Here is a 72,089-nt window from a genome sequence, read left to right as displayed (position 1 = left end):
GAGTCGGTCTGCCTTAGTATAACTATATGCACGATGGCTTGTGCCGAGATTCTTAGAAGTAGCCACAATGGTATTTTTCAAGGCTTAGCTAACTGAAGGATTTTGGGTCTCTTGGCCTAATCCTCGGGGAATCGGGCCCCAAAGACGAAGGGGGCATATTACGCAGTATGCCCTATGAACGTCTGCCCTGGAACCCTAAAGCTGTTACCAAGTGCACTAAGGTAGCCTACGGTTTTTAGAAGACTGCCTACAGCTTGCTCTTCGTGCAGTAAGCTGTGCTAAACTTACACAATCGCACATTTTTGTGAAAGGTTAAACAAGTTATTGTGTATATACAAAGCTTTATCCAATGTCGACATGCTACGCAGTCGATAAGCTTCACCTTTGCCAAGTGCATAATGATCATTTGGATCTACACTAATTCCTAAAGTTTGTGATACTTACTACATAACCTACGAAATTGGTTACATAAAATCAAGGAGTTTTCTAGAACCCTTACTTACGAAATTCCATACAATCGCGTACTTTAGATACAAAACGTTAGCGAATTTCATAACCCAAAAATCTTTAGTACATTGTGATGCAGGCCACACAGCTCAAAGGATTGAAGAAAGCCAAGGTTAACAAGTTAATGGTCATGCGGATTTGCCTGTTTTTGTAAGCAAAGTGTCCGACTGCTGACCCTATGGCTAATAACTTTGCAAAATCCACACAACACCCACAACTGCATAAGCTACGCGGGCCTCTCTGCTTATTAAAAAGTAGCAAGCTTGCCGCTAGTTTGGACGTCAAAGGTTGAGCATGAACAAAAGAATCAAAGATGAACAAAAGCGAATGAGGCAAGTTTATTAAATTTTCTAGCAAAATTGATAAACAACTGGCAAAGGTCGAAAGAGTTCAAGCAAAGCAAAAACCAACAAGGAAAACAAAGAAAATCCTAAAGACTACCTAAAAGACTACTCTTCAGCTGCTTGGACATCCTACGACTACAAACTTGCCACACTTTCAGCAGCCGCGACACTCTCAGCAGTGGCATAATTCGACGTTTCACCCTTGGCTGCTTTAGCTTGGGCACCAACCTCTCCGACTACTTCACCAATACAAGCCTCAAAAGTAAAGGCAAGCAAGTATTCCGAAGAAATAGAAAAAGCCTCGAAGTCTTTCTCAGCAAACTCCAAGTTAAACGGCCTACCAAAGAGATGGTCTATGATGCGAATTTACTTAACACACAAATTAAACCCTCTTGTATCAATTGTAGTAAAGAATGTAAGTAGGGATCGTTCTGGACCGGGGATTAGGAGGGCTTGCTAATAACCTCTAAACTGACTTAAAAACATATAAACAAAGTTAAAAACACTAAAATAGACTCAAAGAATTCAAAACAAACACAAAGAACTCAAAACAAGCTAAAAAGACTCAAATCTGCCTAAAAACATAAACTGGGCAGATTTGGACTCTAAACACACTTTTGGACGAATTTTGGTTTCAACTTGGTTCGAAATACTTAAAAACACAAACTAAATCAGTTTCTAACTAATATGACTCAACAAGGTAAAAGGGGTTTTGGTTTTGATGAATTTGAAAACAAAACAAGTAAATTAAAGAACTAATGAAATCTGCACGAATTTGAGTATATTGAATGGATGGAACGCTACCTAGGAGGTTCTTCTCCACACATGACACACTTGCAAACAAAACGATTTCCAGTTGCTTTTCAATAAACTACGAATTCTCAACGCCCCAGATTAACTGTGAATTGCACTAATTAACCCTTAGATTTTCCTAATTTCATTGAATTGGATGATTGCATACAACAACCCAAAGCAGTCCCCACAGGTTCCTTACATGAATTGCATAATAGAGATACAAGCAAGAATCATTAAGTTCTATGAAAATCATAAGCATTGACGAAACACTTGTAACTATGAATTGCATGAAACTTATGCCAAGAATTTACTTAACACGGTTGTGACGAGCAACCTTCACTACTTGTGAATATAAGTTCATAACGATTAGGTGAAACTCCCTTATATCCTAGCATCAGATTTATGCATGAAAATTAAGCGTTCACTCTCAACCAACATACACAAATCAGTTTTAATTCAAATGGATAAGTAAATTGAAATCACAACTTATGAATCACAACTGAAAGTAATCAAATCATATTGCAAGCATGAACATGGTTTCGAATTCCCCCTAGCTAAGGAGGGTTTAGTTTTTCATACTCATAAAGCAAAGACAAACAAATTTAGACATTGAAAACAAAAGAATGAAAACACCTGAAAACGCTCAAACAATCCAACTTGAATGGCAAGCACGTCCAAGGGTACTCCTTCTTCTCTTTGTTGCGGCACCAGGTGTGGTTTGATGGATGCATATGGATATATGGAAGGGAATGGCTAAATGTGTTTAGGTTGGATGGAGGTCACGGCAAGGAAAGGGAAATGAAGGTGCATGGAATTGTGTTTTTGTTGTGGGAATGTGTAGAATGGTTAAGAAGAAAAGACTCTGCCTTGCAGCAAAATGTGTCTCTCCCTTCTCCCTAAACTGTTAGTGTGAATATGTCTTTGGATGGATCTCCCCCTCCTGTTATGGTGAAAGGTGGATGTATTTATAGGCTAGGGAGAAGACCATCATCTAATTAAGGTGGTAGTGGTGTATGTTGTGGTAATGAGTGGATGTAATAGGTGTAGTGGGTGAATGTTTGGTAATGAGTGGATGTAATGGGTGTAGTGGATGAATGTTTGGTAATGAGTGGATGTAATGGGTGTAGTGGGTGAGTGTTTGGTAATGAGTTGATGTAATGGGTGTAGTGGATGGATGTTTGGTAATAAGTGGATGTAATGGGTGTAGTGGGTGAGTGTTGTGGTAATGAGTGGATGTAATGGGTGTAGTGGGTGAGTGTTTGGTAATGAGTGGATGTGATGGGTGTAGTGGATGGATGTTTGGTAATGAGTGGATGTAGTGAGTGTAGTGGATGGATGTTTGGTAATGAGTGGATGTAATGGGTGTAGTGGATGGATGTTTGTAGTTGTAGGTTAACACACTTCCACACACATATGCTGATTTCTAGCCTTCAAATCTTAAAAAACGTCCATCCTCATGTTTTCATGCTTGCACTATCCAATCTTGGTCCAAAATGCTCCAAATAGCACTTTGTTGCTAACTTTGTTATTTGAACCTACAAACACACAAAAATAGCTTAAAGTACTAAAATAACTAGAATTAAACTAAGTAAATGCTAAGAAACAAGCTAACTAAGTTGCATAAATATGCTCCTATCAAATTCCCCCACACTTAACTTTTGCTAGTCCTCGAGCAAAACAAAAGAAACAAAACGAAACAAAACAAACAAAAGACGACCTAACCTTCCAACATTTGCCTCAGGGATTTCTAATGCACATGACATGTTAAAAATCATCATTCCTACAGATTTTGGTTATCTTCACACTTGAGTGCAAACTTAATCACAGTCACTACTTACTAGTTCACAATTTAGAAATTAAAATAATGTTTTGAATGTAGTAACATGCCTTAGAGAATTTGCTCAATTCCTTACAAGATACTCTCTATTTTCACACACATTTTCTGACTACACACCATACACTAGAGACTAGGACTCACATATGTTATAACAAAGGAAGCAATTTTCTGGAGTTATTAAGCATGTTTAGATATGATCTCATGAATGGTATGCTACTACTTAGATGCGAGAACCAATGACACCATATGCTCATACCAATTTCGAACTCCACAAATTGAAACACACAACACTCAAGATTGAAGTCAAGGGTTGTAACAGGGCTTGGGGGTAATGGCTAACAAAGAAAGGATAGGAATAACAAACGTTCTTAAAGCAATAGCAAGCAAAGCAATGAAATAGACACTTGGAATTCACTTTAGAATGCAGAATCAACTTTTACATACAAAGGGAAGATTCATGCAACACTTAGGGCCAAATTCAATGTTTTGGACCCTTTTTTAACAAACAACACTTTAGAGCTCTTTTTCATACTCTTTTTTTTTCTTTACCTGTGCCTTATTAAGGACTTTGGTACACATACACACAAGAATCACTTCCCCCACACTTGCTTTCTGCAATACATTGATAAAAAATGAGTTCATTTTAGGTCATGCTTTACTATGCTTCAAGAACAAGGGTATGAATGATCCTAAAACTAGGCTAGGTAAGGATAGTATGGGTTAACAAAGAACATAGGCTTAACAAGGCTCAACGAGGTTAAACTTAAACACATAATGATTATAGAATAAGGGCTCGTTCCTCAATACATAAATGATGGGCTAGATTTGATGCTCGCGGCGTGGCGGTTGCTCAGTAGGCGGCGATGCTCTCTAATGGAGGTGAGGGAGTCCCTTTTATAAAATAAGGGCTCGCTCCTCAATACATAAGTGATGGGTTAGGAGTGATGCTCGCGGCGAGGCGGTTGCTCAGTAGGCGGCGATGCTCTCTGATGGTGGTGAGAGAGTCACTTTTATAGAATAAGGGCTCGCTCCTCAATACATAAGTGATGGGTTATGAGTGATGCTCGCGGCGAGGCGGTTGCTCAGCTGGCGGCGTTGCTCTCTAATGATGGTAAGGGAGTCCCTTTTATAAAATAAGGGTTCGCTCCTCAGTACATGAACAATGGGTGCCTTCTAATGAAAGTGAGGGAGTCATTTTTATAGAATAAGGACTCGCTCCTCAATACATAAGTAATGGGCCAAGTCCCCCAAGTATTTTTCATGAGGCCCAGTTGAGGCCCAATATATGGTACATAATGTAGTCCCCCAAGTCTTCGATCAATAGAGTCTGTTGGCTGGAGACTTCAAATTGAATCCATGTATGGGCCGAAGTGGCGGTTGTTTGGAGGCGGTATTTGTATACCCTGCACTGAAGCTTTGTGGATGAAGCTTTGCAAGTGAAGCTTTGAAGCTAGAGCTCTGTAAATGAAGCTTTCGAAGCTGGAGCTTTTGTAAATGAAGCTTTTGAAGGTAGAGCTCTGTAAATAAAGCTTTTGAAGCTAGAGCTTTGTAAATGAAGCTTTTGAAGCCAGAGCTTTTGTAAATGAAGCTTTTAAAGCTAGAGCTCCGTAAATGAAGCTTTTGAAGCTAGAGCTCTGTAAATGAAGCTTTTGAAGCTGTTTGACATGAGTGATGCTCTTGAATGTTTATGTTGATTGACATGAGTGATGCTCATGAATGTTTATGTTGATTGACATGAGTGATGCTCATGGATGTTGTCATGAGTGATGCTCATGAATGTTAAAATGAGTGATGCTCATGAATGTTGATATGAATGATGGTCATGAATGTTTATGTATGATGCTCATGAATGTTTATGTATAAATGACATGAGTAATGCTCATGTATAATTTGGGGTATTGGGCGTACTTTTGATCACCTGGTTGGTGGCATGAATGGCTAGTTGCCAAATTAGAGTACGGGTTGTACATCTCATCACCTGGTTGGTGGCAATAGCGGCGGGTTGCCAAATAATTGTGGAGTACTGGGCGCACTTTTGGTCACCTGGTTGATGGTAATAGCGGCGGGTTGCCGAATAACTTTTTGTAGTGTTGGGCGTACTTTTGATCACCTGGTTGGTGCTATTTTGGGCTTAGGGGTTTCGCCCTCCACAACATGCCAGCCCATTTATTTTGGGCTTTTGCCTTTTTTTTTTTTTTTTTTTTACTACCCTCTGATGGGGTTTATACATATTACCCTCTGATAGGATTTATACAAATGTCTCCGAAAGATACGGAAAATAAATTACATCATACAAAAACATAAAGCATGTTATCCCGTGGTGCAGTGTAGTGGGAACCTTGCACTAGTCTTTATCTTTTGCATGTTATCCCGTGGGTTTTTTCTTTTGTAGTGGGATAGTGGATGATCCTGACATAAATAAAAGCCCATGACAAAAGATAAAGCAGTCGTTGAGGACCACCATCATAGGGAGCCGGACTCTCTAGCAATTGCGAATTTAATATTTGGCAATCGCAGTGTGGACGTAAAAGCATCGAAGCAAGAGCACTAGGAACATATGCTGCTCTTGTCCATGCCGTAATAAAAGAAGTATCTATGCTGTCGGCTTGTAGCTCCTGTAGTATAGCCCTGCCTTGTGTATCATCTGAACCTTGGAAATCAACCTCGGACTTAATCGCAGACGAGCTGCACATGTTAAAGCATTGCCTGTTTTCCCACCTGCTTGAACCTTGAAGCTGATTATTTTGATCTTGTCGTCCGGATTAGGATAAGAGGCCACTGAGGCCAAGAAATCAACACACGATGTGCCGACACCAAGCTGCCATTAGATATCTGATGGTGGGAAGATAGCCTACGCGGTGATTGCGGAATAATTTTGACAGCCCTTAACCAGAGCCGTACGATCGGCAATTTTTTTGCTTTTTACTCTCTCCCATCGAATCTCCACGTACTCTCTTTTTTTTTTTTTTTTTTTTTTTTTTTGCTTTCTTTTCTTTTTGTCGAATAATTTTGGTCCACTCCCTTTTCCAGTTGGCAGACAAGGAATGATGATATATTTGATAATAAGAAAATACTTTTATCTCCTCTTTTGCTTTGCACGAGCTTTTGCTTTCTTCTTTTCGCTTTGTTCCCACTGACTTTTCCTGCAACTTTCAAAGCTTTGGGGAGCCAAGCAAACTCCAGCCGAGGCGATTTCGTGACTCGGGCTCTAATGAGTCGGTGGATGAGAAACCTAGACTGAAGGGAGCTGTGGGGCTGATGTGTTTCACTGTGAAGAGTATGCAGAGCCCTGATCTGCTCCTTTCGCGAGGCTCGCTTCCAGTAATATGCGCCTGACCGTTTCTCTAAAAAACTGCAGCGATTATGATGAACTGTATCAGCCCAAAGGAACATGTGTACAATGTTACTGAGAGCCGGGCCGGGTACTTCTTCAGAACCAGTGCCTGCAACACGAGCCAACCGGATCATGACAAGCAGTGTCCAATCAGGTAGAGGCAGCCCAGAGTCTATTAGGATGGAACCCTACGCCGGAGCAGTTGAGGGCTCTTGAGGAATTATACAGACGAGGGACTCGAACACCGTCCGTGTAGCAGATTTAGCCCATCACCGCTCAGCTTCGGAAATATGGAAAGATAGAAGGGAAGAATGTGTTATGTTGGTTCCAAAATGACAAGGCCAGAGAAAGGCAGAAACATCGCCGTCAAATGGAATCATCTGCCCTCTCTGTAGATCACGACCAGCCACTGCCAATATCAATGATGTCCTTTATAAATTGTAGCAATGGCTCGGTGGTGTTGGCGGCGGCGGCTGCCGCTACTCTGAGTTCGTTGGCAGTTGAATCGGTGAGTTCTATTTATTCGAGTCGGGGTTCGGAGCTCCGGATCTGTGCTCGTACCATTTGATCGGACGGTTTAACCTATGATTCGGTGTCCAGGTGCTTTGGCAACGTGAAAGTAGTTGGGCCATCTCGCCAAATACGTCATGTAAAACGACATATTGAAGGTTTCCGTACGGTGGTCGAGATTCACAGAGATGAATCGAAGAAGGTCATTGCAGCGGAATCTGCGTATCGTCATCATCTCTCTCTCTAGAAGCTTGAATCCTCGGAAGAGTTTGACCGGTGTTGGAGAGGCCAATTCTAACGTTGGAAAATAAGGACTCCGATGTTGGAAAGGCCAATTCCTTGTACTGCACAGTGAGTCAACAGTGGATCGACTTTTGGGGGATATTTCTGGGTTGAGAGATAGAGAGACAGAGAGAGTAATTAAAAAAGAGAAAGTGATCTATAGAGAGAGTACGAAATTTGAGGATTTCTTTTTGTTTTGGTTTGTGTGCGACTAACTGAGAGAGAAAGTGGCTCCGTGGGTTTTCTGAGAAAGCTTTGGGTTTTTTGGGGTTTTGTAGATTCACAGTGGAGGTGAAAAAATAAAAGAGAACCGACACAACTTTTAGTATCGTTTCCCACACACGGCACCAAATGTTGATGCACAAAACCGGAGGTCTTGGAATAACGTAAATTCGACCGTGAATCTGCAAGTAATGTAAATGACACAAGATGTATCGTGGTTCACCCCAAGGTTTGGGGTACGTCCACATTGATTGTATTGAATTTCTCTGAGAACTGAGGGAGAGAGAGAGCTCTGAGAGTGAGAGCGTTGAGAGGGTGAGGGGCCTTAGGAATTGGCCCCCCCAAATTGTGAGGGTGAGGGGTCATTTTATAGAATAAGGACTCCTCACTTATTATATATTTACCCTTTCCTTTATCACATAATTACATTTAAGTCCCCCAAGTATTTGTACGAGATCTAAATACGAGACCCTAAATATGGTATAAACAGTATGCATGGCAAACCCCACAGCACATGGCATATTTTAGTTGTAGTTTATAATCCTCCACCTTAGATGTGGATGAAACAACCTTATATCATGATGTCCCTCCTAATTCCAGGCAAAAACAGTCCCGGTGATGCAATTGATGTTTTCTTGCAGCCGCTAATTGATGACTTGTGGCATTTGTGGATGACAGGTTTGCGAACATATGATAGTCACCGTCAAGAAACCTTCACCATGCGTGCTTCCTTGTTGTGGACTCTCAGGGTGGAGCACTAGTGGTGAGAAAGCTTGTCCGACTTGTGGCGATGACACCGATTCTTTACGGCTTAAGCATGGGAAAAAGTTTGCATTCATGGGACATAAACGATGGCTCCCGATGTCACACAGGTATCGGAGACATAAAAAAACTTTTAATGGATCTCAAGAATTTTGAAACCCCTCTAAACCAAGAAGTGCCATGGATTGTTTATTAGAAGTGACCTTTAGATTTGGCAAGGGTGCAAGGGCAAGTGGTCGTAAGTGGGGGTCGAATGATGACGGACACGTACATGGTCAGTGGACAAAAAAGACTATATTCTTTGAATTGCCTTACTGGAAGTATCTCCTACTACAACATAACTTGGATGTCATGCATATAGAGAGAAATGTAGCTGAAAATGTTATTGCCACTCTTTTGGAAATTGAAGGGAAGACTAATGATGTTATTAGGCAAGGGCTAATCTCGTAGAGTTGGGCATTAGGCATGATCTCCACCCACGGGCAGATGGTGCCCATACAAAGCTTCCAGCGGTGGAATATAATATGAAACCTAGGGAGAAAATAATGTTGTGCCAGGTTTTGGAATCAATTCGGGTGCCAGACAACTACTCTTCTAATGTCAACAACGGTGTTAATATTCAAGAATTGAAGTTAATTGGCTTGAAAAGCCACGATTATCATATGCTAATGCAGGTCTTCCTCCCTATTGCAATACGAAAAGTGTTACCGAAATCGGTTGTTATAATGTTGTAAAAGTTGAGCAGATTTTTCTGCCACCTTTGTTCAAAACTGGAACTGAAGGATTGTTTAATGGCTTGTCAAAAAGCATTGCCTTAACTCTATGCCATCTGGAGAAGTTATTTCCGCCATCATTCTTTACTGTTATGGCACACTTGATAATTCACCTTCCAGATGAAGCTGTTGTTGCTGGTTCGGTCCCATACCGATAGATGTACCCCTTTGAAAGGTGTCAGCTTCATAAAACACCTCCTCAGTTCACTTTGTAATTTTAGCAATTTTTTTTTCATCATTACATTTTGCTTAAAGATTTTTGTTTAACAATCAGGTACCTACATCTTCTAAAAACGTAAGTGGGCAACAAGAGTCAGCCAGAATGATGAATTGCAGTGGCTGTTAATTTAGATGAGTGTGTATCATTTTGCTCCATGTACATGGAAGACTCTGTTGTTACCCGTTGCAATAGGCCTGGACGTAACTATGATGTGATGCAAGGTGATGCACGACAAAAACTTCCTTTATTTAGTAGCCAAGGCAAACCAGTAAGCGCTGTTAAACCTATTTTACTAGAACTTCTGAGGTTTGAAATGGCTCATCGCTATGTCCTAGTAAATTGTCCGCAAATGGCAGAATACTTAAAGTACGGTTATAACAATGACATTACCTTAGTACATGTTTAATGGACTAGCTTGGATGTTGAATTGATTTATGTGTTGGTCTTGTAGGAGACATATGTCACATGTAATTTCCACTCGTGGCAAAAGAACTACTATATATTATGCAGAAAGAGAAGCTTTAGATAGTTTCCCTCAATGGTTTCGGGATAATGTACCTTATATTCGTATTAAGTTTCAGTATTTGTTGATGCACAAAACCGAAGGTCTTGGAACAACGTAAATCCGACCGTGAATCTGCAAGAAATGTAAATAACATAAGATGTACGTGGTTCACCCCAAGGTTTGGGCTACGTCCACACTAATTATGTATTTATTTGAGGGAGAGAGAGCTCTGAGAGTGAGAGCTTTGAGAGGGGGTGAGAGGGCCTAGGAATTGGCCTCTCCTAATTGTGAGGGCGATGAGTCCTTTTATAGAATAAGGGCTCCTCACTTATTACATATTTGCCCATTTCTTTATTACATAATTACATTTAAGTCCCTCGAGTATTTATACGAGATCTAAATACAGAGACCCTAAGTACAGTATAAGCAGTAGTCCCTCAAGTCTTCAGTCAAGATAGTCTTTTGGCTGGAGACTTGAAATTTAGTCCATGTGTGGGCCGAAGTAACCAGATGTCGTCTAGAGCTGAATACTCGAGATGAGGCGGCGGTCAATGTGAAATGAGGCTCAACTAGATGTAGCACATGTTACGAAGCTGCTTGGCTTGTGGCTTATGTTGCCTTGGTTAGCTCGGCTTGTGGCATTTAAAGGTGAGGGAGTCCCTTTTATAGAATAAGGGCTCGTTCCTCAATACATAAGTGATGGGCTAAGAGTTGATGCTCGCGGCGAGGCGGTTGTTCAGTAGGCGGCAATGCTCTCTAATGGTGGTGAGGGAGTCCCTTTTATAGAATAAGGGCTCGCTCCTCAATACATAAGTGATGGGTTAGGAGTGATGCTTGCAGCGAGGCTGTTGCTCAGCTGGCGGCGTTGCTCTCTAATCAAGGTGAAGGAGTCCCTTTTATAGAATAAGGGCTCGTTCCTCAATACATAAGTGATAGGCTAGGAGTGATGCTCGTGGCGAGGCGGTTGCTCAGCTGGCGGCATTGCTCTCTAATAAAGGTAAGGGAGTCCCTTTTATAAAATAAGGGCTTGCTCCTCAGTACATGAATAATGGGCTAAGTCCCCCAAGTATTTTTCATGAGGCCCAGTTGAGGCCCCATATATGGTACATAATGTAGTCCCCCAAGTCTTCGGTCAATAGAGTCTGTTGGCTCGAGACTTTAAATTGAATCTATGTATGGGCCGAAGTGGCGGTTGTTCGAATGCGGTATTTGTATACCCTGCACTGAAGCTTTGTAGGTGAAGCTTTGAAAATGAAGCTTTTGAAGCTAGAGCTCTGTAAATGAAGCTTTTGAAGCTAGAGTTTTTGTAAATGAAGCTTTTGAAGCTGATTGACATGAGTGATGCTCATGAATGTTTATGTTGATTGACATGAGTGATGCTCATGAATGTTGACATGAGTGATGCTCATGAATGTTTATGTATGATTGATATGAGTGATGCTCATAAATGTTTATGTATGATTGACATGAGTAATGCTCATGTATGTTTATGTATGATTGACATGAGTAATGCTCATGTATAATTTGAAGTATTGGGCGTACTTTTGATCACCTGGTTGGTGGCATGAAGGAGAGTACGGGTTGTACATTTCATCACCTGGTTGGTGGCATGAATGGCTAGTTGCCAAATGATAGTAGAGTACGGGTTCTACATTTCATCACCTGGTTGGTGGTAATAGCGGTAGGTTGCCGGATAATTGTGGAGTACTGGGCGTACTTTTGATTGCTTGGTTAGAGCTATTTTGGGCTTGTGGGCCTTCGCCCTCTACACAACATTCCAACCCATTTATTTTGGGATTTTCAGTTTTTTTTTTAAATTTTTTATTTATTTATTTTTATTACCCTCTGATGGGGTTTATACAGATATCTTCGAAAAGATAAGAAAAATAAATTACATCATTCAAAAAGATAGAAAAGTTGCTGCAGAAGGTGGGTATGGCAGATGGTTGAATAGTGGGATAGCATGTGCTTACAAGGGGCAGGGCCTGCTTAATGGGTCACGCCCATAATTATGCCATCACCCTGTCTGCTTTTTTTTTTCACTTTTGCTTTCCTTTTTTCCACCGCACCTCTCTCACCCAGTCTCTTTTTCTTTTCCTTTTTCGATTCTGTTCCCACTGCTTTTAGACCCATAAAGAGACAAAAGAGACAGAAAAGCTAAAGCTCTCCGTAGGATCCTGGAATTTTGAACCAAAGCACTTTGCCCAACTATTTTCTTTACTGCTTTTCTCAGTTTTGATGATGCCCCTCCTCATCTTTCATTAGCAAAACATCCATGCTTTCAACTCCTACAACTCTGCCATTGCAGGAAGCATGGTTGCCATCCGTGAAAACAATATTTCTCAACAATCTCCCACTTCCTACGCTCCAAACACGTGGGATCCTGAGATGCTGACATGATAATGGCTTTGCATACACCATATCTCACGACAACAACCGTTAAATAGAGTGTGCTCCGTAAAGTTATGCATGCACATGTTGCTTTCCTTGCAATCAGTACGAAGCCATCATCTGAAAATACCCAGCAACTAAGACCTCTGTAGTGACTAGTGAGCATGCCATTTCTTAAGCAGTCTACCAACATTAACCTGAAGGATTTATTTTGAAAAACATATTCATTTGAATAACATCTATAGCATGCAATTAACAAATTAAAGGCGGAATCATGCTTGTATGCATTCAAAAACAAAACATTACCCATGAAATTCAAAGCCTAGTAGATTGGTGAACCAATAATCAACTCAAAACAAAGTGAGTTGAAATTAATACCTTTGTAGATTCCTCTTTGCATAAGCAAAGGCTAATCACCCAAAGAGATAGGGCCTTCATTCCTTGCTTCTTAGATCCATGGATTTGGATGGAAGAATAGGTTCTCCAAGTTCCCAAAATTGAGAACCTCTAAGTCTCTTCACCAAGGTTTGATTGTAGAAGAAATGAGTGACCTTGGAGTAGTAGGATTGCTAGATGTACCCTCCAAGGTGTTGGCCTCTTTAGAGAGAAAATGGAGAGACAATTCTCACCCATTTTCACCCAAAATAAACCCTTAATTACATTAATGAATATTTGGCTATAAAGTCCTTTATATAGTCACTTCTTTAAGTGACCTAAACAACCAAAACCCTAATTCATCACCATATGGCCGGCCACCTAAGGAATTTTGGGCTTTTGGGCTTTAATGAATCTTTATTCATTAAATTGTCATACAACTTAAGTTAATGGGCTTGACGTTCGAAGCCCATTGGGCCTTAAGGTCCAAAACTATCCCGAGGTCTTTAACGAACTTATTCGTTTGATTAATTAACATATTAATTAATCCTTGCCATAAATAAATGATTAAACCATTTAATCATTCTTACTCATTTCCGTTTAATCTTCAATCTCCACCTTTTATGGTGTGCGATCCATTAGGTTCCTTTTAGCGAGGCAGTGGGTGATTAAAACAATTTTACATCGATTGTGAATTGAAACAATTTTCAATTCTCCCTTTAGTGGTTATACACGTATAGGGCTTCCACAAACCATGGTTGACGCCTAGCAGCATGTCATGGTTACCCAAGCTAATCAGAAGAGGTTAGAGAACCTATTCAGTTCGGGATTACAAATGCAATACGGTCCTTCTCTAATCTAATACTCTTGACCACATTGTTTGGTATGATAGTTTATTTACTCATGTCTACTATCCAATGTGAATCGTTTGCTTATATGATTTCCTTGAATGTGATTTGGAACGCATTCCCCAATCTCATTCATACTCTGGCCAGAGATTCCAAATCATATCATAGAGTATTCTCCCTCAACTGTTTGAAGGTTAGAGATCCCTTGTTGCGCATTTACTTGTCTCCATAGCTAAGTGGCTTAACCCCAACGATGCCGTGACACCCCTAGGGGGTGAATTAGACATAATCAAAGATTAAGGACTTAACCACAAGACAACTGTGATGCCTCAGGTCAAAGGACTACTTTGCATTATCCTAACCATGAGTTCTCATGTGACATGGAATATAAGAACTCTTCGTTGATCACGTTCAGTGAACTCATTCTCTTATTGAGCACCTACGTACTTGTCTTGATGTCACACACACCAATGACTCGAGACTAGTCACTCTCCCTGAGAGAAGACACAGTACGTACTGATCTTAACGGACTGTCAATGCCCAATTGGTAATCCTATGATCAGGAACATTTAGGATGTGTCTACGAAAGAATGGTCTCATTAATCTAACTTCATTAGATTGCATTCTCCCAATCACATATTCCTTGGACTTTATCGTTTAAGCATATAACATTTATATGAGACGGCTCAAACAATAATCTTTGCCCTTTATATGTTAAACTAGATTAGTTTAACATTTGAAATGTCCGTAAAGTATCATCATATGATTGGTTTTAGGGCACATTTCCAACATAACCTCCCCTCATTGAGCCTCCGCCAACAATGTATGAGCCTTCACTGTTCGCAGTAAGCATATTTATCGGTTCTTCTGGGAAACCCTTGACATCAACTTACGGCTTGGATCAGGACCGGTACTGGACATAGCCAGAGGAGGCAGGAGGCTCGTGGAGTTAAGAGGAAGTGATGACCTATTTACCAACGTAGATGAGGCCATGAGGCGGAGAGGCGGAGATGTGCAGATTTTGTAACGGATTTGCTTAGCGCCTGTGCGGAGGTCCCCATCAACTTCTCACGGTCGGATTTATGTGACCACCGGAAACCAGATCAGATGTGGTGGAGATGAGGGATCTTTTTCCAAATCGGGTCGAGCGGAGCGAGCCGGAGAGTGAATGATTGGAGGGAAAAACCATAGCCTTTTGATCTTGCTGTGAACTTGTCAGCCCGGAGCAAAACGCTTGAAGGAGGCGGAGCCCCACCGGTGAGAATGTTAACTGGATTTCGGAGTGGGTCAGATTTCCGGGTGTTGACGAGCATGTTGAGGACGACGGGGGCGGCGCACATATGACGTCGTGGGCTTCGATTATTTAAAGGCATCAAGACGGGTGTTGATGTTGTTGAGGATGGCTCCCGCCATGGGGACGGCAAAGTGGTTTGAGCTACTCCATTTCTAGTTTAACGTTACTGACAATGAGAGAGAGAGAAAGAGAGCTGAGGAGTGTCTGAGATCTGAATCTTTTCTGTTTCTGGGTTTTTGTGATTTTGCAGATTCTGCAAATTTTGTAGATTCACTGCGGAGGTGAAAAAATGAGAGAGAACCGACATAGCCTTTTGTACTGATTCCCACGGACGACGCCAAATGTTGATGCACAAAACTGGAGGTCTTGGAACAACGTAAATCCGACCGTAAATCTGCAAGAAATGTAAATAACACAAGATGTATCGTGGTTCACCCCAAGGTTTGGGCTACGTCCACACTAATTATGTATTTATTTGATGGAGAGAGAGCTCTGAGAGTGAGAGCTTTGAGAGGGGGTGAGAGGGCCTAGGAATTGGCCTCTCCTAATTGTGAGGGTGAGGAGTCCTTTTATAGAATAAAGGCTCCTCACTTATTACATATTTGCCCCTTCTTTATTACATAATTACATTTAAGTCCCTCGAGTATTTATACAAGATCTAAATATGGAGGCTCTAAGTATGGTATAAACAGTATTAAATGTAGCACTCAATTATGGTGTATTTTTGTAACTATGTTTTAATTCAATGCAAGTACATAACATAGGGGCGAATAATAAGGTAGCTATTAAAGACAATATACGTGCATTGACTGCTGGACCAATGTAGTGGGTAAACCGTTATACCATGTACATCATGAATGGAAATCGATTTAAGGTTGCTTCTGCTGATCGACATGCACGAACCCAAAATAGTGGTGTATTTTTAGCATCAGAAGTTAATAGTTTTGCTACTACCGTCGACAAGAATCCAAGGTATGGAGATGTGGATTATTATGGTGTTATGACATATATCGAGTTAGATTATCACAATGGTCGAAAGGTTATACTATTGGACTGTGATTGGTTTGATGTCAAGAGCAAAAGGTTTCGTACTAAGAAGGATTAGTTTGGTTTCACTTTAGTTAATTGTGAACATCGTTCACCTCTGGATGACTCATTCATACTGGGGTCACAAGCAACGCAAGTATTTTATGTTCAAGATCCTATTGACACTGATTGGTTTGTTGTTACCAAGACAAAGCCATGAGACGTTTACAACATGCTCGTTACAGATATAGAAGACCTCAACACAGCACAAGATATAGAAAACAAGTCAAGTGATGATGATATAGTACAAACAAGACTGGATGTTGCAAAAATTGTAATTGCAGAATGATTATCAGACTTGTAATGATAAGGAACTTATATCTAATTAAACTGTGGTGTAATGAGCAGAAATTGTTATTGCTTGGTCGTGTCTTCTGTTATGTAAGCTATTAAAAAGGGGTTTAAACATTTTTTTTTATTGTTTGTCCTTGGTCATATCTAATTAAACTGTGGTGTAGGTAAATAATGCAACTAATTTGTGATGCAGGTAGGCAATGTAAGACATATTCTACAACAAGATATTAGGATCACGAATAAATCAAATTAATATGAAATAGAGATCGACTAATTATATTGAACTTATCTGTAGAATTCGGAAGACATGGTTATGACGGTGAAGCCATTGATCCTTGCGAACAAAGTAGAAGTAGTCTTCTACTTCCAGTACCTCTAAATGAACTCTACTATCGAAATAGGCTTATAGTTTTTGTGAGTTTCTGTCAGTATGGAAGCAGGGACGGCTCCTAGATTATATAGCTAGGGTTTCAATCAATTCCTCCCTATTATCGGAAAGGATATCAACCCAAATCATATCTCATCAATTATAGTCCCATCATGACTCTTATTCCTTGTATTTACTTAATAAAAGCCCTTAATTGATTGCATGTAATTAGGACTCCAATATGTTTATTTCCTTAAGGCACCGAGAGTCCTAGAGATTTCATTAACTTGATTGCCAAGTCAATATTCCCTCAATTATTCTCAGCATAATTCATTGTCATTCACAAAATGGTTTTACAGGCAATGCAATAAATCTGTGATGCAGGTCGTTAATTTACAAACAAAAAATCTGTGATGTAGGTAGAGATGATGTGGTAAATGAAATGCCAAAGATGTTCCTACCTTCGTTACGACTAATATTGTTTTTCGTTAGTGGTTCCTTGTTCGTAAGGAAGAAATAAATTGCAGCATTTGAATTCAGATTTTGATGTTTTCATCGAAAGAAATGATTCCTAATTCATCTTTTTCCTTGTGCAACTTAAAATTATGTAAGAAAGGAGATCCATCAGGTGATTGTACTTCTATTAGGATACAATATTACATATATAACTGAATTTAGTATTTAAGTAAAGCTTTAGAAATCAGATATAGAGAACAAGGGTCAAACTTGTTTTTGAAAAAGAACTCGACCGGATATCTGAATAATTGGTTTTGATTAAGTACTGAATTATTTTTCCTCACAGGAACATCGTTTTCCTACTATATGGTAGAAGACCAGAGTCCGAATGGCCCCTTCTACATTGAATTTCTGGTGCATGTCCATTGGCGAATACAGATAAAAATGGCATCATAACTGCTTACGCTTCTTGGGTTTAAATTACAAGTTTTGAGCAACTTCTTGATAGAGTACCCATGGATTCAATGGATAGAAGATAAATTAGATGCTTGCTATACACATGTACTCGAGGATCATCCCGGAACGTATGTAATGTATGCTTGAAGAGCAAGTAGAGCCGAATGTATGTTTGAAGAGCAAGTAGAGCCGAGTTTTGTTATGATAGGTTTGTCAAAATTGCAGTGGACAATCTGTGGATGCAGATTTTCTCCTCCTCGATCTTGGACGATTTTGCACCTACAAAACAACTAGCACCTTAGGTTAAGTCCAAAAGCCTCACGCGTCCACGATGAATAGGGGGCTTTGGCCGAAGAACCTCCGATGCCAAAGTTAGAATTTTAGAGAGAAATAGTGTTTAGAGTATTTGGGATTTTTTGCAAGAGGTTTGGAATGAATTTTTAGTGAGAATAGGTGCCTATTTATAGAGTTAGGCCTTGCCCCATTTTGAATAATGGGAACCGGCCATAAAGTTTTTGTGGAGGTCAATTTCATGTTTTATTAGCCAATTTATTGGCTAATTAAATATGAAAAGAATTAATGGGTGGTTATAAGAATGAATGAATGACTATTTTAATAAGGAAAATGGGAAAGGTGAGGATGTGAATAGTGGTGGCCGGTTTTGTCTATTTAATTTGGGTGACTTTATTGACAATTAGGGGATTAATTGAGTTGATCCCCTAATTAATCAATTATTTATGATTTTAAGGGATGATTTTAGGAGATATGGGAAGAATATATTATTTAGATAATTAATTAACTAAATAATATATTAGAGAAATTAAGTTTCGGAAATAATTACCTAAAATGAGATAATTTGGAATTGGTTACCTCTTTTGGAGCATTTTTGAATTGGTTGAGGATGATTACCCACTACTTGCGCGTAGGAATCCTGTTATACCTCAAGGGTATTTTTGTCTTCTTTTGTCCCAAAGTCCACGTGTCGCCTAGTGAATATTTTTTGCTCCACAAATGCCCCCACACATGTTGGGCTGCTTGCAAAAAAGGGCAACAGGTGTAGAGATTTTCTCGCTTTAGGCAACTCTGAATTGCTTCCTATTTTGTTGTTGATTCTCTCTTTTAATAGGAAATTTAATCCTTCTAGGAAAAGGAAATAAATTTCCTCAAAGCTTATTTAAGTCCACCTTAAGTGGATTATTAAATCAACGTTTTAGAGAGAAACTTATTCAACCTTACAAGAGAGAAAGAGAGCTTAGAGGATATTTGTTCCCCCTCCTCTAGCAATCTTCTACGTCTTGCCCGTGCAAAGGATCGCCTTTCGGTGCGTGCTTCGTCTTCTCATCGCCTCTAGGTAAGAAAAATTTAATTTTCTTATCTTCATAATAATAATTTTTTTTTTTTTTTTGGAGTCTCGGAACTTGAAATTGTCTTGACAATGGTTGAAGAGACTGCGGCACTGTTGCCGTGGATAGTAGGATCAGACAAACCATGCCGTGGAATTTGGCATGGATGTTATGCTTCATGCCATGGATTGACACTGCAGTCTGGGCCTTTGTGCCTGGGCTGTGAGGAAGGAAAAAGGTGTGGGGGCGTCTGCCTCTGTCAGCTAAATTGGGCCCGTGCCCTAGGAAAGAAAAAAGGCCTTAAGTCCTTTTTTGGGCTTTTTTTTTTTGCGGCTAAGCTTTTAAGCCCCTTTTTTTTTTTTTAAACAACTCTCTAACAAATCTTCCTTGTACTTTTGCAGAATTTTCAAACATGTCTTCCTTGAGCCACAAGAATAATGATGGTGTGCCCCCGTTGTATCGTCAAGGCGGGTCTTTGAGCAAGATTGGCTACTTCAAAGCTGCTCACCTCAAGATTAGCTCCGACGATTTGTTTAGAGATTTTCTTGAAGCGTATTGGCATGCCATTCCGTCTGGAGCGCGTGTGAGGCGAGTTAAGGATGGTAGCAGCTGGGAACCATGCAGTGGAACTCGGAGAGCTATCAAGTTCTATCCTTACTATTTTGTGTTAGGGTTTACTTTCCCTATGCCGCGTTTCTTCCAAGAAGTGCTCTGCTCCATGAAATGCGCGCCTGCCCAATGTTCCCCGAATGCGGTCCGAGTGATGGTGGGGTTCCACAATTTGAACCAATTTTTTGACTTGGGACTAACCACCAACGAATTTTGGTATTTCTTTGACATAGGTCGTATTAATGGAGTTGGACAACTGCGAACTCGTCATAAGCTTTTTGATAATTCGAGCAAAGGAGATCATGATTGGGCCAAAGAGACTTTGGAGATAAGTGGACAATGGGAATCTGACTCTTCTCCCGAGCTGCGTGTACCAACGGTCTTCATATCTGGTAAGCATACTGCTTAGTCTTTTCGGTTGCTTTGCTTTAGTGCCAAATTATTCTTCAATTTTCTGATTGTCTTCCGTTTTTTTTTTGTAGATTCGGAATTTGGCTCAACTCCTAGGGTTTCTCCAGACATGAAAAAAGTACATGTTGCTCTGGGTATCCCTTCCGAGTATCGTGAGTGGCGTTGGCTGCTTAGTCCTCTTCGTAGGGAAAAAGGTGGGCTGCCCCTAAAAGAAGAAATACAACGGATCAAGGCAGACGCGATGGCTCGTCATATCACTGTGATGGAGCCTACTATCAATGAAGGTGGGAAAAAGAAACATTCCCCGCCTGCTCAAGAGATGCCTGCTGAGAAGAAAACGAAGACTGCTCGTGGGGATTATCCGGCTGCTCCTAAGATTGTAATTGACTTGACTTCCTCTAAGGGCGAGAAAGAACGAACTGCTACATTTGTGCCGGTAACGCCTATTGCTTCGAAAGCTGCTAGCTCGATTGCTGAAAAAATTGCTCAGCGTAAAAGTTCCTCCGTGCCTTTGGTACCGAAGTTTGTGCCGAAGCGTCCGTCTGAGACTAAGCCTGGCTTACCCCTGAAGAGGCTTGCTGCTATGAAGAGTGATAAGGTGCCCCTATCTGCAAAAGTGGCGCAAAAAACTGCTTCTTCCGCTGCTGCAACCAACTCATCTGCTGATAAGAATGAAGCTGCTTGTTTAGGCAGGCTTGAAGAATCCGCCAAGGCCGTTTCTGGAGAAGCTGCTAAGATTTGTGCGCTTTTGAAACCAGATCTTCTTGAAGACATGGATGTATGTGCCAAGTTTGTTGATGGCGTCAAGGAGATAGTTGGTCCGAGTCTTTTTGCAAAGCACACCCCCGAGTATAGGAAGACTGCTCTACTAGCCATGATGCAGAAAACAACAATTCTGGCAGCCGAGTCTATGTTCCTTGACCAGGAGGACACCAAGGCTGCTAAAGAGATGACAAGAACTATGGCTGCCGAAGCTTACTCCTCGGTCGAAAAAATCAAGAAATTGGAATCTGAGCTTGCTGTTTTGAAGGAATCTAATACTTCTGCTCCCACTTCTCTACAGTTTGAGGCCGGTCACCAACAGATCATGGATTTGAAGACTAGGCTTGATGCGATCCAAATAAAGTATGAAAGTACAGAGAAGGAAATCGAGCGTTACATACCTCAGATTCAAGATCTTGAGCGTTCAATATCTGAATTTCACTTCACTGCTTATGCAAAGGATGAAGAATTGATTGCTACTTACAACCAAGCGATCCACTTCAAAAAGGTTGTTGACAGGCTTGAGCCTCAAGTGTCGGAACTTCAAGGTGTTTTGAAGACCAACGACAATCTGAAGAAGGAAATTGAGGAGTTGTAGCGGGTTCGTGCTTGCTTGCTTAAGGAGAATGAGCAGTTGAAGAGTGAGAATGATGGTTTTGAGGCTTCGCTTATTCAGAATTAAGCTGATTTCTACAAGTTGGGCTATGTAGATCATCTCTATGGGCGGCCGTCTGACTTTGAGTTTTCCGGTAAAGACTTCGAGACCTTCTCTATTTCTCCAGAAGACTTGCTCGCTTTTACCTTTGAGTCTTCTATCGGTGAAATAGCTGGAGGAGTTGATACCCAGGCTGGAGCAGTCGAGGGTAAAGATTCGGAGGATGCCACTGCTGAAAACACCAAGGCTGCTGAAGGTGTAACGACCGAGCAGTTGGGAGATGTCCAAACTACTGAAGAGTAGTCTTCTAGGTAGTTTTTAGGATTTCTTTTTCTTTCCTTTGTTGCTTTTGCTTGAACTCCTTCGGTATTTGCTTGTTGTTTATCAATTTTGCTATAAAATTTAATAAACTTGCTTCTTTTGCTTTTCCCATCCTTGCTCTTTTTTTTTTTTTTTTTTTTTTTTTACCCTAACCTTTAGACCTTATAAGCCAGTGGCAGGCGTGCTACTTTTCTATAAGCAGACAGGCCCACATAGCCTATGCAGCCGTAGGTATTGATGTAGAACTTTTGCAAAGCTATTTACCATAAGGTTGGCAGCCGGATGCCTTATTTACAGAAGCAGACGAATCCGCGTAACCACTTGGCTTTTCAACCTTGGCTCTTTCCAATTCCGTAGGCTGTGTAGCAAGTATCACAACACTTTAGGACTTGGTGTAGGTTATTCTGCGTTTGACAGAGGTAAAGCTTATCGACTACGTAGCATGTCGGCAGTGGATAAAATCTTCATGTGTGCACGCTAACTTGTTTAACCTTTCACAATAATGTGCGGTTGCATAAGTCTAGCGTGGTTCTACTGCTCGAAGGACAAGCCATAGGCAGTCTTCTGGAAATTCGTAGGCTACCTTAGTGCACTCGATAACAGCTTTAGGTTTCCAGGGCAGCCGCCCATTGGGTGTGCTGCATAATGTGCCCCCTCCGTTTCTAGGGCTCGGTTTCCTGCGGATTAAGCCGATAGACCCATAATCCTTCAACTAGCTAATCCTTGAAACAGACCATTGTGGCTACTTCTAGGAATCCCGGCGCAAGCCATCATGCACCTAGTTATACTAGGGCAGCCAAGCTCATCCACGTCTGGATATTCGAAGTGTTGAGTTTATCCTCCCGCTTTGGAGAGCACAGTTGGTCCCTCGGGGGGTGCAATCTTCTTTTGAAGTGTAGAAAGAAATAAGTTGTTGTAGACATATAATAAAGCCAAGTTACAAATTACTTCTGAATTCTTTATTGAAAAATAAAATAAGCAAATAACTTGGTTGCAAAAACTGCATGATGATTGGATAGTCCTCGGTTTACGAGGTGGTACCCGTTGAGCTGCTCGAGACTTCGAGTCTTAATATAGTGTGAAGTCACACATGGTATTTCCTCAAATTGTAGGCATTCCATTGCTTCTCGATCTCTTTATCATTCATGGTAGCAAGAGTATAACTACCCTTGCCGCCTACTCTGCTGATCTTGTAAGGACCCTCCCAGATGGGGTCCATTTTTTTCGAGCCTTCTCTGCGGGCAGTGATGAAGGCCTTTCTTAGGACTAGGTCTCCGGGTTGGAATTGCTGGATCTTGGCCCTTTTATTGTAGCTGGAAATGAGCTGCTGCTGGTAGGCTGCGATGCGAGTGATGGTTTGTTCGCGCCTCTCTTCTGCCAGATCTAAATCTGTGGTCATCTATTTACTGTTCTGCTCAACGGTTGGTAATAGAGTGTTGATGCTTGGCACGATGATGTTGGGAGGAATGATTGCTTCCGAACCAAACGCCAAAGAAAAAGGAGTTTCACCTGTTGCTCGTCTTTTGGTGGTGCGATATGCCCATAAACATCCCGGGAGCTCATCTGGCCATTTTCCCTTTTTGTCCGTGAGGGATTTCTTGAGGCAGTCGAGGATCGTCTTGTTAGATGCTTCGACCTGCCCATTGCCTTGAGGATATCTTGGTGTGGACATGTGTTGTTTGATGCCGTATTTTTGGAAGAACTTTGCCAAATCTTTTCCCACAAATTGAGGGTCGTTGTCAGTGATGATGGACTGAGGGATGCCAAATTGGCAAATGATGTTCCTCCATATAAAGCGCTCTATGTCCGTCTGAGTCGTGGTCGTCATAGGTTCTGCTTCTACCCATTTGGTGAAATAGTCGGTTGCAACGATCATCATGCATCTGCCCCCCATAGCAGGCGGCATAGGTCCTACCAGGTCGATTGCCCATTGCATGAATGGCCAAGGACTCGTTTGTGGGTGTAGCTCACTGGCGGGTAGTGCTGGTACTGGTTTGTAGCGTTGGCAGCGGTCGCACTTTTGTACTAATTCCTTAGCATCTTGGTGCATGGTAGGCCAGTAATAGCCTGCGTTAAGAGCCTTTTGGGCTAAGGATCGGCCTCCAAAGTGATTCCCACAAACGCCTTCGTGGATTGAGCTTAGAACCTTCAAGTCATCGGGAGGTGCTAGGCAGCGGAGATGTGGGCCGGTGTAGGATCTTCGGACGAGAATGCCATTCCACATATAGTAGCGTGCCGACTTAATTTGGAGCTTCCTTGACTCCAATCTTTCTGTGGGTAATGTGCCGTTGACCAAGTAGTCTATAATTGAACTTTGCCAAGTGGGAGTTACACTAACCTGTGACACTTCGGCTATCGACTCCATCTCTATGCTTGGCTTGTCTAGATATTCCATCAGAATGGAGCGTTTGAATTGGTGGTCAAGGGCGGAGCCTAAACCAGCTAGTGCGTCTGCATGTGTATTGTCTGCCCGCGGAACTTGAGTGAAAGTGTAAGTCTGAAATGCTTCAAGCTGCTGGCGTACTTTCTCTAGGTATTGTGCCATCCTTGGGTGTTTTGCTGTGTATTCCCCAGTAGCCTGGCTGGTGATTAGTTGGGAATCAGAATGAATTGCGAATTTCTTCACCGCCAAGTCTTTTGCCATTCGGAGGCCTGCTAGTAGAGCCTCGTACTCTGCTTCGTTATTGGATGCTTTAAAACCTAGAGTGATCACCTGCTCGAGCATTGAGCCATCTGGAGTAACAAGAACTATACCTGCTCCCGAGCCTTTATAATTGGATGCTCCGTCGACATGCAAGTTCCAAAAATCTTTATTGGATGGAGTAAGTGTGTCTAAGGTACTCTCGGCTGCTTCTGGGGTGTCGTTGGGCCGCACTGTTGCTTTGCCTAGGCTAGGTGTGAATTCCGCCACGAAGTCTGCCAAGGTTTGGGCCTTTATCGCTGTGCGAGGTCAGAAAACTAAACCATATTGGCCAAGTTCCAATGCCCATTTCATCATTCGTTGAGAAGCGTCTGGACCATGTAATATTGATCGTAAGGGATATTGAGTCATAACAATGACTGTATGAGCTTGAAAGTATGGTCTGAGCTTCCGAGCTGCAACAACTAACGCCAAAATTAATTTTTCGATCTTTGGATATCTTGTTTCCGCATCGAGAAGAGCTTTAGAAGTGTAGAATACCGGCAGTTGGGCCCCCAACTCTTCTCGTATGAGAGCAGAGCTCACTGCTACCTCGGAAACTGCCAAATAAATGTATAAATCCTCCATTGCTTCCGGCTTGGATAGTAAGGGAGGTGATGTGAGATAATTCTTCAAGTCTTGGAAAGCTTTTTCGCATTCTTCATCCCATTTGTCTCTTTGTGCCATCTTGATAGCTTTGAAAAAGGGTTTGCATCGATCGGTGGATCGTGAGAGGAAGCGATTGAGGGCGGCTGCTCGTCCGGTCAAGCTTTGGATCTCCTTCAAGGTAGTTGGAGATTTCATCTCTATGATTGCTTGGATTTGCTTGGGATGTGCTTCAATTCCTCGTTGGGTTACTAAGTACCCTAAGAATCGGCCTGAAGATACTCCAAATGTGCACTTGGTAGGGTTGAGCTTCATCTTGTACCTTCTAAGGATATTGAAAGTTTCTGCTAAATTACGAATGTGATCTGACTGCTACTTGCCCTTTACCATGATATCGTCGACATAGACCTCCATGATTACCCCAATTTGCTTTTTGAACATCATATTTACTAGCCTTTGGTAAGTGGCTCCCGCGTTCTTGAGGCCAAAGGGCATGACCTTGTAACAGTAAGTGCCTCGCTCTATCACGAACGCAGTTTTCTCTTTGTCGGGCTCATGCATGGCTATTTGGTTGTAGTCGGAGTATGTGTCTAAGAAACTAAGCAACTGGTTTCCAGAAGTTGAATCTACTAATAGATCAATCCGGGGGACAGGATAATAGTCTTTTGGGCATGCTTTGTTGAGGTCGGTGTAGTCTACGTAAACCCTCAATTTGCCCTTCTCTTTCTTCATGACTAGTACGACATTAGCAAGCCATGCCGAATGTGCTACCTATTCTATGAATCTGGCCTTCAATAGTTTATCGATTTCTGCCTCGATGATCGCTACTCGTTCGGGTGCGAAATGTCTTCTTTTTTGAATTACCGGTTTGGCAGTTGGATCGACGTGCAGCTTGTGGCAGGCCATTTTGGGATCAATACCGGGCATGTCGGATGGTGACCATGCGAAGATATCTCGGTTTTTCGTAAGGAAAATTATGAGTTCTTCCTTCTCGTCTGGGCTTAGTCGTGAGCCAATTTTAGCCGTCTTTTCCGGCTGCTGGGGATCAAGAATGATGTCTTCAACGTCTTCTTCGGGTTTCCATCCTATCTTGTCTGCTTGGGCGCCATCTTTTCGATCCACCTGCTGTAATTGCTATTTGGTAATTTCTTTACCCTTTTGGACTTCGGTAACCTCTACGGGGGTAAAGATCTTCTTTTTTTATTCTTTCAACATTTGCACAGTGCATCGTCGGGATGAAACCTGGTCAGACTTGATCTCTCCGACTTCTCCTTCTGGGATGCGAAATCGGATTTTTTGATACTTGACGGAAGTGACGGCATCCAGCTTGATCAACCAAGGTCTCCCAAGAATCCCATTGTAGGGAGATGGGTCACTTACGATTGTGAATGTTTGCTTTGAGACGACTGGCGGTGTTTTAACGTCAAGTGTGATATGGCCGATGGCAGTTGAGGTGTGTCCGTTGAATCCAGTAAGTACCTCTGCCCGGTGTATGATTGTACTTTCCAGGCCCATCTTCTGAATGACCGAAAGTTGAAGTAGGTTGACTGCACTTCCATTGTCAACCATCATCCTGTCGACTATAGCATGGGCTAGTTGGACAGATACTACTAACGCATCGTCGTGTGGGAAGTCGACTCCTTCTGCATCCTGCTCCGTGAAGCCAATGATAGGTCCAGGTTGGGTATCGACTGTTTGAACTTGTGAGATTAGTAAAGCCTGCTGGATCTTCCACTTTTTGGAGTTATTAGTGGCCCCCAAGTGCTCGGATTCAGCGAAAATGCCATTGATTCGAATCGTCTTAGTTGGTGGCTCCTCATCTCCGTCTGCATTCCTCTTTGGCTGCTCAGCTGGCTTGTCCAAATATCTATCGACTTTGCCTTCTTTCACGAGTTTCTCTAGGTAGTTCTTCCAACTGTAGCAGTTGTTGGTTGTGTGACCAGGACCTCGGTGGAATGCGCAATACTTGGTGTGGTCCAACTTGGAAGTATCTCCTTTTGATTGTTTCGGCAACTTGAACCATGGTTCATTCTTGATGTCATGAAGGATCTGATGAATCGGAGTTGAGAACTTAGAATAGTTATTGGTCATCGGGCCTTCTTTGGTTGTGGGTCGGTCCCTGCGCTTGACCTCCTGTCTGCCCTTGTTGGGTTTATTTTCATCCTTCTTTTGAGCCGCTGCTAACTCTTTTCGAGGCTGTTCGGGAGCCTTTTCTGCTTGTCGAGCCTCGTCCCAAAGTGCATGCTTCTCCGCTAGAGCAAAGAAATCTGCTAGAGTTAGGTCTTCTTTCATGATCATTTCTCCAAACAGTGTGTGGTCTGCTGGTAGTTCTTTTTGGAAGGCTGCACTTGCTATCGAGTTGTCGCATCCGACGATCTTCGCCTTCTCCGCTTTGAATCTCTTCACATAATCGCGAAGTGACTCTTTTGGGTTTTTCTTTACGTTGAACAGGTGATCAGACTTTTTCTTGATCGAACGATAAGATGAGTATTCTTTGGTGAAAACCAAGGAAAGATCATTAAAATTCTGGATGGATCGTGCCGGCAAGGTATGAAACCAATCTTGTGCCTCGCCTTGTAAAGTAGTGGCGAATATTTTGCACATAAGGGCGTCAGTATTCCGATAAAGGACCATTGCACTTCGGTAATGCTTCAAGTGTCTTTCGGGATCTCCGTCTCCTTTGAAAGATGTGAAGTGTGGCATGCTAAACTTACGCGGAGGCTCTGCCTACTCGATCTCATCCGTGAAAGGTGACCTACTTATGTTGGTCATATCTCGCCTTAGTGCTTCATCAACCATTTCGTTGCGTCGAAAATCACGCATCCGTTCATTGAAAAGCCTTTCTACCTCTTCTTGGATCTGCTTTTGTTGGGGTAGCGGAGTCTTCGGCTGCCCTTGGTCTTTATCTACCGGTTTAGGCTGCTCTTCTTCTTGCTCGGCTCGTCTATGCTATGGCTGCAATGTATGAGATAGGTTCCTAGCAGGCGAGGGATTTCTTTGTAGGCTACCGGTGGAACTAGAGCCAGATTGAACGATTGTTTCCTTCCGTTTGTCAGGCTGCCCGCTCCGATGTAATGTGGAGGATACTCCTTGTGAGCCTAATCGCGAATGAATGATTTGCCTAGAAGGCTGCCCATGTTGATTATCAAAGTGTGGCCCCAACCGTGAATGTATACTTGCTCGTGGGCCTAATCGAGAGTGCAAGCTCCTCCGCGCGCTAAGACGGGAGTATACGCTATTTCGGGGGCCCAATCGAGAGTGTGCACTGTCTGAATGCTCGACTTGTGATGGGTTGAACGGCTGCTTTCCAGGTCGCTGCTTAAAAGACTCATTGTCTACCCTTGTTCTACTTCGGGAAACTTCATCGTGGGCGCGTTGCAAAAGTTGGTTCACCAAGGTAGTTTGTTGTGCAAGGGCGCTCGTCAATTCTATGACTTGTCAGGATAAGTTTTGTTCGCCATTCGGATTGGAAGAACTTGGATGGAATGCACCTCCTTGAACAATAAAAGGGTGGTTGACTCCAAGTGCGAGATTTGAGTTGGGGAATGTCAAATCTGCGGAGAAATGTGGTGAAAACGCCTCAGCCTCGATGATTGGTCCGGATGGTTGAGATTGTCTCGGGCCGACTTGGGCAGCTTGGGAAACCATGAGAGCAGGCTGGGCTGCGGGGGCAGGCTGGATCACTAGGGCAGGCTGGATTGTTGGAGCAAGCTGGGCTACAAGAGCAGGCTGGATCACGGGAGCATGCTGCTTAATGCGCGGTGCATGTGAATGCGAGGCTTGGGCTTGGGTCCACGTAAACTTGGATGGCACGGCTTGGATCATGGTCTTGGTACCGTGAACCTTGGATGGCATGGCTCGGGCCGTGGTGAAGGTTCCATAGACCTCGCCACGAGTGGTTACCGAAGTAGCCACCGCGGTGGTTCCCATGGTGGGTGTGACGAAGGCACCATAGACCTCGCCGTGGGTGGCTACCGAGGTAGCCACCACGGTGGTTCCCATGGTGGAAACTCGTGGTGATGATGCCGCTCCCCTCATTGTCGCCTTTTGTCTCACGGATCTCCGCAATTCCATTTCTTGAATATTAGAATTTTCACTTGTGGAATTTTCTAAATTTCTAACAATTATATTTTTCTTATACGTTTTATCAAAGAACCTTTGTAAGTGAAAAATTCTATAAATAAGAACGTACGAAAAATATTCAAATGGACTAGAAAACAAAGAAAAAACCTTTTTGCGCGAGAGTCTTTTACGAGTATGGATTTCAACTCTCAATGAAAGCACCAATTTGTGGATGCAAATTTTCTCCTCCTCGATCTTGGATGATTTTGCACCTACAAAACAACTAGCACCTTAGGTTAAGGCCAAAAGCCTCACGCGCCCACAATGAATGGGGGGCTTTGGCCGAAGAACCTCCGATGCCAAAGTTAGAATTTTAGAGAGAAATAGTGTTTAGAGTATTTGGGATTTTTTGCAAGAGGTTTGGAATGAATTTTTAGTGAGAATAGGTGCCTATTTATAGAGTTAGGCCTTGCCCCATTTTGAATAATGGGAACCGGCCATAAAGTTTTTGTGGAGGTCAATTTCATGTTTTATTAGCCAATTTATTGGCTAATTAAATATGAAAAGAATTAATGGGTGGTTATAAGAATGAATGACTATTTTAATAAGGAAAATGGGAAAGGTGAGGATGTGAATAGTGGTGGCCGGTTTTGTCTATTTAATTTGGGTGACTTTATTGACAATTAGGGGATTAATTGAGTTGATCCCCTAATTAATCAATTATTTATGATTTTAAGGGATGATTTTAGGAGATATGGGAAGAATATATTATTTAGATAATTAATTAACTAAATAATATATTAGAGAAATTAAGTTTCGGAAATAATTACCTAAAATGAGATAATTTGGAATTGGTTACCTCTTTTGGAGCATTTTTGAATTGGTTGAGGATGATTACCCACTACTTGCGCGTAGGAATCCTGTTATACCTCAAGGATATTTTTGTCTTCTTTTGTCCCAAAGTCCACGTGTCGCCTAGTGAATATTTTTTGCTCCACAAATGCCCCCACACATGTTGGGCTGCTTGCAAAAAAGGGCAACAGGTGTAGAGATTTTCTCGCTTTAGGCAACTCTGAATTGCTTCCTATTTTGTTGTTGATTCTCTCTTTTAATAGGAAATTTAATCCTTCTAGGAAAAGGAAATAAATTTCCTCAAAGCTTATTTAAGTCCACCTTAAGTGGATTATTAAATCAACTTTTTAGAGAGAAACTTATTCAACCTTACAAGAGAGAAAGAGAGCTTAGAGGATATTTGTTCCCCCTCCTCTAGCAATCTTCTACGTCTTGCCCGTGCAAAGGATCGCCTTTCGGTGCGTGCTTCGTCTTCTCATCGCCTCTAGGTAAGAAAAATTTAATTTTCTTATCTTCATAATAATAAATTTTTTTTTTTTTTTTGGAGTCTCGGAACTTGAAATTGTCTTGACAATGGTTGAAGAGACTGCGGCACTGTTGCCGTGGATAGTAGGATCAGACAAACCATGCCGTGGAATTTGGCATGGATGCTATGCTTCATGCCATGGATTGACACTGCAGTCTGGGCCTTTGTGCCTGGGCTGTGAGGAAGGAAAAAGGTGTGGGGGCGTCTGCCTCTGTCAGCTAAATTGGGCCCGTGCCCTAGGAAAGAAAAAAGGCCTTAAGTCCTTTTTTGGGCTTTTTTTTTTTGCGGCTAAGCTTTTAAGCCCCTTTTTTTTTTTTTTTTAAACAACTCTCTAACAAATCTTCCTTGTACTTTTGCAGAATTTTCAAACATGTCTTCCTTGAGCCACAAGAATAATGATGGTGTGCCCCCGTTGTATCGTCAAGGCGGGTCTTTGAGCAAGATTGGCTACTTCAAAGCTGCTCACCTCAAGATTAGCTCCGACGATTTGTTTAGAGATTTTCTTGAAGCGTATTGGCATGCCATTCCGTCTGGAGTGCGTGTGAAGCGAGTTAAGGATGGTAGCAGCTGGGAACCATGCAGTGGAACTCGGAGAGCTATCAAGTTCTATCCTTACTATTTTGTGTTAGGGTTTACTTTCCCTATGCCGCGTTTCTTCCAAGAAGTGCTCTGCTCCATGAAATGCGCGCCTGCCCAATGTTCCCCGAATGCGGTCTGAGGTATATTGTAGATCCGTGGACAGCCAATTTTGAGCCGTTTTTCGACCAAACCACGGAGAGTTAGCAGTCAAAAAGCTACCATTCTCTTCGTCTAATCAAGAAGTATGATTTTTGTTTTTGAATCACTTGATTTCGTTGAGTATTGAATAAGTTATGAACGTTTAAAATTTACCCAGTTTCCGGCGAGTTTTCCAGTTTTCCCTCAGACCAGTTAACTTTGAGGTTATTTTACGGCCATCTCCATTAACCATTGGGCTTCCAAATAGGTATAATATTATTCTACACTTTCCTATATTCATTTTGATATATTATGGGTCAAATTTGGTTAAGAAACGATTGAGTTACGAAGCTTTGAAAATTGCCCAAACTTCCGGCCAAGAACTTCGGGACACTTAACAGAGTTTTTAACGGAAGGACCAAAATGATGGATGGTGGAAAATCTCAGGGACCACTTTGATTGATTTGAAATGTTAGATACCAAAGTGATGAGTTATGCAATTGATTGGTTTGAAATGTTAGAGACCAAAGTGATGAGTTATGCAAATCTCAGGGGACCATTTTGGCTATTTACCCTAATAATAATTGTGCCCACTACTTACAATAATAATTAAAATTCTACCCTATTTCTATCTTGGGTCCCTTCTATCTCTTAGTCCGTCTCACCCTCACTCTCCAAAAATTCGAACCCCGCTCCTCTGTCCAGTTTGAACCCACTCCCCCGTCGAGTTCGTCCACTTCAACTCCACTCATCTGTCCAGTTCAAGGCATTCCTCCGGCGACACACAGAGAGACAAAGGAGCCCAAAATACAGGTGAGGTTTCTTAAATTCAATTTTTCAATGGGTTTTTGTTCTTTAGGGTTTAAGGTCAAATTGGATGTGTATTTTGTCGAATATGGTTTATAGTTTGAGGACATTGGGTTTCAGATTAGGAATCTAGGATAGGTGCAGGTCTTTGGGATTGGAAGGGTTTCAAGTTGGGTGTGCTCCGATTTAGGGTGGGTGCAACGGCTGCAACTTTTTTTCTTGGTATGAAATTGACAAATAGAATTAGGGTTGATTATGTTTATGTTTATGAAATTGTAGTGCTGATTATGTTTTTGTGAAATTGACAAATAAGATTGACTATGTAGCTTGAGTTTTCTCCTTTCGTTGATGTTACAGATAAATTAGAATTTTGTTCTTATAAATTGTCAGAAAATGACTCCTACAACTTTTTTGCTTGTTGTCATATAGGGAATGTAACTTTTGGCTATAACATATGTTTTGTAGAATCAACTGCAACAACTGCATAATTTGCAGGGCCAGGCTCAGCAGAAGTTTCAGTCGTTAACTTTGTTGCTAGCTCCTTATATCCATTTTTTCTTTCTTCCAAAGCCTGGTTGCATATATGTACTCTCTGTATAACGAACCCTGATTATTATTTACTCATTTCTTGTTATCATCCTTTAGGAGATCTCTTATGTTTTTGTAAGGTTCTAGATGCTTTATTCATTGAAGTTTTCACATTCCAGGGGTTGGTATGTACTTTAAGATATTATTAAGACATCTGTGATTCTGTTTACTTGGGATATCCTTTTGTTTTATGTTTATAAATTATTTTTTATTGCTAAAGTATTGGAACTAAAATCGTACTTATAACGAAAAAAAGAAAGAAAAAAAACAGCTTAGAAAATCATTAACTTGAACCTGGGTAGCCATAACCCAGTGGTCTTCACCGATACCACTTGTCTTTTAAGTGGGCTTGGTTAGACCCATTAAGTTAATAGACGGGTATGACGAATTATGGACTATGGATTTGTCATTTAGTTAATGGGCATGGGTAGTCCAAACCCAAATTTTTTTGCCAATGACCATCAATGCATTGTAACAATGAATCGTTGGCAGTGGCACTTCAGTTTTTTAAATATTTTAAACTGATGTGTGCAGAGTCATGAACTTAAAACATGTAATAATTCTTGTTGACTGTATATTCATTGGTGTAAATATATATTCTTGTTGACTGTATATTCATTAGTGTAAATGAATAATTGTCTAGTGTTAACTGTATATTCATTTGTGTAAATGAATAGTTCTTGTTTATTACACTTCATTTGCAATTTGCAATGTAGATGGCTAATTTGATGTTTGATGATGATGCATTTTTGGCATCTATGGAAACTCAGCCACACTCCCCATTTGGTATAGTCACTCAAAATGAATCATTTGTAACCAACCAACCCCATGCGACATGTAGTGGAAATACGCAATCAAGTGGCTTAACTTCTTTGTCAACCACAACTCGAAAGAAGAATAGGGTAGTTAACAGAATACAGTGGGGCAGGGGGAGGCGCGAAAAACTGAACTTCAACAGATTCGGTCAAGCTATTTCTCCTAGTGACAATGTGGCCAAATTTGGCCGCTACATAGCCATGTTGGCTCGTGATGGTGGATTGATCCCAATTGATTCACCTAATTGGCGCAAAATAGATTCTTCAAAACTTGATCGAGTGTGGTCATTGGTCCAGGTATTGATGCAATAAATACTGCAAATTTGTAAAATTTGACTTGTTGGATGCTTACAGTTTTTTGTGACAACTTAATTATTGTTTATGTAGGCCACTATAGACTGGACAAATCCAAGAGTTGCTGGCAAAGAGGAGAAAGTCAAGGGTATTGTGGAAACGAAAATACATGATCGTTTCAAGACATGGAGGGCTAAACTCCGTAAGTTGTATTATGTTCCCTTTGAGAACTCCTACCAAAGGAAACACTGCAATGATGCTAGGGTAATCCAGACACAATGGCAAGCCTTGGTAGCTCAGTGGGATAAAATGGAAAATAAGGTTTGTAAAACTTTTCAATAGTATAGTTACTATACTTCATTAAACCTTATTTGAAACGAAACTTAAGGTTTGATAAAATAATTATTTTCCTTTGTGGTGTTGTTTATTTGTTGTGAACCAATGGAGATGTGCAACTAATGCCAAGAATCGAAAAATGTTAAAGATGAGTCACACAACTAAGACAACAACTTTTGCTCAAATACGGAATGATTATGTGAGTGGATTCTTTTACTATTATAAATTGATGTTGCCATGAATATTTGTTTTAGATAGTACTTAAGATAGTCAATATATCTCATGATTTGTTAAAGATGAATATAAAGTTACAGGAATAGTGCTTCAGATAGTGAACATATCTCCTGATTAACTCACAACCTTAGTCTTGTTTTCATTCCTGTTATAAGTACATGGTTAAAACTTGACTTAGTTTCTGTGATTTGTTCCTCATTTTGTATCATAGGTTAGTTTCGGGATGGTAATAGGATCTTTCTTAATTGTGCTTGGACCTGCCTCAAATTGATAATGCATTATCTAGAAAGTAATAATATCCGAGTAATGGAGTAGTCTGACAACATCATCATCATTCAAGTTTAATTGAGTCATAATCTCCGAGTAACTCAGTCTATCTGAGGTACTGAATAACAGCAAGGCTGAAGCCTAAAGTAAGGTAAAGCAAACTCAGTTTTCGAAATAAATAAAACACTAATAGATTGACATCTCACAATCCAGAAGAAAAATATGAGAAATAGATCATAGATTAGAGAGAGTTCAATTAATATCTTAAATACATCACCTGATAAGTCGTCACAATATGCTCTACGGTTTTTGTTCAAATTTCCCAACGATGTTACAAGTACCAGTGAGTACATCCATGTAAGCTTTATGTGTTGTCTTCGTTTGATAGAATTCCCTAAAAAGTTCTACGCACTTAACCTAAAGCAAGAGTGAAATATGAAGAAGTTAGAAACATCCCCGAGATTCTTAACCCAGCAGATAGTAAATTTTGCAAGGGTATTTTCTCAGCAAAATTGGTATACCATATATGGGGGTAGGTTGAGGTCAAAAGCCTTGTAGCTTGGCCACAAGCCAGTGGTCAAGACAGTAACTGTCAAATCAATACCATGATTTGCATGTGGATTATTTCTCAGATACTCTTCAAAGCCAATTTGGTTGTCCTTGGCCAATGTCAAATCAGTAACCTCCAATGAATAACCAATTTTTCTTTCTTAGTCATATCTCCAGCAGTAACCCTGAAATGTATGCACGCAAGTATATAACATTAAAAACAACATTTCTTAAGGATTTTTTAAGGCAACTGACCATTCCATCCATCTTTGAGGTCAACTGACCACCACATTGTTGCTTCAGTTTTGTCAAAATACATCTCTCATGGTCATCATTAGCACTTTTGTCAAAAATAAGACATCGAGCAAGCTTTTTGTTGCCAAAAATTAAACATGTATAGTTAGAGGAAAACATATGTGTCCTATTCCATATGTTAAATGATGTCTGTGTTTATATATAATGCACTATATTTTCAATCGTTGTAAATGTGATTGTTTAATGATTGTGGTTGTTTTCGGGATCTTTTTTTGTGTCTTAGGCTGAAGAACATGATGGAAATGAACCTGATCGTGTGACTTTTTCAAAATGGCACACACAAGAGGACCTAAGCAACTCCCAGTTAATGCTAAATCTGGCAGAAGGATGGTAATTTGTACATTTTCACTTGACCAAATTTATTTCTAGCAACCTTAAACGAAATTTTATGCATTTACGAATGATTAAAACTTTTTCAAACAGTTGGCATTTGAAAATCTGGAAGTGGAGGTTCGTGAGCGTGGTGAAGAGGTAACAACAGAGGTTCGCAATAGGATTTTTGCAGAAGTGCTGAGGCCAGAGAAGCGAAATCAAGTGCACGGCTTTGGCCTTGGAGTTGGTTGGGCAAATGTACCAGGAATTATTACTGAGCAGCGAGGCATTTCTAGGGAAGTTAAGTATCTTCGGGAAGCTTATGAAGCTCAGAAACAAGCCACTGCTGCTGTAGAAGAAAAAATAACTCGTATGATGCATGAGACAAATGAGAAAGCGGAAAAGATGAAAAAGAGCAAGAAGAAAGCATACAAAGGCTTAGGGCCGAACAAGAGGAGAATTTGAGATTAGCAAAGGTGCAAATGGCTGAGCAATTGAAAGTTATGTTGGCACATGTGGGCATCAACATTGGCTCATTTGGAGTGGGTGCTCTACAAAGTACTTCAACTCAGCAGCAAGGGTGTGGAAGCTCACACGCTCAGATTTCAACGTTTTTCGAAGGTGGAAATGACAAGAATGTGCAGTGTGGACCTCCAGTTTCTAGTGCTATGATGCATGAGAACTGCCAAAGTGAGAATACTGGTTAATTGTCATCAAGCAACCCTTGTAAATGTGTATTTTGTTTATATATTGCTAGTTTGAATTGGGATACAAGCTTGGATATGTTATATTTTGTTGTATATAGAGAATGCCGGGTATGTCTAGCATAGGATAAGATGTATTTTTTTGTTTAACATTTGGAGGGGTTGTATTGTTAAGTTGCATGAATTGGTCTTAGCCAAGAACATAGGTTATGTAATATATTAACTTCACTATTTTAGTGCTAATGTTAATGAATCTAATGTTGATTTATGTTTAGTTTGTAATGGATGATTTGTAAGTTCCTCAAATTTGGTGGAAATTAGGTTTTGTGAGCAAGCCTGATGATTTCTATATTTAAATAAAAATATCCAATTTTACCAAATAAAAAATTAAAAAAATCCAATCATGCCACACTTTTACAATTGTGTTGGAGCTTTATTGTATTTATTAAAATATAATAGAGTGGCACAATTTTAAAGTTGTGGTTCCTTTGCTTTAACATTTATACAGCAATCTAAGCCTTTAAAATAACAATTGTGCCGATCTTACACCATACATTCAATAGCCTTTATTAAAGGTGAGACACAAAAAGGGTTGTATTTGTGCTTAGCCCTTGGGCACAAAGCATCATATTGTGTGCTATCAGCAATGGTGATGCTCATAGAGGGCACAAACACAAAGATAGTAGTTGCACTGTTGCTATTGGTCTATGAGCACAATTGTTGGTGCATTTTGGCCTCAAAGGGCACATATAATTTTTTTTGTGCTCAATGCTCATTTTTTTTCATAGTGTGTAAACATGCAATCAGTGAGTACTAAAGTTTATTTTGATTTTTTTTTTAACAAACGATAATATCTAGACTAAAGGGGTGAGAGAGTAAGCTAAGTCTCACAATGATCTAACAATAATATGGTTCAAATTCATTTTTAGCAAGAATTGAACCTAATATCTCTCACTTACAAGTGAAGAGGAATACCACTAGACCGCAGTACTAAATGGATTTGTTTTGATTTAAGTGAATATTTTCTAGTATCAATACATTGTCATACTTTTTTAAAAACTTAAAACTATCTTAAGGAGGGTCACTTTTACAAATTTCGCACAGGGTACAAAGTTTTATGATAAATCCTGGATAATATTTAGAGATTTTTAAAGTGAAAAATTAATTTCCAAATAGAAAAAGTCATACATACGACTAGCAATAGTGTTTGTAGAATTTGTATATAAGATCATACCTTTTCTGACAAGATTGTGTTCTCCAAGTTCCATATCAATCTCAACTAACCATCGTCACTGACTCTTTGAAAAATCAACACCCTAAAACAGTATACGTATGAGTTTTGTGTTAGATGTCCAGTGATTACATACTTCGTGTGAAATTTGGAAGGTTCCAAAGGTATTTCTGTTTGTTATGCTTCGGGTATAAGTCTTTGAATGAAGATCATGGCAGATGCTTATTCAGCTCTTCCATACCATTATTGGCTATAATGGTTTCTCGCTTCTTAATAGTCAAGATGATATTCATATCTTGTACCCCATATAGAGTGGTTACGTTAGAAATATCCAAATAAGGGAAATTGAACTTGTGACAGTTTAACAATCCATTAAATTTGGAGGGAACAAGATTGTGATTGGTGCTATGAGAATGAATCATCCATAAGCATCAAAGTTGGAACATTCAAGTTCTAAGATAAGATTTTCATGAAAAACGTCGGTTTTCATGGGTGTGTTGTTTTAAAACTTCTGGTTTTAAAGGCACTCAATTCGAAACTACAGGGTCAATTTAGTTTATGAACATTTAGTTCATAAAAGAGAGGTTCCTGCAAGAACACAGAATGCAATATACAACTAAGTGTAATGGATTTAAGTTGCTTCAGGACCTCAAGTGTGAGTGCTTCGAGACTACGAAAGTGAGTCAACGGTTCAAAGAAGAGAAATAAAATATTGAATCATTAATGTCTAAAAGTGATATTCAGGTCAATAATTTTGGATTCATTATCAGATTAATGGACTGCAGGTCACTTTTAATTAATTCAATAGATCGGGATCATTCGGGGTTGATTGTAGAATCAAAATAATGACATTCGGGGTCATGTTAACTTCAATTGGCTTCATGCCAAGCAATAACAAAAATATAGACTAGTGTGGCTTTAACCAAAAACGTAGCAAAAATATTTAGGTATGGTTAAGAAGCAGGGGATGCCAAAATATGGTATTGGGTAAAAAAAAATGATGCAACCTAGCACATATAGGATGGCTGCAACGCACGGCCCCGTAAAAAAATTGCAGGCAATTAGGCTTGGGGCACGGTTGCCAAGCAGCCCAGGGTAAGCTGCAGGCTTACTGCAACATTTGGGCCAAATGAATGGGTGGAGCCCAGCAACTCATAGGCTGCTGCAGGCAGGCCACTTGCACAGGAAAACAAAAGCCCAGCATTCGCTGGCTTTGGGCTAAGGTGTGAAAGCCCAGCTTTCGCTGGCTTCTGGTTGACTAAGGAGCAGACCCAGTCAGCGCAAGTCTTTGGGCCAGGATGCGAAGCCCAGCAGGGCTGGTGTCTGGTGAGGCATGCACAGATTGAGGTTGCAGGCCTAACCTTGTGGAACCCAAGCATGCGGGGCCAACAACTTCAAAAACCCACGCCGTGGCCTGCCCAAAAAATTTCCCATTCCTTGTTTTTCAATTTTCCGATTTCTATTATTTAGGGTTTTCAAAACCCCCAAAAAATAATTAAAAACTCATGCTTCTATTTTATTCCGATTCTTTGACTCACAAATTCCAAATTGCAAAATTTGAGTAATGCATGAAACAAATATATATATCGGAATGAAAATATAAACATAAAGGGGGTTCATGCATCATGGGGATTATTTTCATGCTTCATGATCGTTTCAAATATCTTACTTTATTTTAAGCGTACCTGATTGCAGAAAACAACAAAAGCCTTTGAATTTGTAGAAGTTCTTTCTCGGAAAGTCGGAATTGCATCTCCAATGCATTGTATCACGTTCAACAAAGAAAAATTAAATTGAATCAATTGCATGTAGATCAATTCAATAAAATAGTAAATTCATCATAAAAAGAATGATTAAAGCGTAATACTCCCCTGATTGAAAATCAAGCTCTCTTTAGCACAGCGTCAATAGCGTGCTGATAACGTATTGTAGGTATAATTTACTGAACAATTATGGAGGCCTTAGAGAGAGAGAAAGGTGCGGCAATAGTATAGATGAGACACCCCGTCTTGAATGAGGGCGTGCTGGCCGTCACGTGCGAGTGACGTAACCATTTGCACAGTGCGGAAGCTAAAAAGATAAATAGAATTATGAATAAATAAAAGCCAAAACACTAGCAATGCTAGCTAAGAAATGATGCTAGTGTGAAACTCAGTGTATAAATACACATTCAGAGTAAAAAGAACGTCTAGTTGCAATCGAGTACGACAATTACTCAGATATAACACCCGAAGGTAAATCCTACTTTGGTGAATTCTGTCAGGACACCGTTGGATTCCTTGTGGCCACCATACTCAGCTAATTAGAACCTGGAGGGGTGAAAAACAAAGTTGAGTGGGTCAGTAAAACAAATCTTTTCAAAGACAAAACATTTCTCATAATGTGGTAAACCCTCTTCGTAAAACCTGTATAGTTTCCCAGGAATATAAAAATATAATTACTTATCTCAAAACCAGCTCAGAAATAGTGATATGTAAAATATATGCCATGTCAAAATATATTTCATCATATCATATAAGTATATCAGTGAAGTAAGTTCATCATAAATAATAACATGTCAACCGAGTGATCAGCCCAGCTGAAATTATAGCTCATAATCAATCACATCAATCAATCTAGCCGGAGTCACCACAAATGACCTATACGGCACTACACTGCACACCGGTCGGAACCACTGAAATGGTATGTACGACAGAACTGGGTGTAATATAGTTATGCTCACGCTATCCTCTCCTGATAGCTATGCGATAAATCGCTAGTCACCTACGAGTCGGAACCACCTACGAGTGGTCTATACGACAAGAGTGGGCACCTAAATTGGATCCAATGTGAGCATATGGTGCGAGGGTGACTAAATATATTTACAGGCCTGAATCACATCTCTGCTAAATCATAATCACCCTAGTGCAGGTTTATGAGCTTTCAATCACATCAACTCAACAGTCTCATAATTTTAATTTATGAACTTACCTGGCACTTACTTGTGCGTCCGCATCACCAATCATGCATGTATGCAATTACTAATGCATAAATAAAATAGTTATATATTTTGCATGGCATTTCATAAAACGCATTTCATATCACATTTCACTTAAATTGATTTTTTGGGAAAAATCTCATTTATATAGGTATATACGGAAAACAAAACTGCCCACTCACCTGGAGTTCTCCCTATAACTCCCTAGCACAACACATCAAGGCGTTATGACGATCGGCGCCTAGAATAATCATCAAGACATGCCTCAGAAATCATATTGATAGAATATAACTTATATAAAACACGTCACTACATAGTTCGATCCGGAAGATCTGCAACTCAGATTTCTGATCTGAAACTTCCAGAGATCTACAATATACCTCTAGGACAACATCCTAAAATTTCATTACCATCCAACGGTCGAATCTCCACCAATTGCCAAAATCAAGTGACGGTTAACATTCTATCTTATGAACTTACAACTCCAATTCCGAAAGATCCGTAAATTGGATTCCCGATCCGTAAGTTCCTATAATCCTCAAATATTACGTAATACAACGTATCAAAGTTTGGTGATGATCCAACGGATGGATCGTCAATTCATATTTTGGCCTAACCACGCATCGTAACGAATTTAGGTTCGAATGATCATCATACGTCATTCATTCACCAAAACTGAAATTAGAGCATGAATTATGGCCTAAAAATAGCTTTGGCGGCTCACTGGCCACCCGTCGCCTTGGGTGGCGGTTGGCCACCCCGGCTCGCCGGAAAATCCAATTATTTCCAAAAATTACCAAAATTTATAGAAATGAAGATCTCAATAGGTAGAGTAAACTTTATACATGTGACCAAGGCCAATTTAGCCTGGAAGGGCTCCAATTTCATCAAACCAGTGAAGAACCCTAGAAATGGATGTTTTCAATTCGACCTCCAAAACCACTCTGATGCTCCAACTAATGTTTAGGCTTTGTTCCAGGTCCTAAGGGAATGCTAATGGTGTTAGTAATTGAAAGAAAATGTTTCAAGATTTGAAGAATTTGTTCACTAAGCCACCGCACACACCGTACGGTTTCATCCAATTTCAAGGCCAAATTCTTTGATTTTTTGGGGTGCAATAGGAAGAAGGAAGATCATAGAGGGTTTTCCAAGTGATGGTTTGAAGTAACTCACTGGAAAAATGAAGAAATTTCGACGGAAACAGGTGGAAAACCCACCGGGTCGCGCAGGTTGCAGGTTGAAAACCCATTTCTGTTCTTTTTCCTTCGCTTCTCGCCCTCTTTTCTTTCCTCCTTTCCCCTTCTCTGATTGGCCAGAAACTTCTCTCTCTTCTCCCCATTCACCCAGCTTCTCTCCCGAAACTCTCCCGGAGTTGTCTTCTTCTTCCTTCTGGTGGGGCAGTTTTGCCCAATCCTCTTTCTTCTTTTCTCCACCAGTCACGCACACACACACACACAAAACCTTCCTTCATCTTTTTATTTTTATTTTCCTTCCCTTACATCCGAGCCATCCATTTCAGATTTCCTTTAATCTGAGCCATCCAAATGGCACACCAAATTTTTATAATAAAATTCATAAAATGCCCAAACTTCAAACTTTAAAATCTTTTTCGTTATAACTCCAAATCACGAACCGTATGCGTCCACGCTTCCGTAGCGACGAGTACTACTAGGATATGTTAAGAAAACAAATCTTAGATGGCACAACACAACGATTAACCTCGAATAATGTGCGTGCCTCAAAGGGCATTTTTGTAAAATCCTTTATTAAAACTTTAAAAACTCTTAAAATCAGGGACGGGTTGTGACAATCTACCCACCTTAAAAAAATTTCATCCTCGAAATTTACACAATCTTTACAATCCATCAATATCCATGAAACAACCTGAAACATATCTCTCTCATTCGATCTTTTGTCTCCCAAGTAGCTTATTCTGCTGAATGATTCCTCCATAAAACTTTCACTAAACGCACAATCTTAATCCTCAGAACCTTATCCTTCCAATCCAAGATAGTCACTGGTTCCTCATCATAAATCAAATATGGATTAACTTCTAAAGGTTAAGGAGGAATCATATGCGAAGGATATGAAACATAATGTCAAAGCATGAAAACATGGAACACATTATGCACTTTCGACAACTCTAGAGGCAACTCAAGCCTGTAAGTAACTTCACCTACTCTCTCGGTGATCACATAAGGTCCGATGTACCTAGGACTTAACTTACCTTTCTTTCCGAACCGAACCCCACCTTTCCAAGGTTAAAGCTTCAGAAATACACAATCACCTACATCATACACCCGATCAGTGGCATGTCTATCGACAAGGTTTTTCTATCAATCCTGGGCCACTTTCATAATAGCTTTAATCACTTGAACATTCTGAGTAGTCTCCTCTACTATCTCAGGGCCCACTAATGTCTTTCACCAACTTTAGACCAACACAAAGGTATACAACAAGCTTTCCCTTAAAGTGTCTCAAATGGTGCCATCCTGGTGCTAGAATGATAGCTGTTAATATAGGCAAACTCCATCAAATCCAACTTAGCTTGTCAATCATCACCAAATTGACGTACCGAAGCTCTCAGCATGTCCTTTACAGTCTGAATGGTTCTCTCTGATTGACCATCTGTTTGAAGATGATAAGCTGTGCTGACTTAGTAAGCTAATCAACAATTACCCAAACGTCATCACACCCGTTCCGTGTACGAGGAAACTTGTACACAAAATCCATAGTGATATTTTCCCATTTCCACTGTGGAACGGAAAGTGGCTGAATCAATCCAAAAAGGCTTCTTTCTTTCTGCTTTGACTTGCTGACGACTGATACACCTCTAGGATGCATTGCATAAGCTGAACAGTATGTTTCGTCCAAAATTACTTTCTTTAATTCCATATCATTAAGTACATACATCATGTTCTCTTGCATAAGCATGCCATCTGATTCTCTAACTCTGAGGTCTTTCTTTTTCCCGTCATTCCTTGCCTCAATTAATTCTTGGGTCTCTTCATCATCCATCTAAGTTTCAAGCACACGACCTGCTAAAATTTGGCCTAACTTGAAAATTAACAAGTAAGGCTTCTTCTTTATCTTCCACTCCTAACTTCACTCCAGTGAACCGTAAATCATCAAGAAGAAGACCATAACAATCATAACTGGCATGAAGTTTAGCTGAAGTCTTCCTACTAAGTGCATCAGCTACCACAGTTGCACGATTAGGATGATACTCAATCAGGTGATCCTAATCTTTTAGAAACTCAATCCACCTTCGTTGATGAAGATTAAGATCTCTCTAAGTAAACAGATACTGAAGACTCTTATGACCGTAAAAATCTTGCACTTTTCTCCCCATAAAGACAATGTCTCCAAATCTTCAAAGCAAAGATGATAGCTGCTAATTCCAAATCATGAGTAGGGTAATTCATCTCATGAGGTTTCAATTGTCGTGAAGTGTAGCAATCACCCTACCATGTTGCATCAACACACATCCTAAACCATTCAAAGATGCATCACTGTAGACCTCATAATTACCGTTATCATCTAGGAGTGCTAAAACAGGTGTATGGGTGAGATAATACTTCAGTTGCTGAAACTTTGCTCACAATTTTCACCCCACTCAAACCTAACCTCTTTTCTAGTCAATCCCGTCAATGGCAAAACAATGACTGAAAAATCCTTTACAAACGTCTATAGTAGTCTGCTAGACCAAGAAAACTCAGTACCTCAGTGACGGTTCGAGGTTGTTCCCAATTCTCCCAGCTGTCACTTTTTGAGGATCTACTTGAATACCTTGTGCAGATATCACATGTCCCAAAAATGCCACTTGATTTAACCAAAATTGGCATCTGCTAAACTTAGCATACAACCGATGTTCCCTTAATCTTTGCGACACCAACCTAAGATGTCTAGCATGCTCTGTTCTAGTTTTAGAGTACGCCCGAATATCGTCAATGAAAACACTAACAAACCTGTCTAGATATTGCTGGAATACTTGATTCATCAAACTTATAAAAGCAGCAGGCACATTCATCAATCCGAATGGCATTACCAAAAACTCGTAATGACCATAACGAGTTCTAAAAGCAATCTTAGGGACATCTTCACTAATGATCTCTAACGGTTAATAACCAGACCTTAAATCAATCTTCGAAAATACACCAACACCTCTAAGCTGGTAAAAAAGATCATCAATGCATGGCAATGGTGAAAGATATAGAATCCGTACCTGGAATTAAGTCAATAGTGAACTCCACATCTTTGTCTGGCGGTAATCCAGGTAAATCATCCGAAAACACATCTAGAAAAATGCCTAACCACTCGTACGTTCTTCACACTACTACGAGTACAATCCTGCAACACCACATGAGCTAGGTATCTCTGAAAGCCTTTCGATAATAACCTATTTGCTCTCACAGCAGAAATAACGGCATGCCTCACTCCACTTTGCTCACCCACAAAAGTAACCTCTGGTAATCCAAGACGATGGAAAGTAACTGATTTCTCGTAACAATCTATATTGGCACGTTCATACTGCAACCAATCTGTGCCTAGAATAACATCGAAATCCACCATCACTGGACACCCTGAATAAGCACAATACTAGCATAGAATGAACTACCTGTTTACTTGTTTAACGAATCCAAAGAATAAGTTATTAATATTACGGTCTGCAGCCCGTAATACTGATAACTCACTATTGTCTCGATAAGTAAGTAACAATTCTCGAGGGTACAATATTACCATCTTGCCCTCCATGGGGAAATACATATACACTCCTCGATCGTGCTCATTCACTACTTTCTTTGGCAACATCGTCAATAACATAAAATTTCTACATCACAATCAATTAAAACTCTAGCAAAGTGACCAAGAATGTTTTACGTGCCCATGATCAAGCCCGAAAGATTCTAAGTATCTTGCAGCTCTATGTCCCATTTTTCACATGTAAAGCATCCTCTGCTTTCTTGCCTACACTTTCCAAAGTGTATGATATTGCACTTACGACACAAAGGTACATTTCCTCGACCAGAGTCACCTCGCCTCTGTAATCTAGGATCTCCAGTAAATCTTCCACCTCGCATCTGACCAATGGTACTAAAACCTCTACTGGAAGAACTAGAATTAACTCCACTTCTTTTGAAGCTCTAAGTCTTGCGAGGTTCTTGAGACACATGACCTTTACCTTGGTCATCTTTCCTTTGATTCTCATTCTTTTCCTTGTCTTAAATTGTAAACTCTTGTTTCTTACCGTCCATATATGTTGGAGGAATAAACCTTTTCTTAAACAACTCTTTAAACAATTCTCAATCAGCTGTTTCCTCTGGTGACATTGTATAAGACTCCTGTCTCCACCAGGATGCAATTTTGATACACGGAAACCAGGTAGTCGTCTCAACCTACCTTTCAAAAGAAAGATTCTTTTGGCTTTGTATAAACCGAAACGTCTTTTCCAAATGATCAAGCCAACGCTATGTTCCCTCAAGTCCTTCATTTTCCATTTAATGATTCAGCTTCAATTTATACATAGTCTCAAGAGGAATCCTTTAGGTAATAGACTAAATCATATTAGCAATAGCTTCCCCTAACTGAGCTATATCAGGGAAATTAAGCTCATCTGAACGATGTGGCTCTCTACGAGGCGGTATAATTCTGACAGAAGACACTAGGAAATTCTCAAGATATACATGACTCCAACCTAGGCTCTGATACCAACTGACACACCCCGTCCCGAATGAGGGCGTACTGGCTGTCACGTGCGAGTGACGTAACCATTTGCACAGTGCGGAAGCTAAAAAGATAAATAGAATTACGAATAAATAAAAGCCGAAACACTAGCAATGCTAGCTAAGAAATGATGCTAGTGCGAAACTCAGTGTATAAATACACATTTAGAGTAAAAAGAACGTCTAGTTGCAGTCGAGTATGACAATTACTAAGATATAACACCCGAAGGTAAATCCTACTTTGGTGAATTTTGTCAGAACACCGTTGATTTCCTCGTGGCCACCATACTCAGCTAATTAGAACCTGGATGGGTGAAAAACAAAGTTAAGTGGGTCAGTAAAACAAATCTTTTCAAAGACAAAACATTTCTCATAACGTCGTAACCCCTCTTCGTAAAACCTGTATAGTTTCCCAGGAATATAAAAATATAATTACTTATCTCAAAACTAGCTCAGAAATAGTGATATGTAAAGTAAATGCCATGTCAAAATATATTTCATCATATCATATAAGTATATCAGTGAAGTAGGTTCATCATAAATAATAACATGTCAACCGAGTGATCAACCTGGTTGAAACTATAGCTCATAATCAATCATATCAATCAATCTAGCCAGAGTCACCACAAGTGACATGTACGGCACTACACTGCACACGAGTCGGAACCACTGAAATGGTCTGTACGACAGAACTGGGTGTAATATAGTTATGCTCACGCTATCCTCTCCTGATAGCTATGTTATAAATTGCTAGTCACCTACGAGTCGGAACCACCTACGAGTGGTCTGTACGACAAGACTGGGCACCTAAATTGGATCCAATGTGAGCATATGGTGCGGGGGTGACTAAATATATTTACAGGCATGAATCACATCTCTGCTAAATCATAATCACCCTGGTGCAGGTTTATGAGCTTTCAATCACATCAACTCAACAATCTCATAATTTTAATTTATGAACTTACCTGGCACTAACCTGTGCATCCGCATCACCAATCATGCATGTATGCAATTACTAATGCATAAATAAAATAGATATATATTTTGCATGGCATTTCATAAAATGCATTTCATATCACATTTCACTTAAATTGATTTTCTGGGAAAAATCTCATTTATATAGGTATATACGGAAAACAAAACTGCCCACTCACCTAGAGTTCGCCCTACAACTCACACACACACAAAACCTTCCTTCATCTTTTTATTTTTATTTTCCTTCCCTTACATCCGAGCCATCCATTTCAGATTTCCTTTAATCTGGGCCATCCAAATGGCACACCAAATTTTTATAATAAAATTCATAAAATGCCCAAACTTCAAACTTTAAAATCTTTTTCGTTATAACTCCAAATCACGAACCGTCTGCGCCCACACTTTCGTAGCGATGAGTATTACTAGGATATCTTAAGAAAACAAATCTTAGATGGCACGACACAATGATTAACCTTGAATAATGCGCGTGCCTCAAAGGGCATTTTTGTAAAATCCTTTATTAAAACTTCAAAAACTTTAAAAACTCTTAAAATCAGGGACGGGCTGTCACAATAGAGAAGAGAGATGTGTAATTGTGGGTGTGTGTTATTCCACCCCATTGTGCCTTTATTTATGGTAGTAAGATAGGTAAAAACCTTTCCCTTTAGGATTATAACATTTAATAGGTAATCTACTCCTAATAGGAATATAAGATACATTCTCATATCTACTAAGATTTACACAATCACATTCCTAATCTAATAGGACTGCAATAGGTATTTTGTTATTTTATCTTTATTTAATGAAGATTTTTCACAGAATGACCAAGATAATTGATGGGAACAAACTCAGAAACCACTTCTATCGATTTCAAATCGCAGAGAATAACGCTATGCCAATATCAGAAACTACTTTAAATAAAAAAAACCATCATGATTTTCCTCCTCTCTCAAGTTTAATTAATATTTGTCCATTTTTGTTTGATAAATTATGAAATTAATCAACCATGAATCCAACTTACACTTGGCAATTCCTGACACGATCCGATAACCCTGACATGACACGACAAGAAATTAACAAGTATTCGGGTCGACACGATAACGAATCGGGATCGTTATCGGGTAACCCGATAAGCACATGTTAAAATAACAGATTGGTTTGGACATACACGTGGATAAGACGAGACACGATAAGTAAAATATAATTTTATAACCCTAAAAAAGTACTATAATAATTATATATATTAATTTAACAATTTTATACCCCTAAAAACTATAATAATTATATATATATATATATTAAATTAAATATTAAAAATTGATGACCATTAGATCGGCTTAAATATACATACCATTCAATTTCTTAAGTGTTATATATACAAAATAAATAAATTTAAATCTACTTAATAAATACTAGCCTTCATGCACGCGCTCACACGACTGCAGAAGGCATTTTTTAAATCACGGTGTGCTACGCGCCACTTACACGTTTTAAATGTATAATCTTAGATCATGCTAAAAGAAACCCCTCATAAACCAATTAAAGCAATTGAATTCACATAATAAAATCGGTATCTATAGAATTTACAATAAGAATAGAGAAAATAATATTTAATGAACAATTGATTGAATCACATTATTGCTTGCCCATTGTAAGACTAAACCCACTCTCTCTCCCTTGGTGTAGATAATATCGTGTGTTAAAAAAAAACAATTATTTGACATCTAATTTAATCACATTATTATCCGCGTGCGAACAACTTTTTTTATAACCAGCATTACACACCTCTTAAGATGTTTTGAACGTGTTTAAAAATAGAGAAAATAATATTGAATGAACAACTAATTGAATCACATTATTACTAGTCCATTGTGAGGCTAAACTCACCAACTCCTCCTTAGTATAAATAATGTCATTTATTAAAAAAAAACAATCATTTGAAAACTAATTTAATCATATTATTATCAGCATGCGAATTTTTTTTTTTTTTATAACTGGGCTTGAGAGAACGAAAGGCAAGCATAAAAACATTGAAAATGAGGAGAGAGAAAGACGTGAGAGATGAGGGATGATAGATGAGAGAGAGGGGGGACAAATGGAACCCCTTACATTTTTTTAATCTTATTTTTCTATCCAACAACCCATTACTTTATATTTTATTATGATCAAATTACACTTGTGTGATTTGATATATTATTTTAGGCAGGTTTTGAATTTTTTTGGCTGAGGGGCAATTTGATCCAATTATTTTTGTCGAATAGGGAGACCCCAAAATTTTGTCGCCATCTGTGAGCCTCTCGCTTAATATATAATAGATATATTTACCATTGAACTTGATGAGATAGAATTCTACGAAACTAATTTCAACGATCCAACCGTCAAAATTGTTTGTATATGCTTTGAGATTGCATCAGCAAATCGCAAAAACAAACATTCAGAGATCAAGTAACGAGACAAAATTTTTCGACCGTTATCAACGAAAAATCACAATTTAGCAGTTATTTTAACTTCAATTTTGATGATTTTTTACAACTACACTCTTTGACCTTATATGAATACAATGAATGAACTTGATCTTCAATTTAAAATATTTACACTAGTGGATACCATAAAATCTTATGTTATACTTAATGAAAGTATAAATATTTACACTAGTGGATACCACAAAATCTTATGTTATACCACAAAATCTATTGTTTTGATGGGATACGTATTGTCGTATTCTACAAAACTAGTTTCAACGATCCAACCTTCAAACATGTTTGCATATACTTCGCGATCGCATACGCCAAAAATTCCAAAAAACAAACATTCAAAGATCAAGTAACTGGATAAAACTTTTCGACGATTATCAACGAAAAATCACAATTTAACGGTTATTTAACTCTGATTTTGATGATTTTTTACAGCTACACTCCTTGACCCTATATGAATACAATGAATGAATTCAATCTTCAATTTAAAATATTTATACTAGTGGATACCACAAAATCTTATGTTATGATGATCAATGAAAATTGAGGATTTTGTAAAAGGAATAACATGCAAGTTTTGAGTTCCATTTGCAAGGTTGAAACTTTTGAGAAAGGCTTCACAACCTTGAAAACAAAAACTCTTTCATTTTGCATATCCTTGCACATTTAATATTTTGTAATAGACTAGTAGTGTATGGATGTTTGTTTATTAGGCTCTTATTTTCGAGTGTAGATGTAGTACTTAAACGACAAATATGTTTTAATGCTTGGAAGTAATATTTATGTGACAATGTGTGGTATGTGCAAATTTAAGAAATTTTTTTTTTTTCTTAACGGATCATAACGGTTCGGGTCACTTTATCCTTGTTAAGGACCCATTAAGATAACGGATGTGACACGACATGATCCATTAAAATAACAGATGTTACACAAAAACGACACGAATACGATAGACATAACCAGTTTGTCAGGCCTAATCCAACTTATATAATTAAAATTAGAATAAGTGGGACAGTCGACGTCATCGTTGAAATTTAAAGAGAATCTTAGATGTTAAATCTTGTACAAAAATATATTATCAAGTGACGGTCCAATCCCTATCATGAAAAAATAGTTAAAAAAAAACATAAAACTTCTGATAAATAAAACAAAATAGTAAAACGGTGTTCTGCGCCCCCGCCCCACCCATTGGCTTTGGGAGTCTTGAACTGGAAGGAAGGAAGGAAGGCAGGAAGGAAGGAGAGGACCAACCGAGCAACCCGCAGCATGCGGCCCAGGATTCCCCCTCCACAATATGAATCTTGATCATCCTGGGCTCGACTCCGTTTTGTCTTTCCGTATCGGGTTTGTGGTCGCGGGTCCTACATCCCTCCTTTCCGTTTCCAACTTTCCACTGGCAGGCAGCCGTCTTCTCTTTCTTCTCTCCTCCAATCTCCGCCCCCACCAACCGGGGCCCATTTCATCACCAACCCCAGCGTATTCCCTCTCTCTCTCTCTCTCTCTCTCTCTCTCTCTCATAAGTTATAAACAACCCAACAAGCTTCACAAGTCTCTGCAGGTCCCTCTGTAACTATCTGAGGTTAGCTTCTCATCGTCTTTTTCTTCTTTTATTTTTCCTGTGTCTGCAAGTTTATGTTTTGCTTTCTGGGATTTTCTTGGTCGGCAGAATGAATGGTTTTTTATGTATTGGATTATTGATTTGACATAACTTCTTTAGCTATTTATGATTAATTTCAGATGTCAGCTACTTAGTTTGTTACATCTTTCATTATTCTAATAGCTAATTAGCGGTTGGGTGTCAGTATCCATGTATAAGTTAACCATTTGCCCATATGATTCATTGGCTTAGCAGTCACTACTAAAGAGAGCATCTTTTTTAGCATTGGTTTAGCAGTCACTACTAAAGAGAGCATCTTTTTTAGCATTGCCACCGCATCATTTGTCGTTGGATGAGTTTAAATTTCAAGATTTGTGTAGAAGATGATTTAAAAATCACAGTTAATGTGGTGGTAACGATTATCGCCACTTAAGGCCGCTGAGCAGAAATGGCGTGTCAGGTGTTATATTGTAGTAAAGTGTTGTAAACATATGAAGGTGTATTAACTACAACTGTTGTGCATTCAGTGGAGTCGTTACGAGGGTGAGCAAATTGTTATCAACCCATTTAGTTGGGGATGCTGGAAAAAGAATAATCTTGGAGTAGAGTAGTAAATTCATATAGGCGTATAGACAGAGACATGAAGACCAAACCACTATAATTGGAATATCTAACTGTGTGCATTTCTGTGTTGCAGAAGCTCTGTTTTGGACCGTTATACAATTTTGGCATTCTTCATTGTAACAAAAATGAATTTCACTTTGTGTTCGTCATCTTCGGAGCTCAGATATACTTTTGTTGAGGGGTTGCCATGTACAAACAAGAATATGGTGGACTCTGAGCCTTTTGTGAAGGTTGATAAGTTCAATAAGAAGGATAGTACTCGAGCATCTAATCACAATGCTAGAAAGCTGGTGATGTCTAGCAATTTGATGCCTCAGCGCTTAAAAGGTTCCAATACGGGAAGGAAATATCTCGAGGAACCTGGTCGGAAGCTGGAATTTGTGAGGACATTGTTGATTGACAACTATGACAGCTACACATACAATATATACCAGGAGCTGTCTGTCATTAATGGGGGTAAGTTTTTCTCTAACCTCCTCTTCTCTCTCTCTATGTGTGTTAAATTATGTACGTCGTACATGTGTCTACTCATTATCTCCAAGGGCTAAATGTTTGGATCATCTATAACCTGGTGAAGGAAATAAAAATTATATGTGATGTTAGCCTACTAAAGGTTGTCTCTAACATTTTAGCTTCTAATTGTGCCAGTGCCTCCTGTGGTCGTGCGGAATGATGAATTGACATGGAAAGACATCCGCTATTACTTGTACGAAGAAAATGCTTTTGACAATGTTGTTATATCACCTGGACCTGGTTCGCCAGAATGTCCAGCAGACATAGGTGAGTTTCTGAAAAGTGAATTTATCTTTTCCATGTTACTTGTGTTCTTATTGCCATGATGTATGGCTGGGTATTGACTAGAAGCACAGTCATGCATAGTTCAGAAACCATATTCTTTTTGTGTTGGTTTTTACTTCTGAATTTTATATTGGCCAAAAATAGATACACGACGTCTTTATGGTGCAGATCTAACAGGATTCACACTGTCAATAGTTTTCAACATGTTTTAGATTATCTATATGTGCCGCACCTGGTTTTTCTTTATCTTGGAGTTCTGTTTGCAGCCGTTTTTTTCTGGCTTAAACTCTATAGCTTTTTATGATTATTTCATCGAGAAACTATTTGAATCTGTCAGGAATATGTCTTCAGGTGCTGCTTGAATGCTGGGATATCCCTATTTTGGGCGTTTGCCTTGGACATCAGGTATTTTGGTTTTGTACTTTGTTTTTCTTCTAGCGGACACTAGATGCTTAAGTTAAAATGCCCTAGTTGCATGCATAATGAAATTTTTAGGGAGGATTACAATAAATCAATTGAGTAGGTGAGTTTGAAGGCTACCGATAGAATCACATACACATGCCCTAAACCCTAAACCCTAAACCCTAAGTAGTATTTGTCATTAAAAGATATTTTTGACTAGTACGTATTAAAAAAAAAAACCCAAAAATTCGGCAACAAAACTGCTCATGCCCACTAATTCAAGAGAAGCCATTGATAAGATACTGTAAGTCATGAATATTTTTGGAATTGCGATGTTGATACATTGTATATGTTTCTAAACCCATAATAGAAACATATACATACATTTATTTGGTTTGTTCAGGTGCAGCAATTGTGGATAATCGTATTTATATATTTATTTGTATAGAAGAATCTATGCGGTATGCAGTGTATTTCACACGACAAAATATGATTCTTGGTTTTCTCAATAAGATGATGATATCGGAATGCATAGCCTCTCACCTCAAGAATGATAGGTCTGTTAATGTGGTTTGGTTCTCAACTTTCTCCTGAATGGCTTTGATTAAACAGGCTTTAGGTTATGTGCATGGTGCTAAAGTTGTCCACGCATCTGAACCAGTCCATGGACGGTTGAGGTATGGTTATATATTATTACGAGATTTTGGTTGTCATTGGTGCTTATTTTTTCTATTATATCTTGTTATTACTAATCTGAAATATGCTTTATAATTGAAAATTTGGATTCAAGCTTTGGTATAGTGATTTTATTCTTTCCCCATAGGTTCCCTTCTATTAACATTCTACTCTTTCTTTTTCCTCAATACAGTGAAATTGAGCACAACGGGTGCAAACTTTTCAATGATATCCCTTCCGGCCACAACTCAGGATTTAAGGTCAGCCTTTTCTTAAACTTTGAAGTTGAAATTAATAGTTCCCAAATAAATAGCTAGAAACTTGTCTACTGAAAGATCATTGGTTTACTTCAGCCTTGTAATTCAGTTTGCTGTACCATGGTAGGGGTATCCTTAAAAGATGTCATATATTTCAAGGAAAGTCAATAACACTGGTCTGTTGTTTTGAATTTTTATATCTTGCGAAAAGTTAATCCTCTTAAGAAAAATAATAAAATATTTCAAGTTTCTTGTCCCACTTTCAGTTTGCATCTAAACAATAGGCAGTTGTCGAGAATTCTAATGTTTCAAGAAGATGATTCTGTTCTGTATAGTATGATGTTTAAAACCATTTTGTGGGAAGAATATTTGATTGGTAATTATCTTGTCCATATACATTAACTTTTAAAGTTCATTTAGATGAAGTTTTCATGAGAACTCGAGACATATTGCAATCATTTATTTGAGTCGTACCCAGTGCACAAGGCTCCCGCTTTACGCAGGGTCTGGGAGAGGTGAATGTCGGCTAGCCTTACCCCCATTTATTTGAGTAATGATTAATATTTAACTAAAGTGACATACTTGCAAAATCTCATCTTTTTTTGCAGAACCAAAGTTAGTCATTTCTGAAATTTAAAATAGTAGGTCTGCAGTTGCCAGGGAAAAACCAAATACTTAAAACTGCAGAAGGTCAAAGATTGTTTCTTGAAATTTTAATGTTTTAATGTGGCTTTTCAGAAAGTGCATACTTTAGCTACCATGAACTTTTAGGATAATGGTGGAACTTATTCTTAACTATGCGCCTTACAAATATACCTAATTGCAGGTGGTTCGGTACCATTCACTTGTTGTAGATGCTGAATCCCTCCCAGATGAACTCATTCCTATAGCATGGACTTACTCCAGGGATGCACTTTCTTTTATTGAAACCCAGAAGTCTGATGTTCCCTCAGAATTTGCTGTGGGATCTTTTCCAACAAAACTGAAAAATGGAAGTTTTTCGCCTTTCAGTTGTTCTGGAAAAGTACGGAGCGAAAAGGTTCTCATGGGCATTGTGCATTCTACCCGGCCTCATTATGGTTTGCAGGTGGGTTGCATGTTCGTTGGATTTGTGATGATTTCAGATCTGCTTTTACGTGCAATACTCTCTGACTTTAGCTATTGACCCTCACAGTTCCATCCAGAGAGTATTGCGACCTTTCATGGGAGGCAGATATTCAAGAATTTTAGAGAGATCACAGAGGACTATTGGCTGAATTCGAGGGCATCATTCATCAAGAAGCGGAATTTTGATTATACAGGTAAGCTAGAGTTTTTTTTTCTGGAAAATCTGTTCATCTTTCTTATGAACATCGTTTATCAATATTCTCCCTCTGATATAGTCTCACTTGTTCGCACACATACATGCATGTGCCATGCTAAGTTACATGCAGACATTACGTACTTTCTTATGCATGCCAATTCTTTTATACTTCTCCGAGGATGATTTTGGAAACTTTCATGAGTGTTGTTAAGAATGCTATTTTTGATCAATTCTTTTTTTTTTTTTTTGACAAACCTGAATATTGTGTCCATTGTATGGATCCCAGAGATGTCATCTGGCTGTAGTTCTATATGCTTTATGATTATTATTATTATTATTTTCCTAGAATAAACTCCCTCCTGATTTCAACTGACCAGTAAACTTCTTTTAGCGTGCATGCAGATGCCCAACGCTAATCGATTCCTCACAGAAGTTCCTAGACATAGGCAACTAGTAAGTAATTCAGATGGTCAGCTATATAGCAAGATTTCTAGAAGTACCTCATTGAAGAACAGTGCAAGTAACACAAGTTCTTCTGGTGTGGTCAATATGGTAAACCTTTCGCATCCAGGCATTGGTGTTAAATATCTAAAGTTGAGATGGAAGAGATTTAAGCATTTGGCTGGTCAAGTTGGTGGAGCAAAAAATATATTCTGTACACTGTTTGGACATCATAAAGCTGAAAATACCTTTTGGTTGGACAGTTCATCGATAGAAAAGGTTTGTTTATTTTTCGATTGACATGTCTGTGCCTATCTTAAGATTGATGATGTTAGTACATCTCATATTAGCATGATTTTTTCTTCTCTCGTGATGTTCTGTGAAGGTTTAGTTGAAGCATTTGACATTATCATAATACCTTACTTTTATTTTGAGTAGTGCTCGTAAAACCATTATTTCTTACATATTGTCTCTGTTTTCTTGAATATTCAGAGAAGAGCACGGTTTTCATTTATGGGAGGAAAAGGTGGAACTCTTTGGAAGCAGTTGACCTATAAATTATCAGATAGAAGGTTCGACTCAGTATTGATTTTGGGAATTCAAATTTTTTAGTTTTCGTATGGATTTTTATTTAACTGATGTGGCTTCAAGTTTTAACATGCAAGTATCATCAGCTAACTACCTTGGTGTTTATAATGATTTCTTGTGGAATTTTCTTAATTGTTTTTTAGAATAGAATAAAGCTCATGTGAATGTTTTCATGTTATAGTAATCTATACTGCATGTTTCAGTGATACGACTTTGAAGGGCAGTGGTTTTCTATCAGTTGAGGATGCTCAAGGCTTTAACAGAAGCACATTTTTGGAAGAAGGGTTTCTTGATTTTTTGGAAAAGGTATTAGTGAAATTACAGCTTCTGGTTTAATTTGTGTTTTCTTGAAATATTGAGTTTTCTGTATTTTTTCTGTGTTATTCTTAGAATCTGTATCATCTCAATCTCAATGATCATAAACTTATGTCAGAATATACTTTCTTCTGTTCATTTGGAATTAAGTTTGCTTTTTATTATGTAACCGTGCTCAGTCTCCCACTGTGAAGTGATGTTTATTGCTTGGTCTGTATTTCAGGAGCTCCTGTCATTTCGGTACGATGAAAAGGATTATGAAGGCCTTCCATTTGAATTTCATGGTGGATATATTGGCTACATGGGGTATGCAGTTAAGTTTATTTGAAATTTTGAATGTAATGTTCTTGGACCATCTTTTCCTTCTTATCCACTACTCCTCGGTGCGTGAATTCACTTTTTTTTGTTTTATCTTGTGGTGAACTGTTTTCTCAGAACTTGGTCTCGTTCAAACTGTACCAATGTTTTTATCATCTTTCCTATGCTTTAACTGCTTTTATGGTTCAGTCCAAAAAGGGAAATTGACTGAAGAAATTGATTGAATAGAAGACATCTCTTTAACTTTTCGCTTTCCCAAATTGTGATTGCTGTTCAGTTATAATCAGTCATGGTCTCTCCCTTTTGGTTTCTGGTTTTTGGATTTTTTGCTTGGATTGAATTTCTGACTAGCCGAAAGTATTAATTGTCATGGCTCGTATGTGGCTCTTAATTAGCTGGTTGTTATTCATTGATTTTGTGTAATGCAGGTATAGCCTTAAATTTGAATGTGGTGCATCTTCTAACTACCACAAATCCAGGACTCCAGATGCTTGCTTTTTCTTTGCTGATAATCTTGTAGTTATCGATCACTGCTCCGACGATGTTTATATACTGTCTATTAACGAAGAACGCACAAGCACGACACCATGGTTGGACGATACAGAACAGAAGCTTCTCAGGCTAAAAGCTTCTGCTACAAAGGAGGGAGAGGAGCCAACTTTACAGGCTCTTCGATCTTTTCAGTGTCAAGAAAGTTTTGTTGTTGATAAATCAAGAGAGCAGTATATAAAAGATGTCGACAAGTGTCTGGAATACATTAAAGATGGTGAAAGCTATGAGTTATGTCTCACAACTCAGATGAGAAAAAGAATTGGGGAGATGGACTCGTTAGGACTTTACCTTCACCTTAGAGAAAAAAATCCAGCACCATATGCTGCCTGGCTTAATTTTTCAAAGGAAAATCTTTGTGTCTGCTGTTCTTCACCAGAGCGGTTTTTACGGTTGGATAGAAATGGTATACTAGAAGCAAAGCCCATTAAGGGTACTATAGCTCGTGGTGCAACACTAGAGGAAGATGAACAACGCAAACTACAACTGCAATACAGGTAAGATATTTCTCTTCTTTTTTTTTCCAACAGGATTAAAACCGTTGTTGCGTATAGTTATTGTACAATAGATGACAATTTGGTCCGGTGGAAAGAGCTGTTATCAGGATCTTAGTTTTCTACTATTAGCTAGATTTATTCTCACTTTCCATGCTCGGACTAATGCAATTTCTCATGATACATCCGCCCTTTTTAAGAATGAGGGTGGGCGATACAAGATCTAGGGTTCGATATACAACTACTGTGTATGTAGTTACTTGGCAAGAAAGAAATGAGGTGGTTTTCTCTCCCTTTCTATGAATTAATCTCTCTCTCTCTCTCTCTCTCTCTCATCTACAGTGAAAAGGATCAAGCTGAAAATTTGATGATTGTTGATCTTCTAAGAAATGACCTTGGCCGTGTGTGTGAGCCCGGTTCTGTTCATGTGCCCCATCTTATGGATGTAGAATCATATGCTACTGTCCATACTATGGTGAGCACAATTCGCGGGAAAAAGCGGTCAGATGTAAGTGCAGTTGGCTGTGTGAGAGCAGCATTTCCAGGCGGTTCAATGACAGGTGCACCAAAATTAAGATCAATGGAACTTCTTGACTCGATCGAAACTAGTCCACGAGGAATCTACTCAGGATCCATTGGTTTTTTCTCATATAACCAGACATTCGATCTCAACATAGTTATCAGAACTGTTGTTATACACGAGGGTGAAGCTTCAATAGGCGCTGGAGGAGCCATTGTTGCGTTATCAATTCCTGAAGACGAGTATGACGAAATGATACTGAAAACGCGCGCCCCGGCAAAAGCTGTAACGGAATTTTTGTAGGGATTGTATTTTCCACATTTTTCCTTGTGGTGAATGTTTCTGTAGTGTCAAAGAAGATACAGGCAATATAGCTTCGTGTCACTATTGATTCCATTGTTCATTTTGCCAAAACAATAAAAGGGATGTTCCTTAATTAAAATTTTATTCTAATTTGTAAGCGGTAGATTGTTCTGGTGGTTAAAACTCTCTTCAAAAGTCTCGAGTTTAAATCCTGCCACTTCTCATAGTTTAGATTATTCCAAATGATTAATTTCATTTTGTTTTTACGAATTTTAGTTGGGAGAGGATTAAATGTGGCAAAGTCAGACATCTGGAAGGAGGAATGTCTGCTTAGCCAATTTAGCCTTTACAGTTGACTCCATCTACCCAATCCGACCCCAAAGGTATCAATATACCAAACAAGTAAACAAAAGAAAATAAGGGCATGTTTAATAGTCCGAAATTGTATTAATTAATTATAAAGGACGTAAAGTATTTTTTTTAAATTCCGTGTAGTTTAATTTATTGAAAAAAAAATAGAGCAAGTACCTGTAACATACACTTTATGTCTTTTGTACAACAAAATTTTGTGTATAATTGGTTGTAAATGATTTGATTATAAGTGACTAATAGGTAGGAAAAAAACGTACAAGTTACATGGTAAAATCTCCATATAAGAAAAGAATTTACACGAAGATGAGTTTACCACCAGCATGACGTCCTCATCTAATAAAATAATAACACGTATAAGTTTTACTATATAACATTATGCTATTAAATAGAAACATCACGGTTGACGAGAACTGTACCATTACGGACCATCGCGCAAACCATGACAGCTTCAGTCTCCTACTCCCACCCAACTAGTAGGGTACGCTACAAAGTACCAACCCACCAAACAAAGCAAATGAATTGACCAAAATAAAAAGAAAATAGAAAATTTAAAATAATTTAAAGCTTTTCTTAAAAGGAAAACTAATGAAAAGGGCTTGAAAACTTTGAGTTTTAATGATAAGGACAAAATAAAGGGTAAAATGAATAGTACCAGGATTGACTTTTTAGTGTAAAAATGTGGTTTTTCGTTAAAGTGAACAGTACCGGGTGCTTTTCGTTAAAGTTCCCTTTCTTAAAACTATAGAATGATAGAATTTTTTTTTAAATATTTTTAGTACATTAAATATCATAATATAATTATAATTATATTTTATTTTTGTGGGAGTTTTTCTTAAATTTTATTACAACCGTGATTTATCGGACCAACGTCCAAATACAATTTAAAATCTCTCCGATTTAAGAACGACGAGTTGTGGGATTTGGTGGTAGGTGGAAGCGAGTTGGTGGATTGTGTTGCGTGTGCGAGTAGGAGCACGCCTATTTTTTACCAAATACAATCACCCTCGTCGGTTTCTCAGCCTTCTTCTCCTTCCTCCTTTTCCTTCTCGTCGTTGTTTTTGGTGGTTGGTGGGCTGAGAGTTTCAGTGGGTTCAACTGCAATGGCTTCCTCTCTTGCATCCAAGCCATTCCTCGGAGGAGCTTCAAGGACCGATGGCCTTTCTGGGTTGTGCTCATCCTCCTCTGATCTCCGAACCCTCTCGTCCTCCTCCGTTCAATTTGTGATCCGCCCGAGAACCCCCAACAAACTCCGTTGGTTTCTCTCTCCCTCTGATTGTTGGATGTTCATTTGATTACTTACTGTTGTTTTACATAGAAAGCAAGATTTTTCGAGTTAATTTCCACTGTCTGATTGGCAATGTGCGAGAATTTTGTTATCTGAAATGCAGCTACTGAATTTGTTTTGTGCACAAATCATGAATCTTACAATTTAAAGACTGCATCTTTACTTTAATTAACTTCTCCAATCACTACCCAAGTTCTAAAGTCTAAGTACCCATGTTAACATTCGGTCTTTGGTTTGTTGTAACATAAACTTTGAAGTAAATGGAATTTTGATATGTTAGAGATTCTAGTCAGTTACAACTTTCGGATCAATTCTGAAAATTTTGGTGTTGGATTTCAGAGGTGCAGGCAGCTGGGAACACTACCGGAAATCATTTTCGTGTTACAACTTTTGGAGAATCTCATGGTGGTGGTGTTGGTTGTGTAATTGATGGATGCCCTCCTCGTATGCCCCTGTCTGCAGAAGATTTGCAAGGGGACCTTGACAGAAGGTATTTGATACGGGGCTCACCCTTGTCATGTGCATTGTAAAGTTCTTGGGTAGCTAAACAACGCACCTAACTCGTGTTATGGCATTTGAAACGAGTTGATGCCTATTTCATGTTCAATTTAAGGATATTTTACTATTGTGTCTTTTACATGTTCAATTTCATCGTAGAGTTTGTGAGGTATTTGGTCTGGGATCATTGCATGCTGGCACAATTAGTTTCCTTGGATATAATAGGTGTTTATATCGTGACATTAGTATAGATCATTCCATGCAATAATCATGGTAAGCTTCCTCTAAAATTGTTGAATTCTTGTTTGTTTTGAATGCAAACTTGTTACGGGTTGTCAGGAGGCCAGGTCAGAGTCGAATTACTACTCCTAGGAAGGAAACTGACACATGCCGAATACTTTCGGGAGTTCATGAAGGTTTGATCTTTGTGGAATTTGTATGTGTGTGTGTGTATATGTTTATTTAAAGGGGTTCCTTTGTAGTTCTCTTCAGTGGCGTATACTCTAATTGATGTTATAATTGACTACAGGAGTGACAACTGGGACACCAATTCTTGTGCTTGTACCCAATACTGATCAGAGAGGACGTGTAAGTATCTATTGCCAGAGGACATATATATGAAGTTGAATGAAAATGGGTGGAGCTTTTATAGACCAATATTTCTTTGCTTGTGGTTTTACCTTTTTTTTTGGGGAGTTTTAATGAAACACTCCCGGTACTGTTCACTTTTAACGAAAATGACATTTTAACTCTAAAAAGTCACCCTTGGTACTATTCACTTACTAACACCTTTTTGTCCTTTTGATAAAAACTTAAATTTTCCAGCCATTTTCATTAGTTTTCCTTTATTCTGGGTATGGAATTTGTAGTTTTCAATCTATTTAATCATGTTGTGGAACTGATATGAGGGCTGTGGAACACAATATGAGGGCTATGGAACTGATTAGATAGTTTGTATTTTGAGTACTAGAACTCGTTAAAGAGTTTACTGTTATGTTTCTGGTATTTCCTCTGAATCGTGATATATAGGATACTATGGATTAACAATCACATTTATACTCTATATAATTCAGTCACTTGTATCAATTGACATTCTTTATGGTGCATGGAAATAACTATGTCGCTGGAATTTCAGGATTATGATGAAATGTCAGTAGCATATAGGCCTTCACATGCAGATCGAACTTATGACCAGAAGTATGGTATCAGATCAGTGCAGGTAATGGTTTTAAGCTTAACCATTAAAGGTTTACAAGCGTATTTTGAAATTGCAGATGCATAAATCTTAAGCTAATTTGTAATTGAAGGGCGGTGGTAGATCTTCTGCTAGAGAAACAATTGGAAGAGTTGCTGCTGGAGCCCTTGCCAAGAAAATCCTTAAGGCTTTCTCAGGAACTGAGGTGCATGTAGTAAACTATGTGTTGCATCGTTATGCCCAAGACTCCAGTTCATTTAATCATTTTTTTTTCTCTTTATTGTGGTATTCCCTTGTGAATTGCAAATGTGTCCTGCTATAATTAGTTTTAATTTTACCTGATAAATTCAAGATGGACAGGAAACACCTGACTTACAGTTGTTACTATGTAACTTATGATTTTACTGGATAGGACATCTAAAGACAGAACACGTGTCCACCCACGTTAGTCACATCTTTGGATTCTTATTTCTTATGAATGGCAAAATGGACACAACACGTGTTACTTAGAAACTTATGATTTTGCTGTATAGGATATCTTCATTTGCATAGATAAATTGCGAACTTATCAAAACCTTGAGAGTTTTTTTTCTAGAAAATCTGACAATGGCAAATGGTTGTTACTATTGTATATTTTCTATGATAAATTTGCTCAATAAATGATGATTTTTTTTCATTTACAAAATGCACATGTATTGGCATGTCTGAGTGCGTAGATTTTTGGAAGCGGACTTGTCGGGCACCCCATGTCCATGTCAATACATGACACTCAAGCCCCTGTCCTCGAATGATTGTGAACGAGTAACTGAAGTTTGGAGCTTTTGATAATTATTGTCCTGCGAGTTGATTTGAAAAAAAAAATCCTCACTTCTCTTGTTAATCTTGTGTCCATAGATTATCATCTGCACATTCTTTTACTGATTGAAATTCTTGTTATAGTTTTTAAGACTTTTCCTTAATGTTTGTCATATTTCAGGTCCTTGCTTATGTCTCACAAGTTCAGAAGGTAGTGCTTCCCGAGGAGTTGGTTGATCATCACAATTTGACACTGGATCAGGTGCGATAATGGATATTAATTTAAAATCTCTTGTAGCAAAGCCATTCAAGAGTAGCAACAAAAAATGGGAGTCATATGACAGGAGTAGCTAACTTCCTTGGATTTCCATACATATTTGAGAATGCATGTCCAGGAAAAGAAATTACACTCCAATCTGTTTCATTCCTTTGTAAGTGAAGTGCAGACAAACTATGAATGTTATTGTAGTCTCCAAAGTAATTACCGGGAGGCTTGTCCATGCACACTCTATTTAACAATATCTCACCTCTACAAACTTGAGTATCTCAATTTGTAGCTTGATGTTTTAGACCTTTACGCTTACTAGTGTTTATGAATTTTTTTATGTGGTTAGCACATCTAGCTCTATATCCCGAGTTATTGACTGCAAAAGTGTCCACTCCCAAATCTGGGAAGAAAATATCCCTCTTCACGAAGTGTCTCCCAATTGTTTTCTAACCGGTAGCCGACAAATTGAAAGAGATACTCTCTTTATGAATACCTTTCACTTAATAATTGAATCCATTGTTATTCTAGGTTTCAAGTCATAGAAATCTCATATCCAAAAAAATTAGTGACGTTTCAAAGTAAGAAACACAAGTATCAGTCTGTTGCTTGCTTTTTTTGTATTTAATTCATTTTCTCTCAATTAAGGCATTTTTGAAGTACTTATTGACTCACATTTAACTTTTATTAATCACTGAACTTTTATTTTTTTATTCTTTTGTGACATACTGCCAGATAGAGAGTAATATCGTTAGGTGCCCAGATCCTGAATATGCAGAGAAGATGATTGCTGCCATTGATGCTGTTAGGGTGAAAGGGCAATCTATTGGTGGTGTTGTCACATGCATTGTTAAAAATTGCCCACCCGTAAACTCACTCTCTCTACATGTCTTCAACTGTTTATTACTCTCTCTACATGTCTTCAACTGTTTATTAAGGGGGCACACTCTTTACCTTAACCACTGCAAAGTTAGTTATATGAAAAATGCTAGCAACCTTCTCACTTAACCTTTTCATTTCAACCTTTTCACTTCTCTTCATGCCACGTGTACTCCACTAGCACCCGAAACTAAAATTTTAACTATATTAAAATCCCACTTTTTTTATTCCTTTGTTAGTATAGTTAAAATTTTAGTTTGTCAACCAAAAAGTAATTAAACTTTTAGTTTCGAGTGCTACTGGAATACACGTGTCATGAGTAGAAGTGAGAAGGTTGCTAGCACTCCCCTAGTTATATTGCTCTTTCAGTAATTTGTTTAATTTTCATCAAGTCATATATGGAATTGCGATCATTTTATTGTATCTCAGGGGCTTGGTTCGCCAGTCTTTGATAAACTTGAAGCTGAATTTGCTAAAGCTGTAATGTCATTACCTGCAACAAAGGGATTTGAAATTGGAAGTGGATTTGCAGGTTAAGATTTACAAACTTTTTGTGGTACTTTTGTATGGCGTTTCTCTACAAAGTTCTTAAATTGGACTTGATGATTGAAGAACAGTCGCGAGAATTCTATTATGAAGCTTTTTTTTTTTCTCCAACTGTATTTTGCGTAAGTTCCTACCGTTCATGTATGCATAACAGGTACCTTTTTAACTGGGAGTGAACATAATGATGAATTCTATTTAGATGATCAAGGAAAAATCAGGACAAGAACAAACCGCTCTGGTGGGACACAGGTATTTTTTCTATATTTCAGTTGCTTTTGTATGTAGAGTATGTTGGTAAAATGTTTGTGGAGCGTGTGTTTTACACTGAGATTGTATATGCTGGCAATCAGGGAGGACTATCCAATGGGGAAATTATAAACATGAGAATAGCCTTCAAGCCAACAGCTACTATTGGAGTAAGTCGAACCTCTCTCTCTCTCTCTCTCTCTCTCTCTCTCTCACACACACACACACAGAGCACGCACGCACACTCACGCCTCTGGCTCTTATATTGCTTAGACTTTTTATGAGAGAAAGTGAGAAGTTATGACTAAACATGGGCGATTGGTCTTAGGGATATTTTTTAATTTCAAACTTGTGATCGATAGGAGAATCTTGAACCGAACTTGGGTTTTTCTTTGATATGTATGTAATTGATTGTCAAAACAGAAAATTGTAATCAAGTGACCAATCTGCCATGGTGGTTTTGTGGTATTTGTGCAGAAGAAGCAGAATACAGTGACTAGAGATAAAAAAGAGATAGAACTAATAGCCCGTGGTCGCCATGATCCCTGTGTTGTTCCGCGAGGTGCGTCTGTGAATGATATGTACTCTCAGGCATCATTCTCTACGTACATTTTTTTTCTGTAAAACGATCCTTGCAGTTGCTTACATATGTTTTGCTTGGTGGATTGACGCAGCTGTGCCGATGGTGGAAGCTGCAATAGCCCTTGCGCTGGTGGACCAACTAATGGCAGATTTTGCACAGTGTCACATGTTTCCTATCAATCCCGACCTACAAGACCTTGTGCCACAGCCAATGGTTGACCTACAAGACCCTGTGCCGCCGCAAGTGGTTGAAGCAGCGGAGGCTGCTGGTGTGCACATTTGAAGGTTGACAAACTTTCTGTAGCATTATATATGTCTTGTATCGGACAGTGAAAATTCATCGTCATGAAACGCATGTTTGGTGTGGGACGGCAAGCTAGAACTAGTGAGACGCTGTCAGACTGGAATATATGTGAGGTGTGTCGACCATTTTTTTCAAAAATAAGTTTTCTCAATCATTCAATCTGTAGAAGTAATTCCGAGCCAATAAAATTATTATCTACTATCATTACTGCAGTTATTTATCTTAAATATGTGAAACAAGGTCTTTTTTTATCCGGTTGAGGTACTGTTAATCCCAGAATTATGTGTTTTAGACTTTGAAACTGAATAAATCTCATTCAATTGAATCCAAGCTCGAATCTTCCGTTTTCATTGATCAGAAGATATAACTATATCAATTGAAAATTAGTAAGAGTATATAAAGAAGGGTGAATTGCCAATTCAGTCTCTGAATTATTACATGAGTGAAAATTAGGTCTCTAAACTATTTTTTTCAGAAAAATCAAACCTTAATTATAAAAATTTGTCAATTACATCCCTAATATTTTTTTTTTTAGTACATCAATATTTTTACGCTAAGGGAAGGGGGAGTTCTACGAAGTCACACAATAGGTAGCCTAATTTGGTATTGAATTCGCCATCCATGAGATTAGAACTTAAGATCTCGCACTTCCAAGTAAAGAGAAATACCACCAGACCGTAGTACTGAGTGGCATTACATCCCTAATATTAGATTCAAAGTTACTATGTTCAATTTTTTGTCAATTTAAGTCACGTTACTTGCATGTGATACATATTGGAGGGTACATTGGTAATTTTACACAAAGAAATAGTGTATGAAGTTAACTTTGGAAGGTAAATTAGATGTTATATTTGCAACCCGTATGAAATGTTAGGGGCTTCGAACATCTCCAGCCCTATCTTTTAGGCCGGCGCAAAATGGGAGGAGGTAGGAATCGTCCTATTTGGCGTCATGCTGATGCCAGCATGATGTTAGAGAACATATATTTTTTTACATCAGGCAAGTGGGAAACATGTGCGCTTGGGCTGACAAGGCAACAGGTGTGGGGCCCATGTTGCAGGCGCACTAAAGGGGCGTAGGATATGGGCCACGTGGCTTGGTTATAGCTGTTGGATTTCCAACGGTAAAAAACAAATTTGAATTTTAAACCCAACGGCTAGTGACATGGCAAAATTTGGGCCGTCCGATTCCTAGATCAACGATCCAGATTTTTCGGCAAAAAAACTTAAAAAAAAAAGAAAAGAAAATGTCATAATTATTACCGTTGGCCACGTGTCTAAATTTGGGCTGTTGGATTTCAATTTTTTTGAAATCCAACAGTCTAGATTAATTAACTAATAAAAATTATTAAAAATTGTTTAAAAATAAAACAAAAATGATTAAAGATTGATTAAAAATCCTATCTGAAATTAAAAATAATTTTTTTTTATTATTTTATAAATAAATTAATAATACTTTAATATGAATTGACTAGACTTTGGGCAAGCTCATTTTTTAGGAATGGTGATACATTTGGCCAATTACTGTTCATTGGAGTCTGTTCATTAGAGTCAATTACTATTCATTTAGGTGAATTAAATGGACTTTTGGCCAGCTCATTTTTTAGGGGTGGACTTGCTCTTATAGGTGAGAAAATGATGGTATACACACTAAAATGTGTCAAGTAACTTAATTTGACGAAAAATTAGATAAAATAGATTTGCATATAATAGAAGGGATGAAATTAGCAATTTTTAATAAATTTAGAGACTTATTTTACTGAAAAAATAATTTAAAAACCTAATTTTCACTGATGTAATAATCCAAAAACTAAATCAGCACTTCAGCCTATAAAGAAACACTGTATCAACTTTATTGGACCATAATTTTCACGTACTTGGGCCGAAGAAAAATGGTTTGACCTAATCGAAAATTAGTGTTCAGTGAGTCCAAGTACTGAAGCCCAAGTCATCGAAAGACCTAAAATGTGAAGGCCAAGATGGAGAGGAAGGGATCCTCGTAGGTTCAAACTCTTCTGGGAGTCGGTCGCCAGAGGACAACTTTTAGGCATGTGTACACCATTGTGGATTCTAGTAAAAATTATACAATTTCATTATAATATATAATTGACATACACATGACATTGTTTGACATGCAAACAGAAAATTATTGGGTTTTTAAATCCAAAAAGAGTACGGAAAATTTAGATTGTTGGATTCTTTAGACTCTTCTGACCAAATAAAGAAAAAAATAATTTGAACTCTTCATTCTCTGGTGCATGCCATACACCGGAGCATGCTAAAAAAATTCGTGAGGAGATATGCAAAAGCTAAGCCTGAAAGCCAAAAGCAAATTCGTTTACAAAGTTTGGCCATCCAAAAATTGTTGAAGAACAGAGACTTTAGTTTTGTGACACATAAAACAGGCGACCAAACACTGTATATGACAGGAGAAGTGATGACATTAGGCAAGATAATATTTCACATTTGACAAAACAATACATATAGGGGTGTTTTCGGAAGGATTGGATCGGAAACCACGTTTTCAATTTTCGATCCGAAATTTCAGAATCAGATCGGAACACAATTTTTATATTCAGAATTTTTGAAAATTTTTGAATCAGAAGAATATCTGAAATTGTAGAACACAATTTGAAATTTCATATATTTTACTAGTATGGTTATCCATTTTTTTGTTTTTTTTTTAACAAACGATATTAAATATAAAAGTAATAAATACATAATTTGAGTAAATAACTATAAGAAATCAGAATATTTCGGAAAACTTTTTTTGAAATAAGTTTGGAACACTAGAAAATTCGGATTGAAAATTCATAATTATCGGAATTGCTAAATACATTCTGATTTTCTTTCCAAATTTTCAAAAAATATTCGAATATTGAGTTCAGATTCAAAAATATTACTGTCGAAGACCACCGACAGATACTCAGGTGATATCAAATATGCAGATCATTTTGGAAAAGGAGATGCCTTATTTCTTTGAAAAAATAGTTATCTGTATTTTGTTTGACATGACCACCGACAGATAATTCAGGTGATATCAAATATGTAGATCATTCTGGTAAAAAGAGATTGAGCTGCTTTAGCTCTCTTATGGTGGAGTGCGACTGCTACATGTGGTAATATCCCTTTCAACCAAGCATAATGTGGTTAGGGTTTTATGGAGTGACTAGTGCTCCATTTTTTAATAGTCTGATTCAAAAATAGGATTTCGAGTGCAGGATAAATAATATCACTTAAAGTATAGGATTTTTAATTCTAAGTGCCACTTAATACTATAATCTGGTATTCCTCTTTACTTGTAAGTGAGAGGTCTTAAATTCGATTTTCACTAAAGGCGAATTTGAACCACATTATTACTAGTTCATTGTGAAGCTAAACCCACATCTCCCTTTAGCGTAGATAATATCGTTTGTTCAAAGAAAACTCTAAATGCAAAGTGTAAATTGGTAATTTCACATAAATATTAGGTAAATTATGGGAAGGAGATTGAAGGGCACAATACTCTTTTCAGTTAAGTGCAGTTTGGTTTCAATTGAGTATGAGATCGTATGGAATTAAATAAGAAAATATTCATTTAGTTTGCCATTATCTTGTTGGCACTTTTGCAGTTTATTCACTTACATGATGTGTTTGGTAAACGGAAACAAATTCATACGCAATAATTTTTCGTATTTTTCTTAAAGGGCAAAATGTGGCGCGAAATAAAGGTTGTTCATTTATGACTGTGCACTAAATGATGGGAAAAGAGGGGAAAAAAGCAAACCCTCCATCCTCCATAAGTTTGGTTTTCCCATTTTTTTTGTCCCAACATCCATTACATTTTTTTTTCCCACAACACAAACTCAAAATCTGGATTTACCAAGCATGGGAAAGGAAATAATTTCTCATCCCCAATTCTCATTTCCACATACCAAACACAACCACACAGGTTTGAGATTAATATTAGGATAATGCTTGTGACCACCTTTATTTACTATAACGAACTTTTACCGTATGAACATTATAATTGGAACTGTTCAATCTCTTTATCATCATCTAAAAATCATATATGCTAACAATTATTCAACTTGGAGATCTTTTAGTTAGTCATATGCATCAAATAAATGGGCGATTCGTCATGAGAATACTACTTGTTACCAAAACCGTTGATTGTTTTAACACAAACAGATGACTAAACGATCTCCAAATTGAATGATTTTTTGCGTATATAATTTTTAGATGATGATAAAGAGAATAAACTATTGTGGTTATGATATTTGGATGGTAAATGTTCTATTAATCATAAGTGATGGACAAGTAGGTCTCCCATGAATAGACACAAGCACTATCCTTAAATATTATGGGAAAAAGATATGAAATCCAACCACGATGTTATTTATTTCATTTTGCTGCACATGCACGTTTCTATTCATATATATCAAATAACTAATAAACTTAAATGTGTTTGGTGGCGTTTGGTTTGGATGATTACCCCTCTAATTCCTTCAAAAAATACAAATGCATCATGCGTTGCATTTCAAATTCTACACAAATGGTTTTAAAAGGTTGTTGGAGTCCAAAAATGTTGCACACCAATCCAACCAACTCTCAAGGCTCAATTGTCATGCAAAGTCTACATTCAAGCCCAAATACATGCCAAGGCACGGGATCGATGAGGAGTATATTTACAAACATGCCATGCCATGGTAATTAAGCTAGATATTCACGCCATGCTTGAGCCTATTCACCACACCATACTTCTTTAGCCACAATTCATGCTAAGCTCAAGTCACATATTTGGGGCTTGCCAAGTGGATTGTGGTGTGGATGGTTACGGAAAGTTATCAGGCCTATGTGAAATCGAGGTCATGGAGGACTATGGACTGCTTGGGAGCCCAAAGATCCAAGCCCATACCCTTTGTATTTCATACAGGCATCATTGAGAGAGAATTAGCTTAGTTTATCCTTTTCCCTAGTAGGCAAACTCTCTTAGTTAGGATTAAACTAGATTCTTGCATTAAATGCATGATAAGCCCAGCAAGTCAGGCATTTAATGCTGACTTTCCCTTCCCAGCCTGGACAAACAGCCAACGCGCAAAAGCCGTGAAGCGCGCTACCAAATTTAACACATGTGGAAGGCCGCCTCGGGAAAGCTGTGTCTTGGGAAGAAGCAATCTGCAGGTCTCAACAGTGCATCTAATTTACACCAAAAAAGGAATAATAGGATAGCTAGGGAGAAATTGAGTGAAGACCAAGCCACAGAGGGATATTCCCTTGAAATCTAGAGAAGAACCCTTCACCTACATAAGGAGGGGGAGAAGCCATTAAAAAGGGGGATTCAGAAAAACACAGAGCTAATAGAGAAAATGTGGTGAGAGGGAATCACCTAGGAAAAAGCCCATACATTTCCATATAGTCCAGAAGTGTACTCCAAGCCTCAAACATCACATTCCATGCAACCTTAATAATTCCTACAGCCTTCCATCAAACATCTCAACCATTAAAAGCCTTACTATCACCCTAGGAAAACCCAAATCATGTAGCTAAGAATGCCATGCAACCATGCGAACCTTCTCTCTCATAATCTTCTAACTTCCACACCACGCTTCACTTGAGCAAGTCATTATCTTGATCTTTCACACCATTTTCAACCCGTTGATGTTACCGAGATATTTTTTAAGACAAGCTATCTTTTCGAAATATCTTGGGACTTGTTGCAAACTCGGACCAAGGGAGACAAAAAGACTTTCTTAAAGCCCAAGTCCACCTCGACCTAAAAGTCCCCCAACATAAATTAGCGACTCTGTTAGGGACAGGTCGCAATCTTCAATCAATGGCTCCCATGTCCAGAAGAACAGACGCATGTGAGGCTACTTCCCGACTTGACAAGTCTCAATGTGAAGGCTAACGCCAAGAAAGCCAGGAGAATCTGGACGAATATGACATGTCAGGCATCATCGCATCCATTCATGCCTTGGGTGAAGCCCAAAAAGAAATTGCTGCATCAATGAAATAGTTGAAAAACTCAATCCCAAAGCTAAGTAAGAAGGCCAATGACAAGGACTACATGCCCATGGAAAGGGCTTCTCAAGAGAAGTTAGCTGCTGCTGCTAGCAAGGATCCTGAGAAAACACCATCCTTTATCACTCAGGAA

General features: G+C 38.8%; 3 protein-coding genes, 1 long non-coding RNA gene and 1 pseudogene across 4 annotated transcripts; 4 read left to right on the top strand and 1 right to left on the bottom strand.

Annotated features, from left to right (window-relative positions):
- Positions 1–9,249: 9,249 nt before the first annotated feature.
- Positions 9,250–10,145, top strand: LOC126629961 (uncharacterized). Its single transcript, XR_007625907.1, has 3 exons — positions 9,250–9,541; positions 9,641–9,952; positions 10,038–10,145. It is a non-coding gene; the product is annotated as an uncharacterized LOC126629961 (long non-coding RNA).
- Positions 10,146–33,315: 23,170 nt separating this feature from the next.
- Positions 33,316–34,236, top strand: LOC126629589 (uncharacterized). The gene is made up of 2 exons (XM_050299664.1): positions 33,316–33,709; positions 33,800–34,236. The coding sequence occupies exons 1-2, from the start codon at positions 33,326–33,328 to the stop codon at positions 34,046–34,048; spliced, it is 633 nt and encodes a 210-aa protein (XP_050155621.1). The 5' UTR covers positions 33,316–33,325; the 3' UTR covers positions 34,049–34,236.
- A 322-nt stretch (positions 34,237–34,558) lies between these two features.
- On the bottom strand, positions 34,559–35,506 carry LOC126630218 (cullin-1-like; annotated as a pseudogene).
- Positions 35,507–50,974: 15,468 nt separating this feature from the next.
- LOC126628730 (aminodeoxychorismate synthase, chloroplastic-like) lies at positions 50,975–59,144 on the top strand. The gene is made up of 14 exons (XM_050298518.1): positions 50,975–51,382; positions 52,098–52,480; positions 52,673–52,804; positions 53,160–53,227; positions 53,837–53,901; positions 54,093–54,159; positions 54,983–55,243; positions 55,331–55,457; positions 55,851–56,179; positions 56,393–56,472; positions 56,692–56,794; positions 57,027–57,109; positions 57,550–58,167; positions 58,507–59,144. Exons 2-14 carry the CDS (start codon positions 52,150–52,152, stop codon positions 58,985–58,987), a joined length of 2,745 nt encoding a protein of 914 aa, XP_050154475.1. The 5' UTR covers positions 50,975–51,382; positions 52,098–52,149; the 3' UTR covers positions 58,988–59,144.
- Positions 59,145–60,265: 1,121 nt separating this feature from the next.
- Positions 60,266–66,158, top strand: LOC126628731 (chorismate synthase, chloroplastic-like). The gene is made up of 13 exons (XM_050298519.1): positions 60,266–60,610; positions 60,984–61,134; positions 61,482–61,558; positions 61,672–61,730; positions 62,278–62,361; positions 62,450–62,542; positions 63,314–63,394; positions 64,133–64,264; positions 64,706–64,808; positions 64,977–65,071; positions 65,173–65,238; positions 65,546–65,630; positions 65,743–66,158. The coding sequence occupies exons 1-13, from the start codon at positions 60,460–60,462 to the stop codon at positions 65,931–65,933; spliced, it is 1,368 nt and encodes a 455-aa protein (XP_050154476.1). The 5' UTR covers positions 60,266–60,459; the 3' UTR covers positions 65,934–66,158.
- The last annotated feature ends 5,931 nt before the right edge of the window (positions 66,159–72,089 follow it).

Source organism: Malus sylvestris, chromosome 7 (genome assembly GCF_916048215.2).
Source record: "Malus sylvestris chromosome 7, drMalSylv7.2, whole genome shotgun sequence".
NCBI classification, from domain to species: domain Eukaryota; kingdom Viridiplantae; phylum Streptophyta; class Magnoliopsida; order Rosales; family Rosaceae; genus Malus; species Malus sylvestris.
Note: the sequence above shows the minus strand (reverse complement) of the source record. Positions and strands in the feature narration are given on the sequence as shown.

Coding starts and splice junctions, on each gene's coding strand:
- LOC126629589 (XM_050299664.1), top strand. CDS start 33,326: ATGTTTGATGATGATGCATTTTTGGCATCTATGGAAACTCAGCCACAC. Junction 33,710..33,799: donor GAGTGTGGTCATTGGTCCAG/GTATTGATGCAA, acceptor TTGTTTATGTAG/GCCACTATAGACTGGACAAA.
- LOC126628730 (XM_050298518.1), top strand. CDS start 52,150: ATGAATTTCACTTTGTGTTCGTCATCTTCGGAGCTCAGATATACTTTT. Junction 53,902..54,092: donor CCAGTCCATGGACGGTTGAG/GTATGGTTATAT, acceptor TCCTCAATACAG/TGAAATTGAGCACAACGGGT. Junction 55,458..55,850: donor GCGGAATTTTGATTATACAG/GTAAGCTAGAGT, acceptor AACTTCTTTTAG/CGTGCATGCAGATGCCCAAC.
- LOC126628731 (XM_050298519.1), top strand. CDS start 60,460: ATGGCTTCCTCTCTTGCATCCAAGCCATTCCTCGGAGGAGCTTCAAGG. Junction 60,611..60,983: donor GAGAACCCCCAACAAACTCC/GTTGGTTTCTCT, acceptor GTTGGATTTCAG/AGGTGCAGGCAGCTGGGAAC. Junction 65,239..65,545: donor AGCCAACAGCTACTATTGGA/GTAAGTCGAACC, acceptor GTATTTGTGCAG/AAGAAGCAGAATACAGTGAC.